General features: G+C 54.6%; 1 protein-coding gene across 10 annotated transcripts; it reads right to left on the bottom strand.

Moving 5' to 3' along the window:
- Positions 1-1,612: 1,612 nt before the first annotated feature.
- Positions 1,613-49,355, bottom strand: TLE3 (TLE family member 3, transcriptional corepressor). 10 transcript variants are annotated; one of them, XM_033851922.2, is made up of 20 exons: positions 49,225-49,355; positions 48,574-48,674; positions 47,995-48,058; positions 46,959-47,003; positions 28,603-28,665; positions 26,939-27,013; positions 19,116-19,320; positions 17,309-17,325; positions 13,615-13,734; positions 12,637-12,687; positions 11,834-11,986; positions 11,287-11,419; positions 10,534-10,718; positions 9,615-9,691; positions 8,600-8,849; positions 7,967-8,214; positions 6,991-7,138; positions 6,042-6,192; positions 4,849-4,925; positions 1,613-3,761 (listed from the first exon to the last, which is right to left on the bottom strand). In XM_033851922.2, exons 1-20 carry the CDS (start codon positions 49,246-49,248, stop codon positions 3,654-3,656), a joined length of 2,295 nt encoding a protein of 764 aa, XP_033707813.1. In that variant the 5' UTR covers positions 49,249-49,355; the 3' UTR covers positions 1,613-3,653. The 10 variants fall into 10 exon arrangements, with proteins under 10 accessions (XP_033707813.1, XP_033707811.1, XP_033707812.1 ...); XM_033851920.2 differs by having other exon boundaries at positions 10,519-10,718; XM_033851921.2 differs by having other exon boundaries at positions 11,278-11,419.
- Positions 49,356-69,934: the final 20,579 nt, after the last annotated feature.

Here is a 69,934-nt window from a genome sequence, read left to right on the forward strand (position 1 = left end):
AGAAAATGATATCAAGGCTTTCTACCATCCTGTGGAGGAGGAGGTGTGGGCAAGCTCCGGGGATTAAGGATGAAGTCAGATTGTTTACCATACTTGGGTCTCTCCCCAAAGACTCCAAGAGGCCTCACAAACCTGAGTGCAGAGGAATCACCTGCAGAGCAGTAAGAGGGGGAGCTGAGGTTCTGCGAGGTGGGAAGCGTGGGAATGAGAGGGCAGCAGTGGGCGGGGGAGAGAGGAGGAGAGGAAGCAGGCGGAGTGTGAGGCTCAGCGTGGACAGGCTTGGTGAGCTCCTTTCAGGACAGTGGCCGTGATGACAGGAAGGGGTCAAGGCACCAGCAGCCAGGGCCCAAGGGTGTGTCCCCAACCACACTTTCACAGGTCAAATGTCTCTCCCCACCCTCGACTGTGAGCTTCTAGCGCTCGGCCTGAAACTTGGTCATCTCTCCATCCTCGACGGTGCCCAGGAAGTCTTGGGAGGACAGCCTTTCTGAGGTAGGTCGCCTCCCCTTCTCAGAAACGGACCTGACATCGGCCTTCACTCCCAGCAGCACAAGACTGGAGGTAAGTGTTATGAGAGGTGTTTCCTCTTCTACCTGCTGGGGCATGCAAGCCTCAACTCCAACCCTATCTCGGCACCGATGGGCAACCCACTGGCAAACACAGAATTTTCTGGCCAGGGCCTGCCATCTGGCCCCTCTGGCCCTCTGCTGTGACGATAAGACCTGGACAAACAAGGAGTGTGGTTCAAAGGGGTGATGCTTTCACTCAAGTTTGTGCAACCAGGACAAGACAGAGCTCTCAGCCAAACTGTAGCCCCAGATGGGCACTCTTGCTACCTGCTGGAAGCTTCTCCGCTGTAAGCCTGAGAGGACAACCGGCTCCAGACAAATGACCCCTGTGTGCGCAGTCCAGCTGTCCTTTCTTAGGCTTAGAATAGACTGCTTTATCCTGAGCGTCACTCCTTTTTTCAAATGTTCAACTCCCTTTCTTGTATGAAATAACAGGAGGCAATCGTTTGTGCGATTTACGATGACTGACAAAATACGGAGTTGGAAACCACGTTAGTCCCTAGTTCTAGAGAGATTTTGCCCAGGGCTGCGTGACAGCCAAGAGCCTGGGAACCATCCCGGGCCAGCCCTGCCTCCCTGAGGGCACTGCATTTCCTATCCTGCCCCTTCCGTAAATAAATCCCTCTTCCTTCAGAAATGCACCCGTAGTGAATTAGAGAGCGGGGTCAGCCCACAACATCTGAATTTAAGCTTAAAAACGACGGTGGAGGTTTTCAGGGTCCTGATGTGACATCACAGACACTTTGCAACTTCACTGGAAGTTCATCACACTTCATTTTCTTCCCAAAAAGTTTTGCAGTGACAGCCGTAGAGGACTTTGGTGTTACCTGTGGGCTTCTCCTCAGGGGAAGTTAAGCACTCCCCTTAACTGTCCTGTGCGATCACTTTTTAGGGGCAGGGGCAGCATGGCAGTGCTTTGAAGAGAGAAGAGCTCACGTTTATGGATGACAAAGGAAGCTGCCCAGGATCCAGGACATGGGGGTGACAGCGCCCCGCTCTCTTCTTGGGGGCGGGGGATGCAATTAAAACGCAACAATCAAACCAACCTTTAAATAGTAACTTTTAAAAATATAAAAACAGCTCATTACAATGACTTTTCATTTTCTCTTTTCTTCAGGAATCAACTTGTCTTCCACCCTCGCCCTCCCTTGTGGGGAGAGCCTTAACAAGAGGTGGCAGCTGAGCATCTGAGACCCAGAGAGAGGAGGGAGAGAGGGAGGGAGAGAGACAGAGAGAGAGAGAGAGAGAGAGACACAGACAGACTCCGGATACGTCTCCCCAGCCTTAGAAAGGGAACGCACCTTGCGTCTCTGCAGCCTCCCATGCCAGGTTGGGGGAGGGGCTCACCCAGGAACAAGAGCGGGGGTGGGGGTGGGGGGTGGGGTGGGGGTGGGGGGGTGAGGGGCGTGGTTCACCAGAGCCCCTCCTTCCTTCTCACCAGACAGAATCACACATTATAAAATAATCCATAAAAATGCAGTATAAAAATTATCTTCCATATGCTACATCCATGGAGAGCCCACCACCAGGACTCACGACGCCCTTTAGCTTTTCCTTAGAAGAAGAAAAAATAAGACCAAAAGGAAAAAAGGAAAAAAAAAAAAAAACCCCAAAGACCAAAAACCCACCCAAATCCTAACACCTCAGAACATTTTGGTACCAAAAAGTGGCACCTGCAGGAGACGATATTCTAGCTGTAAGCTGTCTGGGCTCCTAAGAGAGACGGGAAGCTACGAGAAGTCAGCCCAGTGTGCCCCCAGCCCAACCCCAAGTCCCCTCTCCCCAGGCAGGGGGGAGATAAACCTGACTCACAGCTCTGCAGGTTAAATCCACACTTTCCCTCTAAGGAGAGAGGAGGAGGTCAGAGGCAGGAAAGGGGAGAGAAGGCATTTTATGAAAGGACATCACTTCTAATTCCTTTTATTCAAATTAAAAAAAAAAAAAAAAAGCACCCACATCAGTTGCTATTTTTTCTCTGGTAGCTCCCTGAGCTGAGTCGCTATGCTTTCCTCTAACTTCGTGTCCTTTTTAGGTTGTGTCCGAAGATTAAGAAGGGCCGGAGACAGAGTGGCTTTGAACTTCCATTTCTCACCACGATAACCAAATGTGCACCAAAGAGAGATGGAGGTCAGGGTGGGTGGGAGGGAGGGAGGGAGAGAGAAAGGGAGAGAGAGAGAGAGAGACAGACAGACAGACAGGGGGTCAGACACCTGAAAGGGGAGCATGGAGCTCAGGGGACTACAGAAAAACCCACCACTTCTGCTGCCGTCACCCGGGCTGACACCCATCTCAAGCTCTGTCAGTCCGTCAGTCTGTCTGGAGCTTGGTCCTGACACGCCTCAATCGATTCCCAGGTCCACACGGAGATACACTTGTCCGGGGGGTACCTGGTAGCCAACCTGGCTGCCAGCCGTAGTGCCTCTCCTCCACCCCAGGAGTTTTCTCCCCGTTCTACTCCCTCTCCATTCTGCACCCCGCTCCCTGCCTCCCCTTCCCAGATGGGAACTTTTGTTTTTTTTTTAAAAAAAAAAAAAAGAAAAAGCCACCACCACGAGTGGATTACAAATACAGCAGGCGAAATACACGGCTGGCATTGCCGGTGGGAAGGGGCCTCCTCCCCCCGCTGACCAGTCCGAGATAGGAGTCTGTTATTTACACTTTTCACAAACCTCGTGCGCTGCACAGTCAGGGACGTGAAACCCCCCCTCCCCTGGCACAAACGTGTGGTCCACGCTCCAGTGTCCCCGAGCCAGGGCAGGGGAACACATCAAAAACAAGAGGGGAAGGAAAGATTCATGAGGGCGTCTGTGGGGAGCTGGAGCCACGAGCCCCCGAATAAATCTATGTGTAGCATCTGCCAGGATCGTTAAGGGGAGGAGAGGAGAAATCCATCAGAGTCCGTGAGTCCCATCAATCCACGCCTGGGAGTCCCGACTGTGACGGGGGCACCTTCTCAGCCGCCGGAGCACAGCGCTGGCCCGCTTGCCGCCCATCCTCCACGTCCACGGAGCCCCTCGCCGGGGTCTCCCCGGCACAGCTGAGTCTGTTTCTCCCGGAGTTTGACAGCCCTGTTACAGTCCTTGTTTAGTAGATGACCTCATAAACCGTGGCCTTCTTGTCACCAGAGCCTGTTACAATATATTTGTCATCCGCCGAAATGTCACAACTCAAGACAGATGAGGATTCCTTAGACTGGAGGAGGAGAGGCAAGAGAGGGCGGCGAGAGAAAGGACAAATTCACTTTGTGGGTACTGGACGCCCTCCCTTTCAGTGCTCTCTGAATTCAACCGCCCTCTGCCCGCCCTGGAGCCCACACTGCAGGGCCTTCAAACACAGCCCTTCCCGTTAGAGGGGCCCCTTCCACCTGCTTCCCCACAAGGAAAAGCTCGTTAACAGGGCCCAACGTGATCTGTACAGTCTCTGAGGAGCAAAACAGAACACTTGAGCCTCGTGAGCTTTGATCCTGAGTTTACAAACAGGAAGAAGCTTTTCTGAGCTGGGAGCAGGTGTCAACAGGCCAGACCCTCAGCCTGGTGAGCTAAGAGAAAGGATTTGCACCTGAGTTTTGAAGCATCCAGTGTAACTGGAGACTTGAAAGTTACGTGCGTGACACGCTAGACGCCAGACTTCTAGCCTGAATCCAGAAAGTGGCTTGTTGGCTCTGAGAGGAGCGGGTGTGACTGTGAGTGTGTGTGTGTGTGTGTGTGTGTGTGTCTGTGTGACATGTCTCTGTATGTGTGCGCGTCTGTGTGACCAAGTGAGAGGGTACAGCATCAGGCCCCAGGTCTTGAAAACTCACACAAAGCCTCCTCCTTCTCTCCCATCTCCTTCTGGATCTTTCTCCTGCCCCACCTCTCTCCCTACTTGGAAGTGTTGAGATGAAATACGAACTTACTTGAATATCAGACAACACTGCTCAGAAAAAAAAGCTGCCCAGTTTGCTCAAATGCCCAGCACCCCTCCTGCAAGGGCTCAGCGTGCAGGCCAAAGCCAAGAGCATGCTTTCACTTCTCCTTGCTCTAGAAATCCTACAAGAGCCCCTGCTTAAAAGCCCTCACCCCGAGGGGTCAGATGCCATTAGCAGCAGAGTGTATGGCCCACGGATGCGCCCAAGTCCAAGCCCTTGCCTCTGGAGAACCCATCCTGGACCCCCGGCAGGCAGGGGCTGGAAGAGGCCGAGGCAAGTTCTGCGTCACCTCCCCCAGCCCCGCCCCCATGGCCGCGGACGGGCCCTGACTCTGGGCAGGATCAGGAGGGGCGCTCGGGTGGTGGGTGGTACCTGGAATATGCTAGCTCCATACGGTGTCCTCCAGGCGTTGAGAAGGTTATCCTTCCCGGTGCTCACAAACCACTTGCCTGCGGGCGGGAGGCAAAGGAAACGTCAGGTTGTGGGCTGCTGCCCTCTAAAGTGAGACCCGCCCCATACATGGCTGGCTGCCATGGAAACACAGTGTGAACCGCTAACCAGTGCTGGGCCAACTCTTCACTCGTGAGAGGCATTTTGTAACCGAGACACGGTAACACAAACATCGACACCCAGAGAATGCCTTCCTCTGCGATCAAGGGGAGGGGTGGGCAGGCTGGGATGGAGAAAGGGAGGATCTGCAGTTAATCACAGGGATTACACTGCCCGAAAGATGCTTTTTAAAGCCACTAAGGTTGACTGATCCATCTCGATTCTACTGCTGGAAGACGGCAGGAAGTGCTAGGAATGACAAAGCTCTGAGTGTCTGGAGACCCAGCGGAAGGCGGGGATCGCTGCAGGTGCGCTGCCAGGGCTCTGCCTGCGTTATTGCCCCAGGGCTCCCAGAGCCACGTGGGGTGCCTGCAATTCCTGGTCCACAGAAAGACCGGTCGGGGTTTAGAGAGGACGGGACGCATCAGAGCTGCACAGCCACAACTACTGAGTCCGCGTGCCACAACTACTGAAGCCCACGCGCCTACAGCCCGTGCTCTCCAACGAGAGAAGCCACCGCAATGAGAAGCCCGCCCACCGCAACGAAAAGGAGCCCCCACTCGCTACAACTAGAGAAAGCCTGCGCGCAGCAACGAAGACCCAACGCAGCCAAAAAGGAATAACTAAATTTTTAAAAAAGTAAAATAAATTTATATATTAAAAAAAATGAAGTGGGTCAGCAGATATTCCAATTCAGAGCTATGGCCACCAAAGCCTGGGGTCTGAACCACAACCTGGAAGCACTGCCGGCAGGGCTGTGAGTACTGTTCCTTTGCCCCAAGCCAGCAAGCTCTGGCTCTAGCCTGGTCTCACAAGTGCTTGGTACCCTGTGGCAGCATCTGCATCCGAGGATGCAGTGGGGGGGGATGCCAGATGGGGGGTACCGGTCAGGGTCAGGGGGCCTGGTTCTGGGACCGTGCTCACTTTGGGGCTCTGGCCCTTCTCTAAGCTTTGGGCCGCATCTATGCACAGAGGGCAGGCCAGGCCTCCCGGGGCTCCCGCTCCCCCAGGCTCACCGCAGTAGGCGAATTTGAGGGATAGCACGCAGCTCTCGTGCAGGTGCAGCTGGTACTTGTCGGGCTTGGTGTGGTGCAGCACCTCCACGTTGCTGCTCTCCATGCCCACGGCCAGCCACTCCCCGGTGGGGCAGTAACCCAGCGAGAAGATCTGCGGGGGAGGGGCATAAGGAGATTAGCATCCTCCAGAGCCACAGGGGTGAGGGTTCCTCGAGGGCCCTGCTCTGGGACCCTGAAGGCTCAGCGTCCCACCACTCCTTCCCCCAGCACCTCCCCACCTGCCATTTGCAAAGCCAAGCCCGATAACCTAGGGGAATGGGATCTCGTGTTTCATCCCCATTTGACAGGTGACGAAGTTGAGGCCCAGAGAGGTTGCTGACTCTAGAAAGTGGCAGAGCAAACTCAGAAGTGGCACAGATATTTCCCTCTCACAGTTATTCTCTCTGCCTCAGTGACTTCCGCCTTTCCTTAAGAAAAATGTGAGTAAATAAAACACTAACGTCTTGAATAGCAAGATTAAAATATTAAAACAAGCAATAAAACAACAACAGAACCCAGTAACACCTGGCACTTATAGAATGCTATGAGCCATGCTTACAGCCAAGGCTTTTAGAGGGACCATTTCAGGTGCTCCCACCAGACCCATGAGGCAGCTATGACTATTCCCATCCCACGTACGAAAACCAAGGCCAAAGTGCTCAACGGCAGAGGAGCTGGGAATCAAATCCAAGCCGTTGGGGCAAGTGTGTCCAAATCCAAAGCCTTGTCGATTCTGTTTCATTGCCACTTCCTCCAGGAAGCCTTCCCAGATGGCTCAGGTTGGTCTCAGGTCCATTTGCAACGACCAGGTGTGAGGGCCCCTTTGTCCCCTGACTCAGCCACTGGGACCTGGGGAGGGAAGGCTCCACGCTGCTCCAATGGAAGGAAGGGGGGGCTCTCGGGGGCACACCTGGGAGGTGAAGTCGTGCTGCTGCAGCTGCCGGCCCTCCCGCAGGTCCCAGGAGCGCACGGTGTTGTCCAGGCCTCCGGTCCATAGCTTGGTGCCGTCGTGGGAGATGTCTATGCAGCTGGCCCCATCCGTGTGGCCCTGGAACTGCCTAGTAAGGCCAGGCAGGGATGGGGGTGAGCTCCGGGGAAGAACCGATGCCAAGCGGACAGCCATCCCAGGGGGCAGGCCAGCTCCGCCTGAGCAGAACAGGAAACTGGGGTCCATCGTCCCCCCGAGGAGCCTGCAGCAGAGCCAGGCCTGGGCCCCTCTCCTACTCTGCTCAAGGGTCTTCGGCAGGGGCAGTTCTGGGAGAGCAGGTACGTAACAGGGGAACCCCCCCCTTAGCCCGACACCCCATGCCTCCTCAATTTGCATTCTTGATCCATCCTTGTCACTCCGCATAAACCACGCGGCTGAGGCCATAAACCAGCTGCATGGCGCTATGACTAACGCAGACGGCCACACTGCACTGAGGGCCGATGCTGGGCCCGGCGCTGGGGTCCGACTCTAAGGAAGGGGCTTCACTCCGCCCGTTGCATGCAAGGGAAACCGAGGCACGGAGGTTAAGTGACCTGCACAAGGTCACACGGAGGCAAGATTGAAACCCTGCAGCTTTGCTCCTGAGGCCCCACACTTAACCACCAAGAGGTACTGCTCCTCCACTCTGGTCTCAACGCCTCTCCTTCTCCTGCCCTCTCTGTGTGTCCCCAGCTCCCCTTCTCCCCAGAGCCTTGTGCAAGTTCCTGGGCCAAGGAGCCCTCCATCGTCTACCCATGTCAGGCATCTGGCACAAGCTGTCTTCTCACCTGGGTGCCCTCACCCGCGCTGTTCCGGCCGGCCCACGGCACCTCGGACAGGCCAGTCGCAACAAAGATACCAGGCACGGCCAGCGAGGCCTTCCCGAGGACAAGGACCCCCGCTCCCTCCCGTGCCTAACCTGACTAGGGTCTGGTTGTGCAGGTCCCACACGGCAATGTTCCCGTCGCTACAGCAGGAGAAGCAGACTTTGGCGTCGGGGCTGATGGCCAGGGCGTAGCAGGCCGGAGCCGAGGAAGTCAGCTCGGCCTTGATGCGGGGCGTGGGTGACGCCAGGTCCCAGATGGTGAGCGTGCTGGCCTCGCCGCCCACGATGAGCGTGCGCCCGTCGGGGAGCAGCTTGCAGGAGCGGATGTAGTTGTCCCTGTTCTGGAGGGGGAAGGGGCAGTGTTCAGCACCAGCCTCCTCCCCTCCTGGGGACCAGGGGGGTCCACCACACTGAGCACCCTGGCCGCTTCTGCCCACTTCCTGCCCTTGCCGAAGGCAGCTGCCAGTCCGACTCGGCTCCTCATTCACTCCTCGTTCACCCCCCTTTCAAACTTTCACTCACTTCTTCACAGACCCCTGGAGGTCGGCAACGCCTCCCCTTACGGACGACGAAAGTGGGGCTCAGGGAGGTTTGCCAACTTGCCCAAAGTCGCCCAGCCAATACAGGGCTGCACCTGGCCGGGAGGGATGGGGCTCTCCCCCGACCCAGGCTGTCTCGCTCTCCTAGACCAGGTGGAAGGGATGCCCCCAGCCCCGGGATCCTCACCAGGCAGTCCAGCTGGGAGATGGGGCTCTTGCTGCCCGGCTGGCTGATGTCCCAGATCTTCACGCAGCCCTTGCCACCTGTGTAGACGTGCCGCGTGGGGTTGCTGATGGTCACTGCGCACACCACCTCCCCGTGGCTCAGCGTGTTGATCTGCCGGGCGTGCCTGGGGATGCCAGGGCCTGCCAGGGCATCGTGGGGGAAGGGCACGGGCTGCATCTGCCCGTCAGCACTCACGTGGAAGGAGTAGGCTCTGGGAGGGGGAGAACCACACTTCTGCCATCTCCAATCCTCTAATGACAGTGTGCACAGCTCCTGCCTAGTTTGACTGGCACCCGCCCCTGCCTGGCCTCCTTGCCTCCAGGTGTCCCCTCTCCCCAGATCTGAGGGCACCTGGTAACCCCAACCTCCTTGGCCTGGCTCCACCGGGCCAGAAACCGCTGCAGAGTCCAACCTTGGCTTCTGCCCCCGCTCACAGATCCCTGCTGCAAACCAGGCTGCTGACCCCAAACTGGCCATGCGAAGGGAGCACCCTTCCCCCACCTAGCTTGAACGCCACCCCTCCTCTAGGAGCCAGTGACGTTAGGGAGGAAAACCTGTCTGCGACCCTCCAAATGAGTCCCAGGGTGCACATCAGGGCCAGGGGCGAGCCAGCGTGGTCGGCCTGCTGTCTTAAGTGCCAGCTGTGGGCAGAACCCACAGGAGCCCCCGAGGCCAGGGCAGCTCCACGGCGTTTGGTTGAGAGACCGCAGTGTCCGAAGTGTTCCTTCCCTCTCAGAGCCCAGGGACCACATCCTCCACCCCAGCCCTGTCTCGTTCCCCTTTCAGAGGGAGCCTGGGGGCCGTTCAGGAGCACGGCCAGGCAGCTTTGCTGGGGTTGCAACCTGGCCTCTGGGTACCCCGAGAGGGGCAGACACCTTCCCTCAGGGGAGGTCCACCAGGGCAGGGGATGGATGGGTGGGTGGGTGGTGTGCCCTCCCCTGCCCTCCCCAAGAAGCAGAAAATAGCCAAAGCTTACGGTTTTCCACCAGGAATGGAGGCGAGGCTGGAGGGCAAGCCCGTGGCCCGCATCGGGGGGTGAGGGTCAAACCCAACCTGTAAGGCAAGGCCAGGCCAGCCCTTAGTGCGGGATGCCGCCATACGTCCCCCCACTACACATCCCCCTCCACCACCTCCTGTCCCACCCGCACGGCGCTGCCTCTTCAGAACCCGAGACAGCTGGGCAGAGCACGGCCCCTTGTTCCAGAGAGAGCACGGGCCCAGGAGGGCCAAGTGCCTCGTCCAGGACAATGGCAGGAACAGGATGATGGTCCAGACCCCGAACTCTGAGCCGGTTATCTTCCACTCCCACCCCCAGCTCATTCTCCCTGCTCTGCAAGGCCGAGCGGGCCCCTCCTCACTTTGTTCCCTCCCCTGGTGTCCCAGGGGGCTTGTCATGTGGAGAGGAGGCCAACCTGGGTTCAGGAGATCAAGAGAAAAACCGTCTCCTGGAAGAGGACCCACCTCTCCAGTCTGAACTGCTCTCAATAAACGGCAGACAAATCTTGGTATAACGGGCTGCCCCGTTTGCCAAGTCCCTGCCTCGTGGAAATCACCCGACTCACCGTGGGATTCCCACCCCCACAGAGCCCAGAAAGAGAGGTGTCAGCCCCGCTTCCCAGACGGAAAGGGGCAGCCCAGGGAGGCTGTGTTGTGTGAGGTCACATGGCAACTGATGGGCAGACGGGGTGGGACCCAGGTCTGCTGACCCCCAAGTGTGTTCCACTCTTATTCCTAATAAACACTCTACCCCAAAGGCAGCTAGCTGCCTGGTCGCTGGGCCCAGGTCCCCTTTGGTGTGCACGAAGGGCTACCTTCACCCCCTCCAACTCCCCCGCTCCTTACCCAGTCCCCCCAAAAAAGGAGCCAAAAGGTCTACGTACAGCTCCAAAGCTCACCATTGGCGATCGGCCATAGGCGGCGGCAGCAGCGGCGGCAGCCGCGCTCATCTGGGGTGGGATGTTGTGGAGGCCGGCGTAGGCGCTGGGGCTGGTGAGGGAGCCGTTCATCTCATGGTGGCTCATCATGGCAAAGGGTGCAGCGTAGGAGCTGGTGATGGAGATGGGCGTGCGCAGGGCCGAGGCTGCAAGGAGGCGGCCGTCAGCCGGGAGAGGCCACCAAGCGGAGTGGGCCCCACGCCTCCATCAAGGGCAAAGCTCAGGCCACCAGGCTGCCTCCCTGCCCAGCAGCAATCCCTTCTGTGTTCTAAAGCTGCCTACTCCAAGCAGTCCTCCTGGACTGAACCCACCTACCAGAGAACCCCATCTTCACAGCCTAAGAAAGTTCGAGCTGAGAGATGTGACCACCGCTTTTTATAGAGCAGGACTCGGAGGCCCAGAGGAGGGGGCTGTTCAGAGCCTCACAGAACTAACAGCAGAGGCAGACAGATCACTGGTGTCCCGACCTGTCTGAAGCTCCTTCCACACACCTAGTGCACAGCGGCTCCAGGAAGCCCTGACATCGGTGTTGAAGCACCAGGCACTCACCTTCTCCTCAAACCTGACCAGGTCCCCCAGAGATGGGCCCTGGGACAGCCCTGACTCTGACCCCCCTCCCTGGCCCCCACCTGTGAGGCTCCAAGCCCTGGCCTGGGGCAGAGCCCCTCCCTTCAAACATGGTCAGCCCAGCCCCATCGTGCCTACCCATTATACCTATCGGGTCCATGCCTGGAGGCTTGCCCGGCATCGACCGGAGTCCTGGGGTCGTGCTGGTGCCCGGAGTTGGGGCATCGTTCCTTGGGGTTGGTGTGTTGGACTTGAGCCCAGGGGTGGAGGATTTGTCATTCTGAAGAGGGTAGATGCAGAGACCAAGGGAAGCCATGAAGATTCCTTTCTCCCAAGAGCTGGGCACCACATGAAGCCCAGTGCTGGACCCAGCTCTGAATCTTCTGCCCCACAGCTCCTCAATTCTTGCCCAATCTTATTTGGCAGGGACTGTGGTAATTGTTCCCATTTAATAGATGCAGCAGTTAAGGCTTAGAAACGTTAACTAATAATAAGCACAGGGCTCAGCCTGTAAGTGGTAAAGACAGGATTTGAACCCAGGCCAAGCCCCAATCCGTGTACTTTCTACTCCAGCCCTCTGCCTTCCACTTAGCACCACTCCAGATCCAGACCCTTTTCCAGAACGTTTTCCCTCTGCCCCCACGTTCCCCACCCTCTCCCAGCCTCTGCGGCGCCAGGGGCAGACCCCACATACATGACCAAGGTCTTTGGTCTTGGAGGAGGGCGTGCTGCTGGAGGAGGCCACCGAGGCGGGGCTGGTGGGAGCGTCCTTCTTCAGGCCACGGGCCTTGTCCAGCCCGTTTTCAGGAGGGGAGTGTGCCGGGCTGACCCGGGGCGTCGCTGGGTCCTAAAAACACAAGTGATACGGGGATGTGCCGAGCAGTGACGAGTCTGGAGTCTCTCTGCTCTGGGGACGGGAATGGAGTGGGCACAGGGCATGGGAAAAGAGCCTGGTCCCAAGTGGGGACAATGAGTTTTTAATGACCTAGTCTGACCCCTTCATCCCACAGATGGGGGGAGACTGAGGCCTGGGTGGGTGGAGGTGACCTGCCCAAGATCAAATACAGGTTCAGGACTCCAAGCTGGGCAGCTGGGCCTTGGCCCTGGGTAGGTCCTTTCCAGCTCCCCCTCCCTCGCTAAGGCTGACCCAGGAGGCTCACAAGCCCAAGATCCCAGGGGTGGTGGGGAGAACAGAGCTGACCTGGAGGACCATGGTGACTGGGAGCCAGCCCTCCCCTGGGGTCTTCAGGGGCCTCTCTCTGGAGACCCAGCCTAGGAACCCCAGCAGTGTGCACGAATGCCCAGCCACCAGGCAGCCAAGCCCTGCCCTCCTCCTCCTGACCAGCTGGATGCCCCAACCCCAAAGGCCTCGTCACCCAGCTGGGGCTGCTGGTAACGGTGCAACAGCTGAGACACGACAGCTCCCACCCAGGACAGGAGCAATCGCCGACCACCCTGCACAGGGACAGTCGCCCTGCGACCTGGGCCGGCCCTTACCTCATTGGAAACGTCCACCACCAGATCGTCACTCTTGTCCCCGTCACTGTCCTGCACGGAGAGGGAAGCCAGTGAGAGGCCACGCCCACCCCAGACTGAGCCCAGACCACGCCCCTGCTTCCACCAGCCAGGATCTGAACCCCGGCCAAACCCCAAAGTCCATGCTCTCCCCACTCAGCCCCACCAAAGCTGACCTCTTCTCCCTGCTGTTTGCTAGCCCAGCCCCCAGCCCCACGGTCACTCTGCTCCCACGCCCACAGGCGGCCTCACCAACACCTGCCCAGTTATAATATTTCTAAGGCTGCTTTAACATGTCGCTCTGGAGCCAGACACCTCTCTCCAGCTGGCCTGATATCCACCACCATTTGCAAGTGAGTGCGCTGGTCTCGTTCCATCATTCCCATCACCGTGTGTGTGGGGAGGGGATTAGCCTTGTCTCCCAGAAACGCAGCTGAGGCTTTGGCTGTGCTACGTGTCCGGAGCCCCAGAACAGCCAAGGAGCTGAACACGGAGGGCCGGGCCCAAGGGCACCAGGTCCCACAGTGCATCGCCCCCTGCCCTCTGCCCCAGCTCTCAGCCCTGCTCGGCCTGGCACAGAGCAGACACCACGACCACCTGTAGGGTCGAAGTGTGGGGATGCCAGGAACGGTCCCCAGAGCAGACCGGAGGTTCTGAGGGGGCCGTGATGGCAGCAGGGGGTTTTTGGCCCATCGGGGGAGGTGCCCCTAGCTCTCCCCAGGCCCTACGGAGGCTGGGATGACTTCCCTGTCCACTGCCTCCTGGCCATGGTCCGCAGGCTCACAGGACATCGGTCTGTGGACGCTTCCCCTGCCCGGGCCACCTGCCCTCCTCAGTGCGGCAGTGTCTCCTGCCCCCACCTCTTCCTGACTCTCCCACGACTCAGGCCCCGTGGGGTCTCCCCCAGCCCAGCCCACCCAATCCAAACCCCGGTGGAACCCGCCGCGCTCTCAGACGTACGTATCGGCTCAGACTGTCCTTCTCCTCTGCTTTCCGCTTCTTGGCTTCCATGCTGTAGTCGGCGGAGCCCCGGTGCTTCTCACTGGCCCGCAGGCTTTCCGAGGGCGACACTGAGTTATTCTGGAAGCAAGGAGGAGAGTGAGTATGAACATTTCATGCACATATCGACATAGCTAAGTGACTCAGAAGGTCAGCTGAGGTGTCGTGTGTGTCCTGCAGGTCTCAGCTCCATCGGAGGTTCCCCAGGGACGCCTTCCCAACTCCCCAGACTCGGTTCCTCTGGGAGCACGACAATTCTCTTTTATAGCTGCTATTAGATAATTAACCCAGCACGGGCCGTCTGCCTCTGGCCTATGAGACTGTATGCCTCATGAGGGCGGGCGGGGGTCACGCCTGTGTCCCCCACCGCCCATCTGTGCCTGCCACATACATTTGCTCAAAGAATGGATAAGCTCAATCTGCACTGCGTCTCGAAAGATGGATCTGAGCCGACAAACTGGGGCCAAGTGCAATACTTCACCTGCGGAACCCGACAGGAGCGGGGAGACTGACCGGGACGGGGATCGCCGGGGTGCCAACAGGCCTCCTAAGTGTAGGTGGGCGATGGGGCATTTTGTGCGAACACCCTACAACTACAGCATGGCCTTCTACAACTTTAGAGAAACTCCAGAGTTATAAAGAAACAGAAAATGCAATGTCATGAAGCCTTTCCCCTCTTAAGACAGGAAAAGGTATAGAGGACAGGCAGACTCCCCCGCTTTGTAATGACGGGAAAGGAGGGGCCCCAAGACAATGGGCAACGTGCTCAAGGTCCCCCAGCAGCAGGCAACACGAAGGAAACCCAAGTTCTGCAGGCCTGGAAGAGACTTAGCAAGTTCTCCCTTCAACTACAAAGCAAGTGAGGACAAGGAGAGTTTGGAATTTCAGGCCTGGGAAGAGGGAAGGTGGGCCAACAGGCGAGGCAGGAGAAGTACCGGCCAGCGGGTCCGGGGACGGAGCGATGCTGGAAGGGGAGAGCTGCCCGCAGAGGAGGACCCTGGCTGGTGGTGTGATGGGTAACCAGGAGCGGGCTGGGAGCAGGGAGGGAGGAGCTACGGGCAGGGGTACCTGCCAGCAAACCTCTGTGCCGAGAGAAAAATACCACAACCCCCTCCAGGGGGCTGCCGAGGCTTGCCCCTTCCTGAGAGGCCACGCGACCCCGTCCCCGCTTCGCTCGGCACCCTCTAGGGCACCTGCCCTGGATCAGGCCTGGGGCTGGATGCCAGGCGTGCAGGGAAAAACAAGACACAGTCCCTGCCCTCCAGGAGCTCACAATCCAGCTGGAGGGAAGGCCAAGTCCGCTTCATCCCCATCCCCAGGGGTGTGTGACGAGGCCACACGGGGACCCAGAGAGACGTCTGCTCCGAGGAGAAGGGCATCAAGAGGCAGCTGGAAAGTCTTCCCACGTCCCCAGCGGCCGGGGACAGTGTGCCGGAGTGGGGTGGGGGGGAGCGGTGCGGGAGCCAGCCACAGGACTTTATTTCCTCCCCTAAGCCGGTTTCTGGGCAGCCCTTCCCTGCCAAGCTTCTGCCTGAAGCAAATTAAAATGGCAGAGTTATCAAACCTTGAAGAAAATATGGAGGTTATAACGGAAGTGCAGCTCAACCCTCCCCGCAGCCGGGCAGGCGCGGCGGCGATCCACGCACAGCCGTGATTCAATTAGCCGGGGCGAGCGCCGGCAGAAAAATCGCCGTCATTTCATTTCAGTTCCTCTGACGGTGGCCACCCCGCGCTAAGCAGAAGCGCTCCCAGCCCCTCTGCTCTCGGGTGGGCAGGCGGGGAGGAAACGGGGGCGCGCGGCTGCTCGTGTTTCTCCCCGCGACCAGGGCCACGGCTCAGAGAACAGCGGGCTCTTTCTTCTCCTGCAGTCAGGCTGAAAACCCTCGCTGCTACCGGAGCAGAGTCCTGTCAGGCGTTTAGCGGCATCGATCCAGCCCGCCTCTGGCTGGCAGGCGGCCAAAAAACTAAGTATTTTTTATTGCTTCGGCTAGGCAAGGAAATATGAATGAAGCTACCTCTAATTGGACTCCAGACTAACCCCTCTGGGACAGCTTCCAGCCCCTCCAGCCGGTCCCCCTCCCACTCCGACACGGCCCTGTCTTTCCTGCCGGGGCCTCATCTGTTGACAACCTGTTTTCCAAAGGGCTGATTACGTGTGTCTACACCCCCTCCAACACCATGGCCGCGTGCACACATGTGAGCCCCTACTGCCTGTCCCCGGGACGCCCCACACCCCCTCCCGGCCCAGGACGGCGTCCCGATTCATTTCCACGGCATTCTCCAGTGGCCCAAGGATGGCCCCTCTGCCCTGAGTCTGGATGTCGGCGAGCACTGAGGAGCGAAGAGCCCAGCTCTTAGGGGTTCCCCATGGGTTCCTTCTAGCAGAAATCGTTCACAGATGGGGGCACAAAGCCAGAGTCAAGAGCGACGAGGACGAGCATGAGCATGTGTGAAGGCAGGGAAGGGGCCGAGCACTTCTCTGTGCGGCAGGTCCCTGTTAAGCAGGTTAAGCTCCGGATCCTGGGTCCCGTTCTGAGCAGGGGGTCTTCCTAGCTAAGCGGAGAGGCTGGCTGGGCAGGAATATTGCCATGTTACAGATAGAGAAACTGAGGCTCAGAGAGGCCAAGAGGACTCCCCAACGTCCCATGAATCTGGGACCAGACTGAGCCTTGAGGTGTCCAGCCCAGCCCTCCAACAAGGCCACCCACTGGGATCAACACTAAAGCAATCAAAATGGATGTACAGTTTCAGCTGTTCCTTTCTTACGCACCTAGCCATTCCTGGGCCCACATGACCTGGATTTCTGAGCACATAGGCAAGTCGAGAGGGGACGTGAGCACCGCTGCTAATGGGAGGTTTAAAGTCAGCCCGGGTAGAGGGCTGGGAAGGGGAGGTGGGTCGGGATGGAGGAGCTGCCCAAGGAAGCTGCTGTCTAGATGGTTAGTTAACTGCCTGACCTTCCAAGTCCCACTTAACACGAGGTAATAACCAAAGCCATCCTAACAGATTAGATGGCCCCAGATACGAGGACGGCGATGAGGAATAAAATAGCTGTGTTAATCGCTGGAGGATTTTTTTTTATCCAGACTCCACTGTGCTTGTTCACTTGAAACAGAACCTCTGAGCCTCCGTGTGCTCAGAAAGATTTACAGCAAATCTCAGAGCTGACAGACACGCAGGCAGCCTGCCCTTAATGCTCGCTTGCTAGCACTTTCTCAAACCGAGTTAAAGCCTAGAACAGGGAGAAGCCTCAGGTGTTGGGAGGAAATGAGGAGGATATAGGATCATACAGGGGTCAGCCAATCTGGGGGGCAGGGAGGCACTCCGGCCCCAAACGAGGGGGGGACACCAGGGTCCCGAGCTCTGGGCTCAGCCTGTGACTCCACAACCCCCCCTTGGAGGGCCCAGGGCTGGCTGGCTGACCTCTCCAGTAATCACCTCTCCTACAAAAGGCGTTTGGTTAGAGCTCACTTAGCCCAGCTCTTCATTTCACAAATGATGGCCCTGAAGCCTGGAGAGACGAAGGCTTCCCCAAGTGCAGGTCACTCAACAGGGGACAACACCCTCCTCCCAGGAGCCCACACAGGGTTAGGGCTGACCCTCCCCCAGCACCCAACCCCCCCCCCCCCAACAGGTTCCAGAGTGCTGGACTTACCGTGCTGGATTCTCTCTCTTTGGGGACAGAAGGCCAGGACAGGAGGAGGATCAGGTCCCCCAAGACAAAGAAACAAAAAAGAAAGCAAGGTCAGTATCGTCCGGTTGCCTTTTATGCTTTGCTAGTTCACGGGTTTTAAAACGAGCAGCGGCCTGGCTCTGAGTCACCGCGGGTCAGCCAAGGTAGGGCCATTAGGTGACGTCTCTCAGTTTGGAAATTAACCGCCCCAATCCCAATGCTTCACTCGGCCACCAGGCCCCGGCGGGGCAGCAGGGGGGGATCTGTGGCCTAGCTCTCCCTGACGTGCGGAGAAGGGCACCAAGATTACTGGTCAGCAGTTTTTAAAGCCGTAAACTTGGGAAGGATCGTGCTACGCAAAATAGCCATGGGATCTGGGAGTTGAGAACATTATTGTTATTTTTTTGTTTTTTAAAGGAATTATCGGAGTGGTATTTTGGTGGTGGTGTTTTGCTGTATGCGGGCCTCTCACTGTTGTGGCCTCTCCCGTTGTGGAGCACAGGCTCTGGACGCGCAGGCTCAGCGGCCAAGGCTCACGGGCCCAGCCGCTCCGCGGCATGTGGGATCCTCCCGGACCGGGGCACGAACCCGTGTCCCCTGCATCGGCAGGCGGACCCTCAACCACTGCGCCACCAGGGAAGCCCGGTGTTGGGTGTTGTTTTTTAATTAATACTCTTCTCTGTTTCTTTACCAAGACGCCCCAGGAAGCTGAGGCCTCTGATTATTTGCCCAGCCAAGCACTAGCTCCCTGATCCTCCTGTCTGTTGTGGGGAGGCCCTCTTCCTCTGCCAGGAGGACCATCCTACTGCAGGGGCAAAAAAACTTAGTCTCTGGTTCCCACGACCTGCTCCTACCGCCCCATGGCCCCGGCCTAGGCAGGATGGTAACACTCCAAGCCCCCCGTGCCCAGGGCCGGCTCATAACACGTTGGCCATGTGCCCCAGTAAGTATCTAAGGGCAAATCAAACCATCACATGGTGCACCTTAAACAGGATAGCATGTGTCTACTGTATCTCAATAAAGCTGTAAGACTAATATCTAAGGGCAGACCACACAAGGTGGCAATCTTTGCAAAGGGTCTGCTAGGAAGCCAGGCCCTCTCCTTTCCCGATCAAACTAGGCCCCCTCCCAAGGCCCTTCGCAGCGCAGCTTCAGGGGTCTTCGCGGGACAGGCTGGGTTAAGGGTAGAGAACGTTCTCATTCCCGGTCTTCCCAATCATCTCCCTGCAGCAGTGTCACCACCACCTCTACTTAAAGACAGTCCCCTAATGAGGCTTTACTTGAGCGCCAACTGGGTATCTTTTTCAAAGGACGTGGTCTCTGTCCTCAGAGGACTAAGGATCCTGGTGAGGATAAAACACTTTCCAGGGTAGGAAACAGAAGAACGGTAACAAAGGGCTCCGTCTTGGGACCCCCAACTCTTGAACTCTTATGGGAATTTGAAAAGAGACCCTCAGCTTGGCCAGGAGGGCATCCTGCAGGGGTGGGACTGGGGCTGGCCCTTGGAGGGTGGACAGGGTGTGGCTAGGAAGATGGGAAGGTATTCCAGGAAGAAAGGACAAGATGTCTTCCAGGGCAAAGAAGAGAAGGTACACATCAGGGATTGGGGGGTGGCCTGGGGGATGGGGCTCCAGTTTCCATGTACCAGGATCTTAATAGATGGCCCCAAGCCTTTTGCTAACTCCTGGTCCTAGGGTGACAGCATTTGCTGTGTCTGTTCACAGAGGGGCCTCCGAAACCTCTGCCCCCAGCCCTGCACGCTGCCCTCCGCCCCTGCCCCGGGCCGCACCTCTGTGATCCAGTTCATGGTGGTTCTTCTCGTCCTTCACCGACAGGTGGGCCTGGCTGCCCAGGGCACCAAGCGCCAGCAGCCCTGAGCTGCTCCCCGTCACCGGGGGGATCCCTGGAGGCTGGAGGCCTGACGGGTGGGGCGGCAGCTGCACCGGGGGGCCGTGCGTGGCGTGGGAGAGGTGCTGCGCCTGGAGCTGCTGTTGCTGTAATGAAGTTGGTGGTGAGCGCGGCTGAGCGGGGAGGGCCGGGGAGGCTGGGCCAGCCCTCTTGCTCCTCCAGGAAGTGCCGGGGGCACGTGCCCCCCGTACCTCTGCCCCCAGCTCAGGCCACACATGCTGTCATGCTGGAGGAAGTCTGGTAATGGACCGCAATTGAGACACAAGATCTATGATGGCAAACGCTCCACCTCCTCTCCAACCCCAGTCTCAGGACAGAACTTCTCAACGCATGTCTCCAAGCCCAAGACAAATACAGCATGCGTTTAAAAGCCAGTCGTCGGGGCTCCCTCTCCGTTGAGGGCGATCCACTTTTACGCTCCCGACGGCCACAGTTTTGCTCATGCTTGCATGCCTGCAAACGTCAGCAGCCGGCGCTTCCCACCCTGAGCCCGTACCCTGGGGAAGACTCCCTAATCCTGAGGAACTCCGAGCCTGTCTTACAAAGCGGAGGCAGAACACGGCAGAGGAGTCCCGAGATCGAGAGGAGTTTGGGGCCAGTGGAATGAGAGCCGAGGTCACCGGACATCAGAGTGGAGAACAGGGTAACAGGAGGAGTGGGGGCTTTGGAATCAAGACAGACCAGGATTCAAATCCTGGCACTCACTAGCTGGGTGACCTCAGGCAGGTTACTCACTAAGTGATCTCATAACAATAGCTAAACGTTTCCCAGAGGCCCTTCCAAGGCTCCCTCCCCTTCCAAAATCTAGTCGTGCATTAAGTCACTTATTATCAATAGCAAGGGTAACAATCCCTAATTAAGGATTCCGCTTGGCACTAGCCTCAGGGTCTTCTTTTCCCCCTTCCCCTTGCGCTCCCCCAGCAGCCAAGACAAAGCGCCCTTTATCATACCCAAGATTGCGTCAAGAACCACGGGCACTGTGGGGCACGCTACGCCACGGCTGCATACTTCATAGGGACTGAAATATGTCTTAGGAATGGCTGGGCCCTTGGGTACACATACATCTTTCTTCTCAACGAGCACAACAGGAGGGAACAGAAATTTACTGAATGCCTGAATCCATGCCTGGGCCCTTTCCAAATATTTTCTCTCACCCTTCCAACTACCTGGCAGAAGGGTTCTGCCCATTTTACAGATGGCAAACTGGCACTTAGGGGCTGGAGGGGGCAGCCAGTAACTAGCCAAGTCTCACCCCTAGTGGGGTATCTGGACTCAAATCTGTCAACCACCGACGTCAGCCAAAGAATGTTCCTAAAAGACACTCCTCCCCAAAGCAAGAAGAGTTGGTGGGGGTGACAAAGAGCTAAGACGTGACGAGCTTACCTGTCAGTGTGAACCGTGGCTCTCAGGCCACTGATGAACAGACAACAACACACAATGCAGGCCCACGGCTCTGGACAGACGTGAGGCTCCGAGAGGCAATGAGTGTGTTTGAGGTCAGGGATTAAGAGCCCCACTCTTCCCCAACTAAGCCGCCAACCGCCAACCTGGTGCACCCCCAAATTAATGGCACCCCCAGTCACACCACACTCCTGGCCCCAGAGAGCTCATTTCTCAGTTTGGGGAGAAAGGCTGGGACCCACGGCCATCGCTCCAGACCTAGGACATCTCTTGGTGGGCAGTTTACGGAAGCCGCCGGTGGGCACTGGTCCAGGTTGCAGCCTGACCCCAGATCTGCCTCGAGACGCCAGAGCAGAAGCGAAGCCGAAGGGCCCCCTGGAAGCCCTCCCCATCATCCGGGTCAGAACAGGTTCCTCCTTTCTGAGAGTTATGACAGCTCAGACTCTGGAGCCAGACAGACTAAGGAAGATGTCCCGCTCGATCTCTTATCAGTTCTAAGAACTTAGACAACAGTGGACCTCTCTCAGCCTCAGTTTCCACATCTGCAAAGTGGGGATCAGAATGCAGCCCATCTCTTCAGGTTGTACAAGGATCCCGTGCGTAACTACATGTGAAGGCAAAGTAGGTGTTCAACAAACATCAGCAAAAACTATGAGTGGACCACAAATAGAACTGCATCTTTCTCTGATCTTGGCAACTCGTGGGCTCCAGGAAGAAAGGACCTTGTTTTATCCATCCCAGCACCTCGGGTGGGGCCTGGCATGTTTGCCCAATACACATCTGCTGGGTGAATAAATGAAAATGTTGGAAAAGGGTTTACACAGAGAGGCTGGGAAGTAAGTCAGCAGAGTGGCTCTGTCCAAAAGCCATCCACCTGCCCAGATCCAAGCCTCCTCTTGGTTGGGAAGAGGGGCATCAGTGGCGCATCCTGCTTCCCAAAACACGAACCAGTGAACCAGCATCAGAAACTTGGAACAAAGGCTGTAGTTGCAGTGGCTGTTTGGAAGACAGTGGCTTTCAAAGCTGCTGAGCTTCCCAGACGGACAGGTTGGTTTTCAGCTGTGGCCCGTCAAGCAGGAGTGTCTCTTCTTTGCAACAGAGGAAAGGCAGCTTCCATGTACTTCTCATCTTCAAATACAAGAGCACCCCCTGCACAGCCAGAAACTCCCCTGAGGTCTGCTCTGGGTGGCTGGAAGGCATCGTCGGGAACGGCCCAGCAGGCTCCAGGAAGCAGGGACAGAGAGCCGACCTCCTCCCAGGCTCCTCTCCTGGGGCGAGGACAGACGCCAGGGCTTGTTGGGCCAAGGGTCTGCTAACAACAGTCCTGGTTGTGATAAAGGGTGAGATAAAGTCTTTGCCGCAGCGGGGCAGGGGGAGCCGGCTGGCAGTGATCCACCTGTCTCTCCGTCCCCGTGTCGCAGGCAGGGTACAGCCATCCTCAGGCTGCATTTCTATCCCTGTGACATATCTGTGACTTCAGAGGGCGATGTGCAGAAACACAGTGACATCCGAGTGGGAGGGTGACAGCGTTTTCAACTGGGGACAAATGGGATCAAGTCCACCGTCCGAGGAGGGAACTGGGCTTCACCACTCTGCAGCAGCTTGTCCCTGGCTTCCACCATTCCCTCCAAGACCAGGATTTCTCCGTCCACCATAGGAAAGGAAGTCAACCACCCACCCCCCAACCCCAAAAGAGGGGTGGGGCGTCTGGAGGCAAGCCCCCTCGTGAGCACGCCCTCCTCCCACCTTTAACATTTCACACTGGGACAGCAACCTGTCAAAAAACACGTCCCATGGGGCAGACGCGTGTCCTCAAGTGTGCCACATGCCCAGTTCCCGGGCTCCGAAAGTACGGCCACTTACACGGGAGGCTGTCAGGGAGGCCCGCGCTGGCCGAGTCTGTGTAACTGGACTGTGCACACCACGCTTCATGCCTCTGCAACCTGATTTAACGCTTCGTTTCTCAGGTTCATGATTTGGGTTAAACCTAGTGAAGTTGTCTAAGCATTTCCAGGGCTGAGACCCACCAAGGACCTCCAGACAGAGTCCTAACTGCATAAGATGCAGACGCCCTGCCCTCCCAGGAGAGGGAGGGCAGCCCCGGCCTCTACTTCCTGCCCACGGAGGTGGCCCCCCAGCTCCAGGCTGAATTGTGCCTTCATGCTCTGTTATAGCTTGGAGAGCTCACAACAACCCCGTTATCCCCATTTCAGAGACGGGAACAGGCTCAGGGGGAGGTGAAGGAACTCCGCTAAGCCAAAGTAACCAGAGCCAGGACGCAAACCCAGCACGACTTCTCTCTACCACGGCCCCCTGGCTGAGAGAAACAGATGCGTTCATTCTAAGGCCCACTCGCCGCACCATCCTTCTCCCAGTCAACTGAGCCCAGCTCGTCGACGTCCTGGAGGGAACGCGAGAACCTCAGTACTGGCTTCAAAATACCCAGTGTAGTTTGTAACAAGCGAAAACCTCCCCCTTCCTCACCCCGCTCACCCAATTTAAAAAAAAAATAAGTAAGCACCAACAGGGACCTACTGTACAGCACAGGGAACTCTGCTCACTATTCTGTAATAACCTAATGGGAAAAGAAGCTGAAAGAGAGTGGATACATGTATACGTACAACTGAATCACTCTGCTGTATGCCTGAAATTAACACGTTGTTAATCAACTATACTCCAATATAAAAAAATGAAAAAAAAAACCAATCAAGCCAACACTTGTATCTTCCACGAATAATTTCCAAGGGAATGCAGACCAGATCGTCAGTGGGGCCAGTGAGGTACATGCCCCGCCACCTGCCAGGTTCAGTGACCTTGGACTAGCACGGAGCAAACTAAAACACGAGTTCTGAAGATGGTGGGTAACTTCGGCTCACGGGGTCTTTAATCTGCTTGGGGGGGGGCCTTGTGCAAGCTGCTGGCCAAAGGACAATATTTCACCCCTCACGCTCAGGAACCTTTTGACCCTCCAACGATCCCCCAATAACTTGGACCCAAGAAAAAAGGGTGTGTAACAGGTCTGCAGTAACTGGGTCCTGGCAGGCCCTGGCGAACAGACACACACCTTCAGGCCTGCCTTCCCCAGACGGTCACTTGAGTTCCCAGTGGCCCTGTGTGTGGTGGGCGGACTGGGCCAGCAAGCCTGGGCTTCCGTCAGCTCCTCTGTCCTCTGTCCCCTCTCCCTTCACACCAAGCTGACGCTGGATTCTGGCCTCTCTCACCTGGAGGGGAGGCCCTGGAAATACTCTAATTCACGTGATAAACACACACCGCTAGCTGCAGGTATGCCCGTGCCAGATGTGTCTACCTGACCTCTCATCTCTCTCTGAAATGAGCCAAGATGTGAACCCAGAATCCTTCCACCCCATGCCCAGGAGAGCCCCAGATGACTGACTGAAAAGGGCACGTCAAAGGAAACTTGCCCAGCCCTTTTCCATCTTTTCACAAATGGGGAAAACAGGCCAGAGGAATGAAGTGACTTGCCCAAAGCCCCCGCTAACTCCCAGACCAGGGGGCTGGGCTACTTCTCCCCCAAGAGGGGCAAATCGGACAGTACCACGTGGGTAGCCACAAGGCTTCTGGGTCCTCCCCTTCACCGCCCTTTCCTGCTGGGGCAGGACTCCTGCCCTCTGGCCATCAGCCCTCCCGGCCCCCTGCCACCCTCCTCCCATCGCTCTCCCGAGTCAGCCCGGCCGCAAGCCCGCTGTCCCTCTCCTTCCTCCCTCACAGGATGCCCCTCTCAGCCGTCTGTAATTCCTGCCTTGTGAGGCTCTGTCAGGCGCACTGATTAGACGGCTGCCTTCTTAATGACAGGGAGACGGCCGCATTCACTCAGAGCCGGAGAAGCAATTACCTCGAAAATGGGGGTCACAGGCCCCACTCGTTGGCTTTAATTGAATTCCAATATCTGCCTCTAGCTGCCTTGGCCTAACGTGTAGCTTCCTAAATACTCCTTGAAGGAAGTGGAGCTAATCCAAGCAGCGCTTCTTCCCCCAATTCCACTCTTCTCTTAGAACTTAAAAAAAAAAAAAAATTTCATAAGAGGATTTTAATTCCAAAGTTGGGGGTGGGGGGAGACAGTGGGGGAGAAGGGACTCCACCGCGGCCACGGAGGGATGGGAAGGCTGGGCCTGGAAAGCAGATAGGGAAGAGGCTCTGAGAGAGGAGAAGCATCAGAGAACGCACTTCCCACCCCGAGCCCTCATCTGCCACTCTCAGCAAAGCCCCCACGCTGTGAACTGGCCACTGAGGAGGACACGGGCGCCACACCGGGGCTGGACTGGACGGGAGGTGGCGGGGGGAAGAGCCCTAAGCCGAAAGCCAGCCCGGGGCCTCTGGCCTGGCGTTGCTCCTGGACCATGTGTGACCATCTGTGAGTCACTCCCCGTCTCTGTAAAGCAAGGGCCTCGGCTGGATCAGTGGTTCTCTACCACGGGCCGTTTCGTGCACTGCCCCTGCCCCCTGCCGGGACATCTGGCAATGTCTGGAGACATTCTGGGGTGTCACAACTGTGTGTGGGAGGGTGCCACTGGCATCCAGTGGGTGGAGGCCAGAGCTGCTGCTGAACACCCTACTGCACATCCTCACAAAGTATGTGGGCTCAAAGTTCACGAGTCTTGAGGCTGAAGAACCCTGGGCTAATAAGATGGTTTCCAAGGAGACTTCGAATTTTACCATATTACGATTTCCCTGCTGGGGTCTCTGCCTCCCAAGCTCACTGGCTAAAAGCAGTGACCAGTCGCTCCCGTTCCCCTTTCTGGCCTCCTCTCGGCTCCTCCCCCATCAACACTGTCAGGATTCAGACGAGGCTACTGCTCCCGCCCTGGCCGTCCTCCAGCAGCTCTCAGCAGCTGCCACGGGACTCAGACCGGAAGGACAGAGCCCAGTAACCATCACGGGGTCCCAATACTGTGTAGGAGGATCAGTACCCGCCAGCATCACTCTGTCACTCCAAAAGCCCACCCTCCCGGCGTTCCTGGCCCAAAGAGATGAGCTGGTCCGCCCCCTCCTGTAACAGACGCAGAAACTAAGGCCCGAGGAAGAGATGGGACTGCCTGAGGTCACCTGGGGAAGAGGCTTAACTAGAACACAGGTCTCCAGGTTTCTGCCCCAGAATGAAGAGCCCAGAGTCATCATTCAACCCACCAAGCAGAACATCCTAGGCCTTCAGTTCCACCTTGAAATAATGACCGTACTTAAGAACAAGCGGAGGAATGAGGACCAATCAGAGGGCTAGAGGGACCTCAGCCAACCAGTCCACTGCTTCCCAAGCCTGACTACCCTTCCGAATGATCTAGAAAACTTCAGAAACACAGATTTCCGGGTCCACCCCAAACCTATGGAAAAGAACTCTGGGGTGAGTGCCCTAGAATGTATTGCTCAGAAGCTCCGTTGGGGACCTGGACTCAGCCATCTGTGGATGGGAAGCAGTGATCTCACCCACCCTGTTCATTTTAGGGACCAAAGGTGGACAGGTGCACCCTGAGGCTAAGAGTCTTGCCCACAGTCCCCTTAAAAAACCTGTTTCTCCTCAGATGCTCGTCTTAAATATCCTTCAGCAGCCTCATACCAGAGCAGCAAGCAGGAGGAAGATGCTGTGTGAACCCCACAAATGCACTGAAGATGTAAGCCAGGTAGGAGCACTAAAGGCGAGAGACCGGGCTTCCTCCTTTCACTGAGGGGCCAGACCAGAAGTGGGCCTCACGAAGCACTCTGCATTATCTTTTCCTGTTCCCGGGTGAGACAGGACTTCTAGAACATCAGGGAGACCTAGCCAGGGACCCTGGCTGGACCTGACATGGGCCCAGGATGAAGACTCCGCCAGGCAGCTCAGCGCATGGGACAGCAAGGCCCAGCCCCAAATGCCACAGCACGTGTCACATCACAGTACAGCAGAGACAGTTCTGATCCCAGGTGGCCAAAGAAGGGTAGACCTTTGCCAGTGAGGGGACAGGCCCCTGGGGAGGTGGGAGAAACCAGGTTGGCCTCCAAGGTGATCCCAGAGTCCACCCCCGGCTCAATGCTGGAGATACCGAAAGCTGGGAAAGGATGGGGCTGATGAATTTCGAGGCGGATCGGGTCGTGTCGGGCACCGCTTTAACTTGGGGAGTGAGAGGCAACCGGGGAGTCACAGGGGGAGAGCTCTAGGCGGGTCCAAGCCCATGAGATGCTGGGAGAGGCCGGAGCCCTGGGGCTGCCATTCTTTGAGGCCAGCTAAGGTCAGGGTCCATCTCTGGTTATGGTAAGTGAGAGGAATAAAAGGGCTATACACACGGTGAGAGGCAGACTGGGGAGTCCACGTACCCCGATGATGGCGTTCAGCTCCGTCATGGTGACCTGCTTGGCTCGCTCCACCGCCTGCGCCACCTGCTGCTGGTGCTGGAGGGAGCGGGTGTGGGTTAGAGGCGGCTGCCTTCCCCGACCCACCACGGAGGCACGGGGGTAGGGGACAGGTGGTGACACAGGAGGCAGAGGAGGTCCACTGACCAAAGCAGGACACAGGGAGGACGGGGGACCCTTTAAACCCTTCTCAACGCGTGCCTATTACTTCTGTAATCCACACTTCCCGGACTTTTAAGTTAAAATATAAAAGAGCCCAAAGAGGGCTATTTGTCGACCGTCTCCCTCCGCCACGCAGACAAAAAAACTTCCTTCCAGGCATGTGAGACATAAAAAACTTCCTTCCAGGCATAAGTCCCCAAACTAACACCCAGGCTGGATATTAGAAGACGCTACTGAATGATTATTCATTTCCTAAATGTGGTGACAACAGTGCAGTCCCGTAGGAGGGTGTCCTATTAGGAGAGGCAGCTGGAGCAGTGAGTGCTGTGAGCTGTCAGGGTGTTTGCAACTCACACCCAAAGGGTTCAGAGGAAAAGTACGTGTATCTACAGATACTCACCCTGGATCTATCTAAATAGAAAACGAACAACAACAAAAAAACGGCACAACGTTATAAGCTGGGAATTGGGTGATAATGTGTCGATGTAGGTTCATCAGTTACTCTGGTGTGGGATGTTGATGGTGGGGAAGGCTAGGGGACGTCTCTGTACCTTGCACTCAGTTTTGCTGTGAACCTCAAACTATAAAAAATAGAGTCTATTTAAAAAAACCATTTGTTTTTAGTGCATTCATTCCCTTCAGCCTTGAGGTGAAACCTGCTTCATAGGCAGCTGTCTCCCCTAACGGGTTGCAAGCTCCTAGGACATCACTATATCCTGTTTTTACATGAATTCAATCAAGTACGGGTCACTACTGCGACTCAAGAGACCCAGGAATCCCGGAGGGAGCGAGGGTGGTCTAAGCCACGGACGGGGGCCTGGAAGGCAGGCCTGCCCCAGGCTGGAGTGAGCTCTGCTGGATGGAAAGGGGCCCCTCTCGGGCAGCCCACCCATCTGCCCTGCACCACGGGGCCTCCCTGCAGATGCTTTTCTCCTACTGCCCACTGGTCCAGCCCTGCCTCAGGCGGGAGTCTCTTGCAAAAGTGCGCTTAGAAGATGATGTGACTGACTTGGTCATGCCGCTGATGAGGACACTCTGTCCTGGGGGCCGGGGTCCCCTTTGGGTAGTAGTTCTCCTTGCAGGGTCTGGCCCTCGGTGCTAACTGGCCAGGCTTCCTTGCTCTTAGATGTCTCCAGGTGTGGAAGCTGGGGCACGGGGAAGCAGAGGCTGGGAATGCTGGTTGGGATGGGGTAGGGCCGGCGGTGGGGGGAGGCACAGCGGTACCCACTGCCCACTGTTAGCCCCTCCACAGGCCAGGACCCTCCTCTCGGGCTCAGGCAAGGGCAGAGAACAGGTTCCACTGAAGGAGCAAGTGGCCCCTCTGATGTGCCAGAGGAGCTTCTGTAAAGCCCCAGGCTGTCAACTTCAGTCCACGTGAACGGACAGGGGCTGGGGCTCCGGTGAGACCCAGGCAGCCACTGGGCTGCTCTGCAAGAAACGGAGGGCACAGTAAAAGAAGGGCTTACCTCTTGCGACAGGAAAGGCATGATCTGTGCTAAAATTGTGTTCAGTCTCTTCGCGATCTCTGTCTGCAAAGGAAAAGAGACTGCGTGAGGCTCAGGCCAATAAATCAAGTCGCCGAAATGTCAGACGGTGGAAGGACAAGCTCCCCCCCAAACCGCAGACCCCCGACGGGCTCCATCCTTCCACCCTCGGTGGGCCTCCTGCCAGGAGGCCTCGCTAAATCCGCAGCGTGAAGCAATCTCTTCCAACTCCCTCCAACCGGGCTGCCTACATTTCAGGGAGCTCCAATTTCCTATCAGAGGTGGTCTCTGTGTTTGGTTCAGAGTATCCAGTTCGCCTCCTCTGGATGGAAGCCCTAATCAAAACAACGCAAAACTAAACAAGAACCACCTCCACACCGCCCGCTGTGGTGAAACCCATCACAAACAAGAGTGAAATGCAGTGTGGTGAGAAGGAATTGCTATGCCGTGTGGCCCCAAGGGCAACAGCAAGCCAGGCTCTCGGGCTCCCAGACAAATCAGGAGGTGATGGAAGACGCCCGGCTGCATGTGCCAAAGTGTTCCCTGGGGCCAGCCTCACACCCGGCGGTATGTGTCTTAAAGGGTCTCCCTCGCCCTCCACTTTCCACTGCTGCCTGTCTCCCACCAGACCGATCCCTCACCCTTATATGTGCTGCCCAGACTGAAATCCCACCGTTGACGCTTCGTTTTGGGGGGCATAAAGCACTGCCTTCTCTAACATGATGCTCGGGATGTAACCGATTGGATCCCTAGCCCTTCATCTAAGTTGACCACAGAAACAATTCTCTGCCCCACTGCTAACCCTCCAGAAAAGATCACATTCAGAAAAACATCAACTGATTTTGCCACCCGTGTTCCATGTGAAACCATCTCAGATGAAGAATGGTTTAGAAAAAAAAGAAAAAAGAAAAAAACAGTGGGGCTAAATGGCTAACTGAATCCAGACAGGAAGGCCGAGGACCAGACAGACAAGTTTCAGAATTGCTTCTCTTATCTCCTTCTGAATCCCAAGGCCACCAGGACTGAGGTCCCAGAGCTGGCTTCAAGGCTCTCATCAGCACATAATCATCTTTCAGAGACAAAACCATGACAACAGCCTTTAAAAATCTGTGATCATCTGCATGTCAAATGACTCTGGATGAGAAATCCTCGTGCACTTAAAATAAAAGCAATGTTGTCTGAAGGCTTACGAACAGACCCTGGCCCTCAGGAGAATTCCTGGGGCCAGCACCCCCTCCTCCCCCCAGCCCCCAGCCACTCATGAGTGATGAGGATGCCCCTGGCTTGTGAAGAGACAGGCCATGGACCAGGAATCTGATGGGCTTTTGTGGTCCCACGTCCTGGGGCTGCTGGCTGCTGGCTGCGGTGCAGGCTCCAACTCAGAACGCCTGTCCGGGGCATCAGGGGCTCCTGGGTGGGGATCAGAGATCACCGCTCTCTCCTGGAACACTCTAGATTCTCAGGAATAGGGCCAGTCTTGCCCACTGTGGGCATCTGGGGTAAAACAAGTCTTCGGTGTGAAAGACTGTCCCCCATATCCTAGACCAACTGAGTGCCAATAACGGTCCCCACATTTCTAAACTTCCAGGGTGGAGAGGGTGTATCATCCTCGCTAAGCCCCATGGGACTCACAGCCACATCTGCACATTCAGGGTATATTCCAGCAAGGGCACTGTATAACAGTCTGTCGTACAAACTGGGTTTGTCAGCAACAATGCTATTGACATTTGGGGCCAGATAATTCTTTGTTGCGTGGGGCTGTTCTGGGCATTGTAGTGTTTTTAGTAGCATCCCTGGCCTCCGCCCACTGGACGCCCGTCATTCATACTGTAAGGAACCTGGGACGATTACTAATTATTGTATTTATTAATCTAGGTAAGTGGGAAGAGTTCTACTCCAAAACAAGGTCCTTTCTCACTTATGTTCATTTTTCTTCCCCCAAATTGACTGACAGTGGGCAAGAGGGATAAAATATAAGAGTCAGGGTTGTACACGTCGGGAGTTCTAGAAACAATCAAATCAGTCCAAACCCGTAAGAGCAACATAATCACTCAACTGTCACAGGTTTATGTGCCAAATAAGAACAGAAAGTTTTATTTAAAACAAAAAGCAAAGAGAAATAAACAAAATAAACCATCCTCACTGCTAGGGAGCTCATCGGTCCAAGGCTTCTTACCCCAAATGACTGGCATAGCAGAGCCTGGTACGTAGTAGGTGCTCAGTAAATGTTGAACCAAAAGAATCTCGCTGGCCTCCCCGCATTTATTTTTTGAGACTTCAGATTGCAGTGGCCCCTGGCCAGGGATCTGGGCCTGCCCCACTGTGGGAGGTATCTGGGGGAGGGGCAGTGGCGGACGGAGCGCTGACCGACAACCAGGAGCACAAGTCCTTCATCGACAGGGTGAGGCAGTGGTCAAGCCAGACCAGCCACAAACCGCCCGCTGGGCTCTGCCTGCTGCCTCCGCTACAGCCAGGGAGGCAGGCGCAGGCTCGGAACCTTCCCCATCACTCTGGCCTGCTCAGCAACTACAGCTCTCACCGTTTTTGGGGTGGGTAGTTATAAAGGAGTCCCAGCTGTTGCTTACTTCCTCTAGCAAACAGGTCAAGTGTCAAGATCTTGGGAGGTAAAGGAACAAAATGAAAAGTAGCTGACCTTCCCTCTCCCCGCATCTTGTAGCAAATGTGCGGCCACAGGCTGCCCCCAGGTGGGATCTTTCCCCTGCGCGGCCTGGTCCAGAGCCCAGCATCCTCTGGTTATGAGGAAAAATCTGCCGGGATTTCACATAGCTCTTCCTGGTTCAAGACCGGTTCAAGCCTGGCATCCAGGCTACTAGGTGACCACGACTGGGTCGCTCAGAAGCCCTGTGGGGGGCTCAGACCAAGTCCCCTCTCATCTCACCTTTCCACCCACAGGGAGCAGTTCTTGCCTCCCAACCCCACACATCACGACCAGCAGAACAGATATGCAATATTCCGGAGGCCTGGGCTATCAGCCTTCAGGCTCTGTCCTGGGGCCCAGACTTAATGAAAAGCGGCCTCCCCGAGTGACAGGAAGGACTCTGGCCTGCCACGAGTTAGGACTGTACAGTGTTGGGGGAGGGCAGAGGAAAGGGGGTAGTGTCACACTTGGTCCCTGTCCTCGTGTCTGGGTTTTTTTTTTCTGGGAGGAAGCGAGGGTGGAGAAAGCATGCGATCCCATCCTTCCCAGCTGGGACCGTCCCCTGCCGGGGAGCAGCTCTCCCCTCCTGGTCTCCCCACCATGTGCGAGCAGGAATCGAGCCTCGGTTTCCTCTACATAGACCATCCAACCCTGAGAACGGGCTCAGCGCACGCTGGTGCATCAAAGAATGAACAGGAAAACTGTTCCCTAAACGATTTTTCTTTTCATGTTTATTTTTTGGAGGGTGGTGACGACGGCAGGAGTGGAAGCTCCCGCAAATAGAAAGTCGACCGGACAGAAGCACTCTTAACAACAACGATAATAATAATGGCTAACATCCGCCGACCCAGCTGCTCCAAGCATTTTGCATGTGTGAGCTCACAAGAGCCCTACAGGGAAGGCACTCCTTATAAAGCTCCAGTTTTCAGATGGGGAAACTGACGCCTGGCAATTAAGCAACGTCACTAACCGACTTCCTACCAAGAAGCCAAATTTTGACATTTTGAGGGAGCTCAGAGAAGTATTTTTCAAAGAAAAACTACTGTCAGGGTTAATAATTGACAGCATTTCCGATTAGGGCAGCTGTTAAAACAGCATCTGATCCAACTCAAACAAGCTCTAAACATCACTTCCAAGAAAGGAAAGAAAAAAAGAATCAAGACGTGTGACTTTTAACAATCGGGACAGGTCACAAATCACAAATCGGAACTAGATCCTACGTTGGAAAGCTCCTTTTGGCCTTCGGGGCACCCTGTTATCAATAAGGCAGCTGGGGCTCACGGGGTGGACCTTCATCCTTCCTCCATCCTGGTCCCAAAAGGCCACTGCCTTTGAGTCAGAGCCTCGGAGGAGAACCTTGTAGGTGGCGGGTGCCAGGCTGCGGGAGGACGGCTTCCTTTGGAAAAAGGTGTTTGGGGAGCCTGGTGCCGCCTTTGAAAGTTTCTTTTCAAGTGTGGTTCAAAGAAGGCAGCTTTGCTGGTGGAAAAACATCGTTCCTCAGAAGGAACTAAGCTCCTCGACGCAGACAGAGCAGCCGCTCAGAGAGAGAAGCGTGCACAGAGATCCCGCGACATCCGGAATCTGCGCTCTCAACTAGGCGCAGGAGGTACACCTGCCCTGTGTCCCCGTCCAGACTGTTAGGCAATAAGTGACGGAACACAAGATGAGGGGGGCGGGGGCGAGTGTAGTTTCCCAGAGAGCAGTCTGCTCCACGCGCCTTAGTGACTCCCATTCACGCGATCATCTCATCAGAGCAGAACCTCTAACCATCCTGGGGTAGACGGAGGGCGCCAGAACTTTCTCAAAGTACGCCGCTCCAGCCACACCCTTGCATTCACATTTGCTGCTGTTCCCATCCGTTGGGCCTTGACCCACGACACTGAAGGGAGATGGAATCTGCCCTTGGTCCACACCCCGAGCAACCTCTCGCTCCTGACCGGCAGCACCCAGCCAGGCTTCGGTTTTTTTTTTTTTTTTTTTTAATTTAACTGCCTGCTCAAGTCACAGCTGACAGCCACTTCCAGAAGACCGTCTCTCCAGTATTTGAACTGCCAGGTCGTCTGGACCGATCAGCTCTTGAAAATGCACACTTCATTCTAACCTCAGCCCAATAAAAACGAGGAGAGGGAGGAACCTGGCCGCTTTAAAGAGCACGTTCTGACCCCGGAGCCACACAGAAATGACCTGGCATCGCCTCCCAGCTCGGCCTCCAATCTAGCCGCATGGCTTTGGGCAAATCCCTTCCCTCCTCTGGGCTTCAATTCTGTCGTCTGCAAAACAGAGGGATGGACTGAATAAATGATAAGATCCAGGAGCCATCTTTCAGAGTCTGAGAATGCTAAACATTCCTGAGTTGCTCTGTGACACATCGATTCCTCCAGAAAGCTCAGTAAAACAGAGCAGAACGTGAGTTCAAAGGGTGAGCAGAGAAGAGGCAAGCCGACTTGAGACACGGATGGATGCCGGGCAGTGGGCTAGGCTGGGGCTGGCTGGGCTTGGCCCCCAGGACCAGTCTTCACGGCACAGACCGTTCGAACGTGTCCATCAGCCATACTGCACCCAACGGTCACAGAGCAGACAAGAGCAGTGATGTCCTATCTGTAGGTGCCGAGCACCTCCTGTCCGGGTTCTTGCCATGATTCACAAGGAGCTGAAGACAGCCAGGCAAGGGCTCTTCAAGGTGTCTCACTTAGTGGGAAGTAACAGCAATTAGGCAGCCAAAGGGCCGCTCCTAGGTTCCCAGTTTCACTTCTAAAACAAGCATTTCTTCACGGGACAACCAGCGTCTTGGGAAGAACAGAGTGCTGTGATTCTGAAGCCCCGTGTGTAGACGTGTGCGAGAAAAACGAGCTGACGGAAAGATACCTACGTGAGACGTGAGTTACACCCCAAGTCCCGTGGAAATGGTGCTTCCCCCCCCCAGCTCTGCGTCCGACAGGCCATGTGACCTCTGGACCGCTGGCTGGGCCTTGGGTGACTCCTCTCGAAGCATGTGTGTCTGGGGTGGACACCTGGTCTGCTCTGGGGTTCTTGAATTTGGATGGGGTTTTACCTGGCTCTCTGACTCGAGTCCTGGGGTGTTCAAAGGGAGGCTGCCTGTCTTGAATTAACATCACAGGGGCACAGGGAGAGGCTGGGGGCCATGCAGAAGCAGGAAGCTGTGGCAGCCAGGTGCCACAGTCACCCCGCAATCAAATACTGGGAGATTCCAGAACAATGCATCCGAGCAATCTTACCTTCAAGTATCCCACTGCATCTCCTAGGCAATTCTAAACTGACAGGCCCTCAATTATTGGACTACGAGATGAAATTCCTTGCCAAGCAGTTTCTCCTCAGACCAAGCTCAGAGAGCTCGGAAACAAAGCAAGTGGACGCGTTATCACCAGAGAGAAGGAAGTCCAGGGACAGGGAGGTGTGAGACCTCCAGCAAAAGCCAGTGCCGGGTTCCCAGGCCCTGCTCCATCCCCGCCAGGCACTAGCTCTAGGGGAGAGCAGCTCCACGGTGTCTTTAAGGAGGGGGGAGTAAATGACCTACTTGGCAGCCCGGGAGATAATGACCCCTGCTCCTGCAGGGGCTGGGGAGGTTTACATCACAGATCACTCAATGATAGGTGAGCCTCCTTAAAGGCCCTTTTAGCATTGACATATTGATCAAATTATATATAACTACAACGCCATTAAATATTTATGCTTCGGAGGAAGCCTGCTGAATTCTTTATGCAGGGAGGGCTCGGAACAAAAAAAGGCCCAGCCCTGGTGTGACCCTGAGGATCTGTCTCCCGGGGGAAGGAAGGGGACGCTGGTTGGGGCCAGCCTGTGACACTGGTCCCCGTGCCCTTCACACAGAGTAAAGATGGCAGAGAGGATTTAACACACTTGCCCTTACCCAGCGAGGACAGATGAAAAGCAAGGGAGTCTGGGGGCCCTGAGTTGTGACATGACCTTCCCAGGTGCTCCCCTGAAAGGAATCCCGCCTTCCTTTTCTGTGCCCACCAGAAGTCTTGGACATTTTCTGCCAAGAGTCTAGGGAGTAAGGGAATTGGGAATGGTGACGCTGAGCGAGGAAGCGGGGGAGTGGCGTGGGTGGGAGAACAGAGGACGCATCTAGGCCACTGACCCTGGAAAGAGTTGGCAACGCAAAGTCTGGAGACCTGCATTTCCGCCCCAGGTGTGTCTTGCGCTAGGACCTCAGCTTCCATTGCATGAAGGAGGCAGACTTGGGTCCAAGTTAATAATCAGAGCTCTCAAAAACAAATTAGGTGCTGTGTGCAAGTGAGTACCCCGTCCCGGGGAGCATTCAATGGCAACCCTACAGGGACACGGGCGTGGATACCACTCCATGGGAGGGACTTGGAAAGGTGACAGCCAAGTCCCTCCCTGGCTCTAAGACTCGAGACTTTCATTTCTCAGACTCTCAGTTTCCATCCACCGGGCTTCCTGTTAACAAGATCCAATAATCTTTAAATATTTGTTCACTTTAATTTCTTGGCTCCCAAACACATTAAACTCTGCTTGCCTCCCACCCCCACTCCAGGGAATGGCCCTCAAAGAACCTGCTTGTGTTGATGGAACAGGGAAAGCCTTTTCAGATTACAGCTTCTCCCAACACTGCCCATTCATCCCAGGCGCGGAAGACCCCACCAACCCCCCCCAATCCCTCCCTCCCTCCCCTCAGATAACCCCCTGGTCCCCTCCCCCACCTTCCCAGACTCCACAGGCCAACTCCCGCCAGGAGGGAAAATTCTCAATTCATCCCTGTGGCGTTGCTATGGCAACCCCCAGCCACCTAATCCCCCTTGGAACATTATGCAAATCTCCCTTTGCCCCTCAACAGGCTGTAAAAGTCACATTACCCTTGCAGAGGCGGCTCGTTAAATTTTGGGAGTCTCCCTGTAAGGTCAGCGCTGTGACTTTTTAGGGACAGGGGCTCTCTGGGAAAGCTGGGTGATGGGAAGGGGAAAATGAGGTGTCGGGGAAGGAGCAGAAAACAGTCCCCTTTTACCCATCCCATCACTGAGTCCACAACCCAAGCGCGTGGCCCTTCCTTAGATTAAAAGGGTCAGAGGGGCCTCTCCTCCCCAGACAAGGATGGCAGGAATGGTGGCATTTCACAGGCCATAAAAATCAAGATCAGTTATTTAGAAACTTGCTTAAACGATCGGCTCCCTCTCAGACTGGCCCCCTCCCAAACCATCAGCACATTCAACATCTCATTTCACAGATGGAGAAAAGGAGGCCCAGAGAGGGCCCAGCTGCCCCAGGTCACACAGCAAGACAATGGCTCTGGAGCCAGAATTCCTCCCCCTCATCAAGGGTTCTAAACCAGGGCAGATTTTACTCCCCCAGGGACACTGGCAGTGTCTGGAGACATTTTTGGGTGTCACAACTGAAGTGGTGCTACTGGAAATTAGGAGGTAAAGGCGAGGGATGCTGTTTAATATCCCGGGAAGCCCAGGACAGCCCCACCACAGAGAATTATCTGGCCCCCAAACGCCAACGGTGCCCAGGTTGAGAAACCCCAGTCTACACGTCGTTGACACTCATGTTTCACCGAATTCTTAAAAAGCTTTGTCTGAGGACTTCCCAACACTGGAATCAAAGCCTTGATGTACAGGTGGGTCTGAGGGTGGGCCAGCGTGGAGACCACAGAAGACCACGCCTTGATGTGGCCTCTGGATAAAGGTCACTGGTCCAAATGAAACAAGCCGAGTTACCAGTTCTGAACCCGCCCCTGATCCACAGGGAGAGCGCAATCGGGTCACTGAACCTCTTGAAACGTCAGTGTTCCTACCGTTAGGCGGGGCTCCTGGTGTCCACCTTGTAGGGCTGGCGTGTGGAGTCAACAAGTCACAAAGGAGAAAGGGCTCTGGGAAGTGTCACGACATGTGCAACACCAAGGAGCTGGTCCTCGCTCTCTCAGGCCTTGGCAACTTCGGGGACTGTCCCGCTGTGAGAACCCCCTGCTGAGGTCTCCCCACACACAAGGGAGGTACTGTGCTAAGCAGTTAGCATGCGTCATTCCACATCATCCTCAAAACACGCTCTGTAACTGCACAGTCCAATACATGAAGCCAGCGGCCATGCGTGGCTAGCTAACGTTAATTAAAGTTCAATTTGAAACTCAGTTCCTCGGTCACAGTAGCCACATTCCAAGGCTCAACAGCCGCACGTGGCTGGTGGCTACCGTACTGGACAATGAGACGGCCACTTCCACGACTGCAGAAAGTTCTATCAGACAGTACCACTCTAACAGGTAGGCATTCTCACCATTCCCATTACAAATTCAAGTTCGCAGAGAGAAATGGCCTGTCCCAAGTCACACAGCCAGTAGATCCTAATCTAGGACTCAAAACTAAGTTTGTATGACTTCCAAGCCTGTCTCCTAGCCACCAGGACAGGCCATCTCCCAGCTCCTGGTGCTCTGAACCTAACTTCCCAGGATGCCCCTTCGAGAGCCAACTGACTTCTGAGAGACCAACTCTGATTCCACTGGCACCTTCATGAAAAAGGGTTTATCAAAGACCCACCACCTGGAGGCCTGGGAAATGCCCAATGTTCCTACAGCACCAGAGGGGGATTAAGACAGGGACCTAGTCAGGGGGATAGCGAGGGAGAGCCAGGTGGAGATCCCTTGAGAAGTGGGGTGAGAACCAGGTAAGAGATTAGAGAGAAACCGGAAAAGGCTAACACATCCACACACACACCCCACCACCGCCACCTTCAGGAGTTCCTGCAGGCTAGGCTCCCCGGTGCCACACACAGAGCGCCAGGTGACACGGAGACCAGCGTCAAGCCAACAGTGGGAGAACTGTGGCAGGGGGAGGGCAGCTCGGGGGCCCTAATGCTTCTCCTCGTTTCAGGCTGGCTTCATGGGGATACCGATTCTCTGGGATAAAGCGTGAGGTCCTAGGAGATGGGGCCATCAACCTCAACTCCTCCGGAGTCTTGCCCGAGGACTTCTGCTCTTAGGCAAAGCAAGATGGGCACTGGACTGCAGCACTCTCCACGGGTAAGGCATCTCTGAGGAAGGGCCCCCTGCTCTTCTCAGAGTAAGGGTTTAAGGAAAGGCTAAAGCACCCACTGACTGATCAGCCCTGGCCCGCCCCCTACCTCCATCTGCCCGATCTCATGGGTACTCTCTTCCCACCAGGCTATTGAGCCCCTCATTCCAGACCATTTGGTATCACCGGCAGCTTCTCCCAGGCCCACGAGTCTGCCCGACCTCTTCCCGGGCAGGAAGTCTGATAGTCCGTGTGCCCCGCTTGCACCTCAGCTGGAGGATTGCCTCCCATCCCTTGCCCCCCAGACACACTAAACTGCCCCGCTCCGCCCTAGCAGATCTCACCACTGGTTCACAAAGCACGTGCCTGCCGGGATGCTCAGTTTCAGACCAGGAGCAGGACGGACCTGTGGAGGGCTCTCCCCTGAGAAGTGTTTGGGGACTGGGTAGAGGCCCTTTGTCACAAAGTCCTCACCTCCTGGCTGGGTGGTGTAGGAGTCTAAAACAGAAACCTCCCCAGCCAGCCAGGCAGGAAGAGTCCCCTGCCCTGCCCCCAGGTTGCAGGACTGGTGGAAAGAACTCTTTCCGCCTCTGAGGGAAGATGTACCCTCCCAGTACAAACGAAAGAAAAAGTTCTCATTCGGAATTACGGGGGAAGAAAAAAAGTCGAAGAGCTGTGAACAATGGTTATCAAGGATTTAAAAGGGCAATGAGATAAGGCCCCAACACTTGGAACTCCAGGCCCAAATAGATAGCTGAGGAATGACAGGCAGCGTTTACTAATTTACCTCCAAGCCATTAACCCTTGCCTCCTGCTACTCGGGTGCTCCCCTCCTGCTACTCGGGTGCTCCCGTAATCCAAATTCAGCATGGTTTCCCTGGTTCTTCCCCATTCCTTATCCCGCCCCCCCATATCTCTGCTTTATCATCTTTCCCCAACTATCTCGTTCCTCACCCCCCTCCCTTTCTTCTCCTCTCACACTTCAACTGTCCTGTCATGTGAGACGGGGAAAAAAAATGGTTAAGCCTATCAAAGACACGTTATAATACAGGTTTATGACACATATTTCTTCCTACCAGCACGACTTTCGCAACCACAGGCCTCTCTCAGAAACCTGAGAACGCCTGGTATCCTTCCCAGAAGGTCCGTGACGCTATCCAGGGTCAGGAAGACCCCCAGACCAGAACATACAGTCCCGGAGTCCCCAACAAAATGCACACCGTGCACCCGGTACGGGCTCAGGGGCCTCCGTGAATGCAGAATGGTCTCGTCCCTCAGGGCGCCCAGAGCCTCCACACCGCTCTCCTCCCCTCTTAAACCCAGCCCCAGTTTAAGAACACAGCCCTGCGGGCTTCCCTGGTGGCGCAGCGGTTGAGAGTCCGAGCGGGTTCGTGTCCCGGTCTGGGAGGATCCCACATGCCGCGGAGCGGCTGGGCCCGTGAGCCATGGCCGCTGAGCCTGTGCTCCGCAACGGGAGAGGCCACAGCAGTGAGAGGCCCGCGTACCGAAAACAATAAAGAAATAAAAATAAAGAAAAGAACACAGCCCTGTGGCACCCTTAAGTATACAGGTCATCTTCACACGCCAGGCCTTTCGTGCCAGGCTCTGATGCTTTCCTCCTGGTGTGTGTGTGTCCTGGAGTCAAATGCCTGCGAGTTTAGGTTTCTAAGGTGAAAATGTCTAATCTGCTCTGCAAACAATCAAGTGCTACAGAAATACGAAAGGCTACATTATTATAATCTACAGTATCTGGTAGATCAAATTTTCACTGTATCCTTGATGAAGGCTTTCCCCTGGGATTATCTGGAGATGGCGGCAGCTGCCCCAGCACCCCGCCTGTGTCACTCATGTGGCAGGTGAATGAAACGGGGCGCCTCTGAGAGGACAGGGCAACGGGCACAGCCAGACCCAACCCCAAAGGGGCTCCCCTGGAATCTCAGCCCCACTCCTGGGAACTTGGTTCTTCCTTCACCCTTCAAAGCACACAATTGGTCAGGGGAAGTTCTGGTGACAGCAAGCGAAGGGAGCCTCTTCCTAAAAGGTTGTTGAACCTTCAAAGTCATGACATCACTGGGGTGAAGGGGAGGGAGGTCTTTGTTCTCAGGCAGAATCTTCAGGGCTGAGTACATGGGTCCCCTGGCTCATCCCAAGCTGGGATGAACCTCCCCTGAAGAAGGCAAGTCCCTGACCTCCCCATCCTCACGATTTCCGGAGGGGCCTCTGCAGAAGAACGGCCTCCTGGAATCTGATTTGAGGGACTTCGAGGCCCCTGATCTGACTCCCCAAAGGCTGACCCCTCCCCCGTCAGATGGCCTCTGCCTGCACATCCACGGTGACAAGGTGACAGTTTGGAAGCCTGCTCGCTCCACCCACATGCTCACCAGTGCAACAGCCCTAGCAAACAAAAGAACTCAACATCACTGCTGGGGAGAACTGCAACGCCCCCATTACCTCCTCCAGAAGACCCTCGGGGGCGGCACCAAACCTTACTTCTGTGGCAGCAGGAAATTCCTCCCCTTCCCTAAGTTTCCCCTTAGCCTCAACCTGAGAAGGAACATTTCTTTTGAAAGGCAAGAGAAAAGCAAAAGCCAAGGGAGAAAAGCAAAGAGAGAAGGGGAGAGAAAGCATCTTGGCTGTGATCTTGAAAACAAGATATTGTCCCTTTAAGCATATAAAAACAAGGCCCTTGAGTGCGCAGTTCTCACTCTGGTACACAATTATGGGTGCTTTCAGCTGTCTAGCACTACTTCAAGTGCTCTCTTAAACCAGACTGTCAATGGCATGTTGAAAGCTATTTTGCCGGCTGCTATCATTAATAGCAAAGTGGAGAGCTGGGCTGATGAGAATTAAATATGGGGGAGGGGGCGGGTCATAACCAGTCATTACAGAATTACCAATATGAGCAGGAAGACAATGCCACTTTGGGGAGTAAAGTTCAAACCAGCAGATGACGGTGGGGAAGCAGGCCACAGACTGCAGCAAGTGGCCCCCCGGCCCGGCCCGGCAGATGGACCTGGGCCAGCCCTGGAGAGCCATCTGGGGACCAAAGAGCCACGGAGCGGCGAGTGTGAGAGCAGAGAGGCCTTGGAGATCGCTTTGCTGCAACATGTCACCACCTCACCTCCTGTCCCAAGTGGAGTCGCCCCTCCCCGCCCCGTTCCCAAGACTTGTGGACTTGTGGCTTCCGGGACACACCTGGCTGCCTTTCCAAGCACTGCTGCTGCCACCCCCGGAGGAGCCTCCACTGGCGGCTCCTGCCTAACGAATGCGGCCCTCCCTTTAAGACGAGGCTCAAGTAACAGCCCTTCGGTGTAGTCTTCTCTGACCCGACTCCCCTTTCCCAGGAAGGATGAGCCCTTCCGTCCCGGGGGCTCCTCCGTTAGTACTTACTTCACTGCATTGCAATGACTTATTTAGATGCCCGACTCCCCCGTGGAGGGAAGGGTGTCTGTGGAACAAGCCCCAGACCACACCCGGGACACCCCAGGCCCCTAATAATCATTTTGGGGATCAGTCCAACCCCCTCATCTGACTGATGGAGAAACTGGATGGTGAGCGGTAGGAAGCAGTAGGAGGAAGCCTGCAGAGCCGGCGGCCAGCCCGCAACGAACAACCCCCATCTCGACTCACACCCTCTGACTGCCCAGTAATTCTGAGCAAAGGAGAAGCAACGTGTTCACTGAGCACCCAATATGTGCTAAGTGCACGTAGGAGTCCTGAGCAGAGGGGCTTGCCCCCCAGCTATGGGGGTGTAGGAGGACCTCCGGCATGCAGATCGCAGCAGGGCACCACACTGAGGTCCAGCCTGATCACCTTTTTGCCCCTGGCATCCCAGGATTTTGTACAAACGGGATGGAAAAACATTTTCCCCCCACGCAGGAAGGAAAAGGGAATTCATCCCTTGGCTGACTCACTCCTACACCAAAAAAGGAAACAAAGGGCCTCTGACCTAGGCTAGACCCTTCCTGTCCGAGCTGGGGAAGGAGGAAGCCACAGACAGAAAGAAGAGCTCCGTGCCCTCCAGGAGCTCCTTGTCCAGCAGGATTCACGGAGAGTCTTCAGTAAGGAGCCAGGTCCCCATCTAGGACCAGTTTCCTTGATCGGAGGGTAAACACAGGGACCATGTGCCCATCTCCCAGGTCATTTCAGTGATCAAATGGACGAGAAGGAAAAGCGCAAGGAAAGCACACAGACCCTCGCTCTGACAACTCCATCAGCAAGAAGGAAGAGGGGGTCCCGAGAAGGCTGGTGTGAGATGCAGTCTTGGGGGCCTGGGAGGCAGGCTCCTCCTAGGTGGACAGGACAGGGTGAAGGGAGCTTGGAGCTTGGTGGACCCCAAACTGGAGCAAGGCAGGCACCCCAGGCCAGCATGACTAGAGGAGAGACTGTTCCAGAGAAAAGCGACAAGGCAAGAAAGTCAGAAGGAAATCAGGACGTAGAGCGGTTCCCGGATGCCAGCATTCTGACCGAAATAAATGATACTCAAAGGTTTTTTTCTTAGCTCGACTCAGATGCCACACAAATAGGCACCGCCCTAGTAGGAAGACCCACGTCCCCTTCAATTTCAGTGCTCCACCTTCTCCTCACCAAGACGGACCTGATTCCTGGGCAGGGTTCTGGTAACCTCACCACCTGCTGGCCCCCTCTGGCCACACACACCTTCACAGCAGCCACAAAACTTCAAGCTGTTATCCCTAGAGGTCTTCCAGCCCAAGCCCCTTTTTATGTAGGTGTGAGGACCCAGAGAAGGGCAATGACAAATGAAGATGTCCCATCTCCATCTTCAGCCACGTTCATGGCCACCCCCATCCTTAGATGAAAGTCACAGGTTTTATCACTTTACCTTACCTGTGACCCTTACCTCTGGGATTGCTAGTTATGCATTGCGTTTATTACTAGGCGCACTGAATCACTGGTTGTGCAAATAGCTAGCGGTTCAGAAGAGCACCCTGGGCGGGCATAGATGATTCATCTGATATGGTTATAGAACCAGAAATGCGGGACTTTGGCGTTGCCAGGTTTGTGGCCTTAGCCTCCTGAGATAACGCAGAAAGAAGCAACAATAATTAAAGACACAGAGTGCTATTAGTTAGTAAATAAGCGCTCTCGTTTCTTGAGTTTTGCTAAGAGACCTGGGGTCAGGAGGAAAAGTGGCAGCGGCAGTTCCTCTGCTAACATGGGGCTGGATACCTCGGCTCCCCTGCCTGGGCCTCAGTCTCCTCATCTGTGACTTGAAAGGTCTGCAGGAGATGCCAAAGGGCTCTCCCAGTTAGAACAGAAAGTTAGAAGAAGTGTTGCTCAGTGACAGAAAAGTGGGGGCATGACACTGTCCCCAAGTCAAAAGGCCTCTGGTGCTCTTCCAAAACCTTAGCGCTCACCAGCAGGGGGTGAAAAGAAGGCCTGCCCCAGCTTCTCAGGGCACCAGTGCCTCAAACCCAATGCACTACGATCGCTCTGGAGGGCTTGTTTCTACGCTGGCGATTTGTGGCTGACACCCGAGAGCTTCAGCCTCTGCGGGAACAAGATGGGAACTGACGAGCTGGCCAGCCATCATCACCTCCCCGGCCTTGCTGAATCACCCTTGACATCCTGCCTGGAAGTAGAGGCTTGGAGGAGGTGGGTGACCTCTCGAAATCTCGGGCCAGGCCCATGATGCTGTAACCTCTGCTTTGCCACAATGAGGGAGGGAGGGGAGGAGAAACCATTTACTGCTTCTCTGGGATCTGACAGCTTGGAAAAAGAACGGAGAGGGAGACAGAGAAACAGCTAGGAAAGGAGCCAGCCACCGTGAGTTTAACCTCTCGGTAGAATAAAAACGGGCTGACGCACCTCATCAGCTGCCCTCTGTCAATACTCAGGCCCATCTGGTAGAACCTGAGGTTCCCAACTAATAGGCGTTTCCCACAGAGCCAGCAAACGGCTTTTGAAGAAAATATGTGGGGGTGCTGGTAAGAGGTGTGTGTGTGTGTGTGTGTGTGTGTGTGTGAGAGAGAGAGAGAGAGAGAGAGAGAGAGAGAGAGAGAGAGAGAGAAAGAGAGAGAGAGAGGGAGGAAGAGGGAGCACGCAGGCTGAGGACTGCCACACTCCCCAAGGTGCTAGCTCTGGAGAGCAGCCATTATATAAAAGTACAGACAGTCCCCGCCCCCCCGCCCCCCCCCCCCCAGCTTCAAGATGAAGAATCCAGCCTGTTTGTTCCAGGCAGATGTAATCACACGAACAGTCAAGTCTAGAGGGCAGGACACTGCATGAATAATTCAAGCACTCCAGTCACTTGATTGTGTGTGCAGATAAAACACCAGTCAACCGCTAAACAGGTCAGCTGATAAACTTGTTTGCTCAGGCCTAACCACCATCCGCCAAATGCACCCAAGACCCACACTACAATTAGTGGCCGGTTTTCTTCTGCAGAACCCTTGCATGCCTAGGGAGTGGCCAGCCCCAGGAGGTCAGGGCTGCATTTCTCAGTGCAGGGTTTCTTCACCTCCTTGCCTCTTTGTTCCTACACAGCCACCGGGCGATTGCACCCAACTCAGAGATTGCCATAAAACCGGCAAAGGCACTGAACTCAGAGCACGGAACACTCCCGCTGGGAAGCAAGTGGGAGCTGAGGCTGGAAGGCAAAGGTGAGTGGCAAACAGGGTAAAGCCCTGTTTAGAAGCCAGAGGCCCAGATTTGAGTCCTAGGTCTGCCCTCCTCGCCTCCCCGAAGCCTCAGTTTCCTCGCCTACAAAAAGAGGGCAAAGAATACATCTATCTGCCTCTGGCAGCTGACAGGATTAAATGAGACCATGTCGCCAAACCTCAGGCATTCTCCCCCTAAGAACCTGGTTTGGGGACTGGCCAGAAGTCCCAGATGCACACAGCTGCTCCTTATGCAAACCCCACCACTCAATGTGCTAGGAAGGCGAATAACTCTTCCTGGGTTCAGAGTGTCCCCAGGACTCCAGGGACAGCTTCACTCCACCAGCCGAGGTGGATTCTTTGTGCCAAAGAACCAGCCACTCACAGACGCGGGGAACAACACCCATGCAGACCTCGACGTGCAACGACATATTACACCTTAACCACGAAGCTCTTAGAAGAACGGCTGCTGTAACTTTTAAACCTGGGTGCAATTACCCTGTTCAATTTAAACACACCCAAGATACCAAGCGCTGAGAACAAAAAAAGAGGGGGTGGAGAAAGGGATGAGGTTGCATCCTGCATAAGAGCCCAAGGCCCTTGAACACCTGGGACCCCGGTTGCACTGCACACATTCTTACTGGACCAGTCAGACCCAGTCAGTCCCACCTGAAGTTGGGCAGTCTCTAGCCCCGACTCCCGAGGAGAGACAGCTTTACTTACAAAGTGGTGTCTGTTTACAGTTCCTGTGGGTCAAGAAGTAAAAACCTGGTAGCCTTCATGTGCCTCCCCAGATTCCTCAACAAACTCAGGTCCCTTTCTGGCTGCCCTTCACCCAACACTGGGGTTCCCTCCAGGAGAGGAAAGGAAACTAGATTCCAAAGACTCTGTGCGAAGCCACTGGAGTGGGCAGACAGGAATCCACAAGCATTCCAGAGGTCACCTGCCCTGGGTCCTGCCCCCTTAAAGAGCGAAGTTTAAACCTTGTAAACCACTGTTCACTTAGAGCAGAAAGTCCATTCAAAGCACGGTCAACGAAGACTAGAATAAGTCAACAGTCTCCTGGGATTTCAAGAACACCAATTGTTACAGAGAACCACCACCGGCCTGCGCCATTTCTCCTTGCCAAGTCAATGCTAATCACTGGCCAGGCCAAATTATAGGCGGCCTCTCCTCGGAAAACAAATACACAAACGGGCCTCTCCCACAGCCCAGCCCGGCACCCAGGATGAGTTACTGATATGCAGCAAGATAAAGGTGTTTGTATTCGCCCGGTATGAGGTATACTGTTATTAGAAAAGTGACAATACGGGGTAGTTTACATATCCATCGCACACTAGCTAAACTGGTTTGACTTCAAACCAGGATTTCAAAGCTGAGCTCAACCCCCAGCCATCTCAGAAGTCCTGGCGAGGCTGCCCCAGGCTCGTTACTTCACCTCTCGGCTTCATCTTCCTTCCCCGAAAAATGGGAAAGGCTGTGGCCGCCTTCACATTAAGATGGAGATAAAAGAATTGCCTCATATACGTAAGGCATTGGGCTGTATTTCATTCTGGCTTTATATTTTTAAGCAGTTGGTGGCTTGTTCCCTTAAATTTTGACAGCTCAGCCCGGCTTTTAAGACTCTTGAAGTTTAATCTCATCAAGGCAGAACATATTTTTGTACACACACACACACACACACACACACACACACACACACACACACACAAACTCTCCTGCCTTTCCTCTTGAAAATTTTACATTAAAACAGGTAGCAGCCAGCTACCTCTGGGTTTCAGGAGTTTGTAAGGAACAAGTTTCCTTTGGCTCCTTCCTCCTCCACCAAGATCCAACACCAGGACAAACTTCACAAGCTCGGACACTAGAAGCTCAACGTGTCCAAGAAATCAGCCAAGCCTCAAACCCTGCCTGTCAAGGGCTGGATCCATTCACTCTTCAAGGAGGAGGAGAAGGAACAGAAGAACGAGGCTCATTTTCAAACAGGAGGAGCCATTTTTAAACATCTGTGGATTAGGTAAAAATTTTAAAACTAGACATGAACGGTAAAGCACTTACCTGCTTGTGCATTTCAATGTTCAATCCATAGGACATCTCGTAGTACTAAAAGTAAAAGTAACGGCCGTTAATGCACAACACCGACGTCTGTTTGTGTTCCACAGTGAGCTTTGGGGAAGCTTTCGGCCAAATGATACTTTTATGATACATCTGCTAAAGAAGTTTAAGTCAAAGCCCAAAGCCGGCTATAAAGGGGCTGCAGAGCTGAAGACCGGCTCATGAGTGCTGTTCTCACTGCAACAGAACATCCTATACGCAAAGTATTATGAAGAGCGGGGCCCTCCCTCCCACCAGCCCTGCCTGTGCCATATATCCTGTTTATACAAGGTTCTAGTTCAACAAGGAATCGTGTGTACACTGGGACCCTCTTGTCCTCTGAGAGTTATTTAGCAATGTGTCGAAGGCCTCTTATGTGCAAAGCAGCGCAGGGAGCCTCACTTAAGGACCTCCGGTGCCTTCCTCACCAACAGAAGATTTAAACTTGCTGGAATAGACACTGGGAAAAGGGCGGACGTCTACACACTGTCCCAGGGCCTTTAAGGTTCTCAGTTGGGGGATCCCTGAGTGTACAGTGGAGGCAAACGCCTGTAAAAGGCTCCTCCACTGTCAGAAACCCCCGGAGAAAGGGGGTAGGCGGAGGGGCCTTACGCCCCACTCTGGCTAGATCCCAGGGCTGCAGAGCAGTGAAGTTTTCAAACACTCCCAGGAGATCTCTAAGAGAGATTTTTATCCAACCCTGACATAGGCTGATCCAATCCTATCTTACTAGCCAAGATAAGACAACCAGCCCTCTGGGAAACCTTCAAAACACAAATTAATGGGGCACAAAGGAAGTGCACAAGTGCTTGGCCTGGGGTTTGGGTTTCTCTTTCTGCCCCTCCTCTCACCCACCCTCCTCCAAGTGGCCGGGCTATGGGAGGCTGGTGAAGGGTCAGAGGGCACACTCGGATTACACCCGCTCCGGGGCTGCCCGGCGGAGGTCGGTCAGGGGACCCGGCTCCAGGCTCCCCAGGCCCACGCCGCCCCGGCCTCTCACCATCACATAATGGCGCTGCATCTCCGTCTTCTCGTTCGCCAGCTTGTCGTATTCCACTTTGAGGCTGCGAGGGCAGAAGGAGCCGGCTCAGACTTGGCGTCTGCACAGCCTCCTCCGAGGCCCCAACCCAAGGGCCTCTGGGAGCCACTCTGTCACTTTCCTGACACCCTACCCCCGGGGGGAACCCCTTATCCCGCAGCCTCTGGGGGAGGGGGACTTGGGTCCCCGACACGCGGAGATGGAGTGAAACAACTTGAAACTTCCCGCGGCCGAGAGAGTGGACTTATCCGAGCCGCGGGGGGGCGGGACCCCGACGCTCGCTCGCGACCCCCAGAACCCGGAGCGAGCCGGCTCGCGACCCGAACCCTCACCCTGGGGGCGGCGCAGGGAGCCGGGAGGCTCTGCCGGCAGCAAAGGGTTAAGGCGCCGCGCTCGGAAAGGGGAAACAAAAGGAAGAGGCCCGGACTGCCCCGCCGCCCCGGGGTCGGGGGCCCGCTCGGTCCCCTAGGGGTGGTGGCAGGAGCTGCGGCGGAGACGCCCCCGCCCCGCCAGCCCCGGGGCGGCCCCCACTGGCCTTACCTGTGATATTGAGCTTGCAGGAACTGGAATTCGTCTTTGATCCTGTCACAAGACTCAGCCACCGTGAATTTAAATCCCGGCTGCCCGGGTTGATGGGGAGCCTGAAGCCGGCGAGGACAAGACAGCGGAGGGGCGGGGGCGTCAGACCCGGCTCCAAGCTGCCCAGACCCCTCACTGGCTTTCCCCGTTCTCCCCCCGCACCTCCCCCACCCACCCACCATAGGGGCCGCCCTCACAGCCCAGCACCTTTCCAGCAAGTTTCTCAGCTCCCCGACGGGGCGGGGGGGGGGGGGGACGGGGGGCTAACCTCTCCCTATTGGCCGCGGGGCTCCCATCCCTTTCACGAAGGGGCTCCCATTCCCTTCTGGGGCGGGGGAGACACAACGAGTGAGTTGGGATACTTAGGCGAGGGGGCGGAGGACAGCGTGAAAACAGTTCCCCAGGACGACTGGCAGCCCCCCACGCCATTAGGGCGGAATTAACCTCCTCTCGTAACGGCGCCCCCCCATCCCATCCCCTTTGTGTGAGCGCGCGCGCGCACACACGCACACACTATAAAGGTAGCAACAAGCAAAATGGAGGTGCCAGATAAACTGCCTCGTTTACCCTCCCATGATAGATGCTTAAATAAACCGAATTGCAATTACTCACCGGATGTCTGCCTTGCGGATACATGGCAGGGAGGGGTCGTGATTCCGAGAGCGTGGAAGCGCCGAGAGCCCGGGCAGGGGAGATGCGGGGGAGGGGGGAGCCAAGCCCGAGCGGGGGGCGGCCGGGAAACCGAGAGCTCGTCCCCGGCCCCCCCAGCCCGCTCTCACACCGAAATCCCAGAGTCGGGCGCCCGCCCCAAGCGGAGACAAAGAGCCGCGAAGCAGGCGGCAAAGTCGTCGGCGGGCGCCGAGGCCGGGCGGCGGGCGCGGGCTTTGTGCACCTAGGGCTCGGCGGGCTGTGGCCGGCCGCCTTCCCCCCGCTGCGTGGAGCGCGTCAAAGCCGGGGGCTGAGCGGACATCGTCGTCTACCCGGCGGGTCCGGCGCGGGGTCCCGAGGTTAGGGGGCCCCTCCTGGGGCAAGCGCGGGCGCCCTCCGGTTCACTCAGCGCGTCGCGCCAGGAGGGAGGTGCGCCGGGGCAGCCCCAGCATCCGGGGCGCGCGGGTCCGATCCCAGGGGCGGCTCTCGGCGAGAAGAGGAAGGAGGCAGGCACCGGGGTGGCGGCTTGGGGCCGCAAGAGTGCCGGAGGGTGAGGGCGGGAGCCCGGCGCGGGCGCTTCGACCCCCCCCCCCCCCCCCCGGAGAAGAGAGCCTGCTGTTCTGTCTGTTACTGCCGCCGCCGCTGCAAGCCCTTCCCAGGGCCGAGGAGGAAACTCCGGGCTCAGTAGGTGGGAATCAACCACCCTGGCATCCTAACTCCAGCAGGCACAGGAAGCCGCATCAAAGGGGTCCTCGCTGCTCCCTGCTTGAGCGCCGAGTCCCCAGCGAGGAGCGCTCGGTGCCGCCACCGCCGCCTCGGAGCGCGCAGGCAGGAGAGCGCTGGAAGGGAGAAGCAGCCCGAGACCGGGGAGCTCTGTGGCTTCCTTCCTTCCCCTCGGCTCGGCTCTCCTCTCGCGCCCCGACAATCCCCCCAAACACACACACACGCACACACACACACACACACTCGCACCAAAAAAAGTGCCCCGGACCTGCGGATACCACACACAGACAGGCGAGGGAGACGAGCACGAGGTCTGAACTGCCGCGAGAGCAGTTCCAAATAGGGACTGAAAAGTAACAAAATAATGTGGCAGCTTCGCCCAGCGCTGGCCAATGGGAGCGCGGGGCCCCACGTGGGGCTGCCAGACTCGGCCTGCGACTGGGCGCCGCCGGGCGCGACGTCACAATGCCCTCTTGTGTCTAAAACTATGCATGAAAAGTAGCAATCAGGCCCTACCCGCTGGTGACTTTCGCATGGGAGTGAAAAACAGCGCTCCTCAGATCAGGAATTAACCGAAAGACATATAATAAATAGATATATATTATAGTCCTGGGCTGCTAGGGGTTTTTCCCCCTCCTCTCTTTTTTTTTTTCCCACGATCTACTAGCAAATAATTATTTGGCGGGAGGGGGAAAGAGGGAAGACAGAGGAATAATAAAAGAAAAAAAAAGCTGTACAGTCCTCAAAACCTGTGGCTGGTAGTAACGTATCAGTTTATTCTGCAGTGGCGGCAAACGATACCTCCCTCTAATCCCATTAGGTCTGCAAAGCAGCCCAATTAGATACTATAAAACAAACAAAATCACTTTGTCACTTTAATGTTTTCACAAGATTTCGGACTGATAAAGTGGTGGTCCCAAAGTTGCCCCCCACCTTAAAAAATTTGCTCGGAACTGAGGGTGTCCCTTTCTTTACGCCTTCTCCGGCCCACCCCCGACCCCACGGCCCCCAGCTTTTCTTCTTTGTTCATGTCCTTCTTTTCAGAAAGCCAAATAAACAGCCTCTTTGATGTGCGGCGGTTGCCCCCGAGAAGTCGGAGGAACTCTAGCTTGGCGGGCACCGCAGACGGAAGAGCCCGACTCCCGCAGACACCCTGCTCAGTCCACGCTGTCCCCACACGGGGCTCCTTCCCGGTGGAGACGGCTACGCCCTCGCCGCAGCTGCTCACTGAGAGCCGGGGCCAGGGAAGCGAAGTCGGGAATGCGGTGGCGGCCTGGCCTCACCACGGCCCGGGAGCTCCGAGTTCCGACCCGGTTTCCTCAGCCTGCCCTCGGCAGTGTCACCGCGTCGGCGCAAACCTGCGGAGCGGCGCGTGTGCGAGCCTGTGGGCGTCTCGGCCGCCAGCCTCGACGCCCCGCGAGGCGAAGACGCTCATCCGCCCCCGCGCACTCCTCTCCTACCCCGCCGCCGCGCCTCCGGGACTCCCCGCGCGGTCAAACAGGCCGCTCGACAACGGGGGCCAGTTTGCCCGCACAGCGATAGCCTCCACCTCTGGTGCTCGGGGTTACGTCAGGGCAGACGGGCCTGGGGGACGCGGCCCTCGAGAGGCTGGGAAGCTGGAAGGGCAGCGTCCCAAAGCCCACGGGCACCGCCGGGTGGGCGGGCCCAGGTGGGCCCCCGGACCCTCCCCTCCAGCATCTCCGCGAACCCGCATGCACCCCGGGGCCGTCGGCGGTCCCCGGATCTATATTTTCTCCTCATTAGGAGCTGGAGTTCGCTTTTGCATCTTAATGAGGAGCTGAGAGCGAGCGGGCGCTCGGAGGCCGGTGCGATGGGAGTTACACGTGAACACCCGCCTCGGAGTTGAACCTCCCCGCGTCCGTTCCGGCCGCCAGCCCCGAACCGTGCTCCTCTCTTCATTTATTTATTTTCCTAAATAAAAACATAAATCGTGTGCGGCACGCACCGAAGGGCGGGGGAGGAGAAGCCCGGCTCAACAGATGCGAGCATCTGGCCGCAGCATTCATTAGACACAAAATGGCTCCGCTTTGGAGCTTCCTTCCCCCTCCCCCTTCTCTGCCCTCCCCTCTACGTCACGGGTGGGCGCACCCGCTTCCCACCCGCCCCGCCCCTTTCTCGCCCCTGTCCCCACGTGGGGGTCGCCGACCCCTCCCCCGATCAAGGCCCGAAAGGCCAATCAGAGACGGCTGATGGGAGTCTCTGTTACCGATTGGTGAAGCTGCCGAGCGCTGTCAGTCCGAGACCAAGGCTGTCAGTCAAAACCACGCGGGGTGGGGGAGCGCTGACAAATGCCGAGGCTTCTGAGCCTCCCGCTTGCAAATAGTGCTTGGAATGGCTGCTTAATTAGCTTTGAATGGCTTTTCCTTCCAGCTCAAACAATCTGTCACTACCATGTGGTATAAAGGAGCCATGCATAAAAAAGTAAGCAGAGGCTAAATATCAATTTGATTTTGTGTATCAAAGGAATATTTTATTTTTCTCCCTAGTAATGAAACGTATCAATTTAAATAATAAAAGGTAAAAACACACACACACACCAAAGAAAAGAAAAAAAGAAAAGAAAAAAAGAAAGAAAAAGGAAAAAAGCCAAGCTCCACGGTTCTCCGACTCCTGTGCAAGCCTGAAACAGGTAATTTCTACGGCCCACGTTCAGGAGGAAGCGTGAAGCTTCCCCCGACACTCCCCCCACTTTTAAACTTGCATTAAGTGTTCTGTTGTCGTCCAGAAGTCTAGAAAGAGTGATGGGGGAGGGGTGGCAATGTAAAAGGAGGTGGGGACGGGGAAGGGGGCAAACTTTAAAGGGAGCTCTTTGAAGCTGCTAATCAAAGTGGAGGGGGGGGTTTAAGACCCCATAAACTGGGGCTCCCGCAGCAGGTCTCGATTTGGGAGCTGAGAGAAGAGAGGGGGAGAGCGAGTGTGCGTCTCGCCCGGATTTATTAAACACAATGCCTTCAAGATGCCCGGGACGCGGCCCCTGTACCGGCCTTCCCCCTCTCCGCTCTCACTCGAGACCGGCTCCGACGGCGCCCGCCCGCAGTCGGCCGACGAGCCCGGGCCCTAGGTCAGGTCTACGCAGACCGTGGCCAGAAGAGACGTCTCGGGTTTGGCGTCGCTCCTGCCCCGACGTCCACTCTCCTAGGGACCCCATGAGCAGAGCAGACTCACGTCGAATTCACCTGTGAGCCACAGCTCTACGGCCAGCGCCAAGGCCTGAGACCTTGGAGGAGCCCGCGGGGCGTGTGATCGACCTTGTTTTGCAGGGAGCCGCCTCCTCTGCAGGGCCCGAGTGGATTACTCCGCCACCCAGACCGAAATGATAACGGCGCCCAAGCACTTTCTGTGTACAGGGCAGGACACTGCTACCCAGGCGAGAACTCTCTTCATCCTCACCTCACTCCTGAAGGAAGCGGCCTGGCTGGTAGTCCGTTTTATAGAGTAAAAAAGAGAAGCCGAGAAAGTTCGGTAACTTGCCCCAAGCTGGGCAGAGGTGTCAGGATTAGAGTCCAGGGCTGCGGGCTCAACAGCCAACTTCAGCGCCCCCTTTGCTAGCGCGAGCTGGACGGGGGCGAGCTTTTGCAAAAGGAAAGGCATTCATTCATTCATACTCACTTATTCATTCTGAGGTTCTGGCGATGAGGTCAGAGGCCCAGCTCCCCAGCCCCTGGCTTCTACTCGCTCTGCACCCAGCATCACTCCCAGCTCTGCAGGGCTGTCTGGGCCTCCTGCCTCAAGAGGAACGGAGAGGTAGGCAACCAGGCCAGCACCCCTTTCAGCTCGCCACCGCTCTACCCCCCACCTTGCCACCCCACAAATTAGGAAAAACAAGGAGAAAAATAATTTTTTTATGCTCGAGAGAGAAAAGAAAAAACATGTATACAACACCCCGTCCAAAGCGCTTGACAATTATTTTTAAAGAAGGAGGGGAGTGGAGAGAGAGAGTTCAAACGTCTCTGTCTCCAGTTCTAATTGGAAACGTTTCAACTGTTTATGTTACAAGAAGTGTCAGGGTCATTTGCTACCGGAGAGCTGACTTTTCATTGGCTGCTTAATTGAGTACCTCGGAGTCCACCCCACGTGGGAGAGGAATTCCTGGCATTAAAAAAAAAAAAAAAAAAAAAAAAAAAAAGTCACCCGGTGAGACAGAAAGTCCGGCCTGGATTTGCAGAGCGGAGGTTCCCCAGCCCCTCATTTGAGGTGCAGAGTGGTTGGTGGGTAGCAGTTTGCCAGCTCCAAGAGCTGCTTTTCTGGTTTTAAAAAAATAATTGTCAAACACTTTAGATAAAGTGTTAATATATGTTTTCTCCCTTTCCCAGCAATCAAAGGGTCTGACTGAGGTCAGCCACTGGGCTGTGGCCTCCTATTTGAGGAAGAGCTCAGTACCTTGGGTGGGTTTCAGATCGCTCTCTATCATCCCTCCCCCGCTCCCCCCCAGCCCCCCAGCCTCCACTGGCTTTGATTTTCTAAAGGTCTGTTGTTGGGACTGCCCAAAGGGAAGAGAAATCTTTCTCTCCCCTCTCCCCTTTGGTTGATTCTGTAAGGCTCCTCTGATGGTTGGCCCTTGACTCCATTGCTGGGGCAGTTCTGTCCCCCAACTTTCAACACCCCTACCCCACCCCCACCCCCCACTCAGTCATCCCCAGCCTTCTTCCACAAGTGAGCACCTCACCACAGAGTGAAAGGAAAGGGAATTTTTATTTATTTAACATACTCTTACATAGTGCTTAACTCTGTCCCAGACACTGTTCTAAGCACTTGACAAATATTAACACACTTAATCCTCTCACAGTGAATGAAGTGGGTACTATCAGTATCACCCCTATTTTACAGAGGGGGCAATTGACATGCAGTGGTACAATGACTTGCCCAGAGTCACTTCAGTGGCTGATGGACTTGAACCCAGGCAATCTGGCTCCAGAGTCTTCAGCCCCCACACTCCACTGTGCAAGCTTGGCTTTCCTGGGAATGGAGATCAGGGCTGCAGGACAGACCACAGGAAACTGGAGGGGCCCCGGGAAGACCCAGAGGGAGCTCATCCTGCAACCACCTCTTTTCAGGGAAGGGAACTGAGTTCTGAGAGGCTGGGGAACTTCCCAGGGTCTCCTTACCCCTCTTCCAATTCTCTGGCTGGTCCCAGCTATGTGACCTTGGGGGACTTATTTAATCTTGCTAAGCCTCCATTTCCTCATCTGTAAAGTGGAGATAACAGTCCTGTCCACCTCAGAGGATGGTTTTGAGGACTGATGGAGTTAATGCATGCAATGTACTTAGTACAGAACCTGGCACATGAAGTGATCAGTAACAGTTAGCCATGTTGGTCATGATGATGATGCAGAACCATCAGATGATTCAACTCCATGCACGTTTTGTGGGTGCCTGCAGAGATGAGGAAGGTCTAATGTCCCAGCCCTTGCAGGGAATAATCCAGGCAGTAGCCAAGCCCCGGAGGGAACACCCAGCTCGCTGGAGCCCCTCCTGAGGTCATCAGGGGCCTTCCCCTCCCTCTCTGGAATTCCCATTCTTTATCGTGGTCCTCAGATGACCCTGGACATCCATACTGCCCAAGGACCCTTGAGGTGTGTGTGGGAGGGGAAGGGCAGAAGGGAGGGGGCAGTTCAAGGCTAAGCCTTGGAGGGGTGAGGGGTTCTGGAGGCACAGAAGTCCGACTAAACAGCAGTGGCGTCCATAGCATTTCTGAGAAGACAAGCCACAACAATGAAGTATATGACTATAAAGTGGTCTGGCTCTGAGGGAGAACGGGAATTGTGAAGGGGGCGTTCTCTGAGGGCTCCCTGGAAGGGCGGAGCTTGAGCTCGGTCAAGAAGGATGGACAGAAGCGCCAGTGGGTAAAGGGGACCAGGCTGAACAAAGACTTGTAACGGAAACCTTTCCCCCTCAGCCTGCGCCAGGGTGCTTTCGGCTTCCTTGGATCCTTTTTGTGTTTTGCCACCCGACAACGTGCTTTGGCTCCCTTCCTTAAGACCCCTGCCCTCATCCCAACTTCTGTTTCAGACTCCAGTGAAATCTGGCTCTAAAGTCTCCTAAGGTCAGGAGAGAGGAATCCACTCATTAGTACTGTGTGGCAGCCCCAGCCTGGGCATCAGGAGGCCTGAGGATCTGCAAGATCCTGGGCAAGACCCTGAAACTCTCCGAGTCTCGGTTTCCAGATCTGTAGAATGGGAATGATTGCTTACCTGGCAAGAATGTACAGAAAGCCTGCTCTGTGTAAGACCTCTTTGGAGGTACCACAATCTAAGGGAAGCCTTTGCCTTTGGAACATACACAAGGCAGGACAACCCCTAATTCCAGGCTGTATGTAGGCCCTAAGAACCAAATAGAGTCTATGCAGGGAAGCAGTATTGGGTAGAAGGGTGGAGGTTGACAGTCAGGGAAGCTGCCTAGAGAGGGTGGCCCTCGGTGTGGCTAAGTGGAGAGGAAGGGGAGAGTTCCAGACAGGGGCAAAGGTGCCCAGCCGGGACGTTCTAGAGCATGCTGGGGATGGTTTGCTTGCCTCGTGGCCCAACTGGCGGAGGAGGCCACCACCTCTCTCCGGAAAGCTAAGGAAGCCGGGCAGTAATTTAATGAGCCCCTCACGTCTACCTGGGACTTTGTGCCGAGTAGGCATGGAATGTGTTTGTTCACCTGTCTTTAGCAGAAGCTTAAGTCTGGAAACATTCTCCCAGCATTCCATCCGAAGCCGAGCCCCACCGCATCCTGCCGTTCCCAAGGCGCACTTTGCTGACCTCCACTGACTAAGGGCGCGGGGTTTCTATGCCTCATGCCGGAACCGGGTAAATATTTATCGAAGTGATTGGGCGTCCTAATTAAGAGATTTGTGCCATTTCTTTCTTTCCTTTTTAAGGATTCAAAAAGGAGGCTTAGGAGATTAAGAAATATTTTGCTGGTATTAATGCATCCAACTTCACAAGGGTGAGGCCCATGCCACAAGAATTATCCAGGCCAGCAAGCAGAGGGGAGTGCTCCGGGTCAGGCTGGGTGATTAAGGGGGGACTGTCACCCAGCACACTTGGTCTTTGATGGTGGGTGCGGGTTGGGCGAGGAGAGAGGAAAGGATCTGTATTTGCCTCACAGCTTTGATTTTCACTTCCAAATCTGCTCTCAGCTTTATATCCTTTTAGTAAATGAATTAATAAAAGTCTGTTTGTCGCATGCAGGCAATAACAGTGAAGAGTTTGTTCATCCAGTGTGCTCACCTATACTAGTGGTTCTCAACCAGGAGGGATCTGGTTCCTAAGGGGATGTTGGCACTATCTGGGGACATTTTTGGTTGTCACGATTGTGGGTTGTGGTGCTACGGGCGTCTAGTGAGTACAGGCCAAAGATGCCTCTAGACGTCCTACGGTGCACAGAACAGCCCCACAGCAAAGAATGACCCAGTCCCAGGTGTGCATAGCCCTGAGGTCCAGGAGCCCTGACAAACCTGTCTCACCTAACCTTAACAAGCAGGGGATCTCTCTCCGTTCCTATTTTGCAGATGAGCAAACTGAGATACAAAAAGGTATCACTCGTCTAGGATGTGAAGAAGTGGTTGTTGAACTCAGACCCTCTATCTTCAAACACGGGATCAGGGTCTTTAGACCCCTTTTCTTCTCTTTTCTCTATTCTCAGAGAATAGAGCTCTACCAGAAGGTCATTAGAACCAACTAGCTCTGGCATCCTCCCTTGTGTAGACTTTAAGGCATTTTAAAGGTTGCCCTACAAATTAGCAATTATGTAGTTGTTCAAATAAATTCTCTCTATGAAGGGCTGGCTGGGATTTCCTGGTAGCTCCTCCAAGTGAGGACATTAAACCTGGCCCCTCTGGGCATCTGTGTTACACTGGGAAATAGTCAGGAAAGTAGCTGTTGGCCCAGCTCTGAAAGACATCCAGGTGGAAGGCTAGATAGGGTGAGGTTGTGTAGAGTTCGATGGGGGAGGTGTGGCCCAGGAATGGCATATGTACACTTTGCCTTCTTTGGAGGTGCCTTTGCTGGAAGGAAGGTCCTGCAGGAGGGAGCCTGGGGCAACTTGAGAAGGGTGGGCTGGGGCAAGGCTGGGGGTACAGAGGGGAGAGAGTGACGGAGACTGTGAAGGTCCAGGCTGCAGGTGGACCTGGAATTCTGGCAGCATGGAGAGATGGGGGGCAGTAGAAGAGGGAGGGGCTTCTGATGTAAAAAAGAAGGAAATACGGCTGATATACCATTTCAGATGTTCATGCTGGAGGAGAATTGCAAAAAAGACTCATTTTGACAGTCTGGAGGACCAACTTGCTGTTTGACCACGAACCCACTGCAGAACATCTGCAAGAAGGAGGCAAGGTACAAACAAAACGAAAGCCGTGTGTTCAGTTTACAGCACTGTCATATCTATGGACTCGTAAGCAACACACAGCATGTAGAGCAGGGAAATAGCTCCATTTGATAGATGAAAACACTGACGATCAAGGAGAGAAAGTGGTTTGTACACCACCGCACAAGTTGATAATGGTGAGTTTGACCAGAATTAGGCCTTCTGGAGTTGGAATAACCCAGTCAGGTTATTTTTTTTATTTTTATTTTTTTTTGCGGTACGCAGGCCTCTCACTGTTGCGGCCTCTCCCGTTGCGGAGCACAGGCTCCGGACGCGCAGGCTCAGCGGCCATGGCTCACGGGCCCAGCCACTCCGTGGCATGTGGGATCTTCCCGGACCGGGACACGAACCCGTGTCCCCTGAATCGGCAGGCGGACTCTCAGCCACTGCGCCACCAGGGAAGCCCCAGTCAGGTTTTTAAACTGTGCTCTAAGGCGGACCTTGTATCTGCAGGAGTTGATGGGGTGGGAAGAAGATGGGGAAGTGGAGAGGGTGGAGACAGGGATCCCCTCCCCCACTTCCGTTGGAAGCGCTCCAATTTTTTATCTGTTTAATACATTGGGTTCTACAAAATACTTTGGGGAAATAAAGAAGAGGTTCTGGAGCTAAATAAGAAGTTTTAGAATCACTAAACTGCTTGATATCTGTCCAGACATTCTCGGCTGTGACTACAGAATTTTCTCCCGCTTAGTGAGAAGGGCTCTAGAAGCCCCCTGCTCCGGGAGGGGCACTGCAGATGCCTCACAGCCCAAGGCCTTGCATTGTCTTCACACCTAGGGAGTCCTTAGTGCTAATCTGGCTTCCCATTTGCGCTTGTGAAATGGCCTAAGAGGAAAGGGAGACTCCGGGAGGCTGAGGGCCACTCTTAAACCCTCAGAGTAGGTTGGATGGCTCAAAGGGGAGAGCTGTAGATAAGTCTGGGCCACCTCCCTCCCCACCACCCACACCTGCCCTTTTATAGAGGACAGAAGGGAAACCCAGGGAGACCCAGGGATCTGCTCAAGTCACTCAGCTCAGGGGTGGGAGACCTGGGGTTCCACCCCAGCCCTGTCCAGCTGCAGAGTCAGTGCTCCTGAGCATTGAACTGCTCTACCCAGTACCACCCTGCCTCATCGACCCACCATTCCTCTGTGCTTGGAAAGTCACAGTGAACGAATGCTCCACTGTCTGCTAAGCAAGGCCCTAGCACTTTCTGATACATCATCTCATGTGTTACCTTGGCCCCCCAACACTCATCATGCGTTCCAACTTCCTTACTAGGCACCTTCCTATACTGCAGAGGCTGACAGCTAAACATCACGCTTCTAGACTCCTTCATTGCAAGGGCCCTGAACAAAAAGACAGTTCAACAATTAGATGCTCTCAAGCAAGATAGGAAAGCAGCAGTACGGCAGAGACCATCTCTGGCTACCCCAATCGTTTCCGAATGGTGGTGTGTTTGTAAAGAGGGTGGTTTTTTCTGCACCCCTGTTCCAGTATCTAATTGCTAGCTTCATAAGTGTCAAGGGTAAGTTGTGATGGGTAGGGCAGCTTTCTAAGCTCTGACTCTTGGTAACAGCAGGTATTCGTCAAGTCAGAGATGCTAGAGGTGGCCATCTATTTCCCCATCCTCCTGACTGTGCCAGGCAGCCCTCCCACCAAGGCTCCTAGAGGAAAGCATGGGGGAAAAATCCTTCATGACATTGGATTTGGCAGTGATTTAGTGGATGTGACACCAAAAGCACAGGCAATAAACACAAAAGTAGGCAAATGGGACTATATCAAACTTAAAACTTCTGTGTGTCAAAGGAAGCAATCAACAGAGTGAAAGGCAGCCTACAGAGCGGCAGAAAATATTTGCAAATCATATATCTGATGAGGGGATAATATGCAGATTATATAAAGAACTCCCACAGGTAAACAAACAAAAAAAATAGATAACTGGATTTAAAAATGGGCAAAGGGGGCTTCCCTGGTGGCGCAGTGGTTGGGAGTCCTCCTGCCGATGCAGGGGACACGGGTTCGTGCCCCGGTCTGGGAGGATCCCACATGCCGCGGAGCGGCTGGGCCCGTGAGCCATGGCCGCTGAGCCTGCGCGTCTGGAGCCTGTGCTCTGCAACGGGAGAGGCCACAACAATGAGAGGCCCGCGTACCGCAAAAAAAAAAAAATGGGCGAAGGACTTGAATAGGCATTTCTCCAAAGAAGATATACAGATGGCCAAAAAGCACAGGAAAAGATGCTCAACATCACTAGTCATTAGAGAAATACAAACCAAAACCACAATGAGATAGCACCTCAACCTCATTAGGATGACCATTATATTAAAAAAAGAAAATAACAAGTGTTAGTTATGATGTGGTAAGATTTGAACCCTTGCGCACTGTTGGGAGTGTTAGATGGTGTAGCTGCTATTGGAAATAGTATGGAGGCTCTTCAAAAAGTTAAAAATAGAATTACCATAGGATCCAGCAGTTCCACTTCTCGGTATACACCTAAAAACCACTGAAAGCAGGATCTTGAAGAGGTGTTTGCACACCTGTATTCATTGCAGCATTATTCACGATAGCCAAGAGGTGAAGCAACCCAAGTGTCTATCTATGGATGAACGGATAAACAGAATGTGATATATGCATGCAATGGACTATTACTCAATTTTAAGAAAGAAAGAAAGAAAGAAATTCTGTCGTGTGCTACAGTATGGGTAAAACTTGAGGACATTATGCTGAACGAAACAATCCAGTCACGAAAAGACAAACACTGTATGATCCCACTTACTTAATGTATGTAAAGTAGTCAAATTCATAGAAACAGAAAGTAAAATGGTGGTTGCCAGGAGCTGGGGGGAGGGGAAATGGGTACTGAGTTTCAGTTTTGCAAGATGAAAAAAATTCTAGAGATGGATTGCACAACAATGAGCATTTAGTTAACACTGTTGAACTGTACACGTAAAAATGGTTAAGATGGTAAATTTTATGTCATGTGCTTTTTACCATAATTGAAAAAAAAAAAAAAAGAGGCAGCCCCTCTGGCAGACAAGTTCTGTGGAGTTCTAGGTATGATTCCCAGAGGCCCAGCCCCAGCCCTCTGCTCTAGCCCTTCCAGTGGTATCTCAGATACCAATTCCTTCCACTGAATGCTGTCTGTGTCACATCGCTAAAGTGGCTTCTGTTTCCCGCACCCGACTCCTGGCTGGTACCCTCCTACTTCTTCCGGCCAACCTCCTGACTGTGCCAACCTCAGCCTGACTTGGGCTTTTGGGGTGTTTTGTCTCTCCTTGCTGTTTAACTGTTTCACAAGAATAATGATATTGAAAATAACAATGACTCAGGGCCATCAAGCCTGAGCATAAACAGATGAATTTATGCAACCTAGTGGAGGGTGCATTCTTCTATTCAGAGCCCAAGTGCTCTTGGAAGACAGATGTGGGTTGATATTCTGATTCTTCTGCTTTTCTTTTTTTTTTTTTTTTTTGCTGTGGAACCTTGGGCAAAACACTTGTTTTTGCTAAGCCACAGTTTCCTCATCTGTAGAATGGGGCTATTAATGGTGCCTTCCTGACAGGGTGGTTGTGAGAATTAAGTGGGATAACGTGGGCTGGCATCAAGCTTTCAATGACTGTTAGTGATTCTGAATGAATGAGGGCACGTCAACTGTTTTGTCTCAATGTGTTCAGACCCCTTAACCTCTTTATCTGAATCCAAACTTAGATGCTTTTCTACTAGAGCTAGATCCTCTGCTCCCGGAACTTAAATATGTCTCACATTAGTGGGAGACATGAAAAGAGGGGAAGACTCAGAGGCCCAAATGCTGGAGGTCAATGTTAATCAGAGGGCCCCTGGAGTCCTTGCAAAGGGAAAATGCAAGTGGGGGTGGGTTTTCAGTGGGTAACAGATGTGTGTGTGGGGGTGGGTGAGATGGGATTGGGGACTTGCTCATCCAGAGATGGCAAGAGCCTGACATGGATGCAGCCCCTGCCCACCTGCCTGCAGCCTCCCACCCTACAAAGGCCAGATCCAGACAGACACTGGGAACCAGAGCCAGGCGGCCTCCACAGTTGGCAGTGCAGGGAGCCCCTTTTAGCCAACGAGGAGCATGCCTTCTCCAACCCAATTAACTGCAGCCTCATAACGCCTAACTAAGACAAGAATGAGGCCAGACCCAGACAGAGGAAGACCAAAGCCTCCGCAACTGTGACTAGGGGATCTGGGCTGGAGAGAGTCTTTGGAAGCCCCGTGTATGCTGTTGGTTGGGACCTGCAGAATTGAAGGCTAGAGCAGATCTGGCCATCAACACAGAGGGGGAACTGTGAACAGAGTCCCCCCCTGCCCCCAGATGGGAAATCAACAGGACTGACTTTGGAAAGGGCTCTCAAAAAGGAGCCGAGGGAGATTGGAAGAGCAGGTAACTCAGAGCTGGATGGTTGATGGCCTTGGAGGCCAGGCTAAGTGACCCGGCCTTTATTTGGGGGATGCTAAAATCATCGACTGCTAGGTGTCAGGCCCACACTAAGCTGTTTACACAATCGTCTCCTCAAACTGTATAACCATCGGGTCATGGTTGCAGGGGTGGGCTACGGCCCAGACTCCCCCGAGGACGGAGGCCCCAGGCCCCAGCTGCAGGGAGTATTGGGAGGCTCCCAGAACTGCCCTCAGCAGAGGAAAGCCCCCTTGCCCAAGGTCACACTCCTGCCCCACCTGGGAAAGCCAGAATCCAATGACGGGTGGGCTGTGGGAGTGCAAAAGCCCAGAGCCCTAGACTCAGTTTGGGTAGCTCTGAAAGGCCACCCAGCTCCAGAGCATCCCTGCAGGTTGGCTGAGACCTCTGTGTGACAGTGTCACGGCCCTCTGCCTTCTCGCTCTGCCCCTTCCTGCTGCCCTCGCTGCTGCTCGTATTGACCCTGAGAACACCCCTCAGTAAAGCCCCTGCATTTGAACATTCTCCACTTTACAGTTGTCGGATGTAGCAAGTAAAAATGCAGGATACCCACTGAAATTGGAATTTTTGTTAAACGAATAATTTTTTTTTTTAGTATATCCCCAATATTACACAGGACATACGCTTAAACAAAAACCCTTCGTTTATCTGAAATTCAAATTTAACCGGGCATCCTGTGTTTGACCTGGCAACCCTGCTCCATCTCAGTCCTTTCTTGGGCGAGTCTGACCTATAACAAAGCCCATGCAGTGGTACTCCCGTTGCCCCTTTTTAGAAACAAAATGAAGCCTGAAAGGAATTACAGTCACACACACGTAACCCTGGTTATTACCCTCGGGTGACCACAAAAGCAGTGCACTTGGGAGCTGGAGCCGCTGGATTGGGCTGGGGGTGCAGAAACTCCTCAGCCCTTTTCAAAGCACCACCTCTAACTGGGCCTGCAGCTCTGGAGGAGATGGTTCCTCCCCGGGTTTTCCAGCGAGCCTTCCCAGGGCAGAGCTGAACAACCCGGGAAGAACATTTTAATCAGCCACCCTGTCTCAGCCTCTCTTGGCCTTTGCTTTCATTGTCAGAATCTGTGTCAATAGCTGGAAATCCAGGCAGCAGCACAAGTAGGCTCTGCTCTTTCCTAAGCAGAAATCTCACAAAGGGCAGGGCTCCCCTCTTTACAAGGAAAACAAACAGGTCTCCAGGCTCCCAGGGGGTGGGGGTGGGCTTGGGGGCGGGGCTGTGGGCAGGCAGCTGGCTCAGCCCGGCCCATGCTTCCCAGTTCCATCTGGCAGATCCTGCGGCCTGGCCTGCGGCTGGGGGTGGGGGTGGGGGTGGAGGGGGGCCTCGGCAGGCTTCCCCTCTCCTCTAGAGAGTGCGGCTGGCTCAAGCCTCTGAATCGCTCAGCTGGGCCACTGGGCTCAGCAATTCCACTCCCTCCCTCCCTAGGAGCCAGCGTGACCTCAAAACGCTCCCATGGCTCCCTTAGGTGGTGTAGATCACACCTCTGGCCTTTGCTCTTGGGTTCCTTCTACCTGAATGCCCTTTCTTCTCTGTTTGGGCTCATGGAATCCCACCCACTCTTTAAGGCCTTTCCTTTACTGTTCCCCCCGCCCCACTGCCGAACCCTCTTGGTCAGAATGAGTCACTCCCCCTGCCTTATGGTTAGTTGGGCAAGTGTGGGTCTCCGCCCCTAGGCTGTGAGCGTCACCTGACCTTTGTACAGTGATGTCCAGTGTATAAGGTCATTTTCACATTCTTGCACCCTTGCAGCTCTCTTGGATAGAGATCACAGTCCCCATTCTAAAGATGATGCAATAGAAGCCTGGAAGGTTTCCTGGTGTGCCCATGGCCAGGGAGCTAATAATTGCAGAACAGGACTCAACTACCCAGATCTTCTTGGTCACATGTCAGTGCTATTTACATTAGAGGCTGGAGTTACGAACTTATATGCTAACAACACTTAGCTCTGTGGGTAGGCACATAGTAGGAGCTCATTAAATGCTGAATTAAATGACACGAATCAGAGAGTTTGCAAAAATATCAGGGAGGGGGTCATTGGGAGATGTCTAACAGCTTTCAATAATGTTGAGAAAAATCCCTTCCTCTGCTCTCTTTCCCCACTCCCATGCCTGCCAGGCTCCCAGTAGAGTGTGGGGTTGCTAGGGCAGGAGTTCCACTTCCTGTTCTGCCCCCTTCCTCTTTAACTGGAATGCTGGGGCCGGTGATGGAGAGGTCAGCCTCCGGGGCGTGCAGTAGGAAGCTACCATCGTTGTGCCACTGATGGTAACATCAAGAGGAACTGGGATTGGGGCCCATGGAGGCCGGGCAAGGGCGGGTGTGGAGGTACTTTCCACTCCTGGGGTGGCCCCAGCATCACCAGCCTACCTGGGAAAAAGCAGGTCTGGAATCTCCCGCCTCCCATGGACCACTTGCACGGCTGCCCCTGAGGACAGGGTCCGGGGAAGGGCTTCCGCCCCAAATCTTTCCTGTGAACAGCTCTCTCAGGGAATCACGATGGTGCGGCCTCCCAAGTACATCCTCCACTGCCATCTCTGCCTCTTCCAGGCTTAGGTGGAGTCGGGGGCAAAGGAGGAGAGAAGGTGTACCAGGCAGAAGAGCAGGACTTGTGTACAAAGTCCTGGAGGCTCAAGAAAGAGGAGATGCAGGTGGTCTGGCTCAGCTGAGAAGGCCGCGGGCAAGGATGCAGAGGCAGAAGAGAGAGGATGCTGGCAGCCTGGGGTGCACTGCCAGGGAGTTTGGGAATCCTCCTGAGGATGGAAGGAAGCCACAGGATGACCATTACTGGGGAGGGCCACGATTAGGTTGGTAGTTTAGAATGATCCCTCTAGAAGTGACAAAAGGATGGGTGGGGGGAGGAGGGAAAGCAAGATAGGCAGTGACAGCAACAGTCTAACCCCGGGTGATTTTTCTGGGGCAACTCCAAGTAGTGGGAAGAGTTGGACTATGGGGTCCGGCAGCACAGGGTGTGAATCCTTGGGAAGTGGCTCATCCGAGCTCACACACCAGCTGGCTGTGTGACTTTGGGCAAGTCACTTAACCTCTCAGAGTCTCAATTTGTTCTTCTGTAAGGACACCTGTCTCCCAGGGAGATCCTAAAGTTGAAAAAAAAAAAGGCGATAAAAATTAAGAGGGTCTGGGGGCAGGAGAGACATGAACTGTACTTAAGCCTCCAGCTAGGGGAGGTTCAAGATGAAAATGGCATAGTCTAAAATTGCCCGGTTCAGAACAAGGACTCTAGCACTGACGGTGCTGGGTTTGAGTACTGGCTCCATTACTTAGTAGTATGCAGTTGGGGTCTAGCCACTTCATTTCTCTGAGCCTCCTCTTTAGCACCTGTAAAATGGGCGTAATAATATCTGCCTGACAAGGTTCTGGGGCAGGGTCACGTGATTCCCAGCACCCAGAACACTGCAAGTGTTCCAAAGATGGGAATGGTTGTCACTGTCATCATTATTATTATCATCCTTAGAGGAATAGACTCAAAAATATTTTTTTCTTTTGATTTTCGTTATCGACATGCCGTCTATACGGTAATTATTTTAATAATGAAAAAAATTAACTCATCAAGAAAATGAGAAGACAAGCCACAGACTAGGAGAAATCGTTTGCAAGAGACGTATCTGATACAGGAATGTTATCCAAAATATACAAAGAACTCTTAAAACTCAACAATAAGAAAATTAACAACCCAATAAAAAAATAGACAAGAGGTCTGAACAGACATTTCACCAAAGAAGATATTCAAATGGCAAGGAAGCATATAAAAAGATGCTCCACATCATATGTCACTAGGGACATGCAAATTAAAACGACAATAAGACCACTATATACCTATTAAGAATGGCCAAATTACAAACACGGATGACACCAAATGCTGGTGAGAATGAGAAGGAGTAGGAACTCTCATTCATTGCTGGTGGGAATGCAAAATGGTACAGCCACCATGGAAAACAGTTTAGTTTGGAAAACTAAACATATTCTTACCGTACAATCCAGCAGTTGCACCCATGTTATTTACCCAAAGGAGACGAAAACTTATGTCCATACAAAAACCTTCACGTAGATGTTTGTAGCAGCCTTATTCATAATTGCCAAAACTTGGAAGCAACCAAGGTGTCCTTCAGCAAGTGAAAGGATAAAGAAACTGTGGTACATCCAGACAATGGGATCTTTTTCAGCACTAAAAAGAAATGAGCTATGAAGCCAGGAAAAGGCATGGAGGAAACTTACATGCTTATTACTAAGTGAAAGAAGCCAATATGAGAAGGCTACGTACTGTATGATTCCAACTACGTGACATTCTAGGAAAGGCAAAAAAGGACACAGTAAAAAGATCACTGGTTGCCAGGGGGAGGGAAGGATGAATAGGTGGTGCTCAGAGGATTTTTAGGGCAGATTCAGACTGGGAAAATTAGGATGGCCTAGGTGCAGGGTGCCTGGTGCAGGGTGATGGGTGGAGTGGGAAGTGAAGGTCCCCTGTCCTCAAGGCCCCATCACTCAGTCCTACCCTTTCCAAGCCTCCTGCCCCTGCTTCCTGTGAGTGGCTGATCCTCCTGGATCAGCTGGAGAGGCTCTGGGGAGGCTCTCTGCCTACATGTCAGCACTTGGGCCCCCTCTGCCTTGCTCTAGCCTTCTCTAAAATGGGAATGGAGGATGCCCCATAATCCAAGAGCTCTTGAGGCCAGGCCTTTCGAGGGGCACACGTGGGGTCTCTACCTTACCTTTCCACCCTGCCCCCCAGCCTGGCTGTCCCCCTGGATCTCCTCATGCAGAAGGGATGTTGAACCCACAGCTTGTATGTGATCTGGGTCCTGTCAGTGACGCGAAGACAGAGGCACTTCCAGGGGCATCCCATCCACGGCTACAGAGAGCCTGCCCCTCTTACCAGATGAAAAGCTCCTGTGAGGAGCTAATTAATTACCTCTCGCTTTGTTAACTTAACATCAGGGACTCTGGGCCCAGGGAGAGCTCTGAGGGGCACGGGAACATGACACAGAGACCTGGGGTCACAATCTACACATGCCACTTGATGGCTAAAGGTCACACCCCTTCCAAGGCCAGCGACCTCCTTGGGTCCCACGGCTGGGCTCCCCTTCTTTAACCAGCCGAGTACCTGCCCGCCTGCCTGAGGCCACCCACGCCAGTCATGGGCTAGAGCCAGCTCCGCCTGGCTTGTGATTGCCCACATCTTGCCGGGAAAAGAATATTTACACCATGGAAATCTGCAAACGCTGCCAGTCAACTGCACCCTCCAGTTGTTGTTATTATTATTATTAGCCAGTTGTTAGAGAGTTACCAGCACACACCACACATATTGCTCCTTTTGCCAGAAACAAGCCCCCCTCCTCGTTCATACCTCAGTGCAAATAGGGCTTCCTCAGACAGGCCTTCTCAGCTCCCCAACTAGAGTGTGGGTCGCATAGTAGGGACTCTTTAAGGATGTGGGGCAGAGCATGGGACCGGCTCAGTCAGGACAGCTGTGAGTAGGGAAGGACCTACCCTGTAGGCTCTCTCTGTCCACTCTGGTTAGGAATGATGGCTTCATTCTGCACCCCGCCTCCCAGGAAGAGATGATTTTCGTTTTTCTACCTTAATAGCCTTAAATTGCCACCTGTCTCTTGGAGGGCTCAGGCATGCATCCTTCCTTCTCACTGATGAGAGTTTCTCCCCGAGCCTCCAAGCCTGCCTTTCTGGTTTTAGCAAAGCCCTCGAAGGTTGCAACTCACATCCTTACCTTTGCAAGGCCCCTCGGCTTTTCCAGACCCTCTCCTTCTCTACGCCATCCTTCCTCTCCTCTCCCAGGGCCTCCACACTGCCCTCGGATTCCCTCTGCCCTTCCACTTACACATCTTGCTTCCAGGCTCTGTCCTACAGTTAATCAATTACATTTTAGCGAGAATTAGAGGTAAGGCAGCTGGGAGCAACAGAAAGGCACTGGCTTCCTTTCACTTGTCATCTTCCAGGGCTCAGCCCAGACAGCAGAGGAGTCTTCTCTGAACAACCTCCTCTTTAGTCTTGATCACAGCACCCTGCTTATTTTCTTCATAGCCCTGATCACAGGCTGTGATCTTCATTCATGTACTCACCTTTCTCTGGCTCGTTGTCTAAGAAGTGTTACCTCTACGAGAGCAGGGACCGAGTTTGTCTTCCTCTCTCGCGCGTCCCTGGCGCCTGGCCCACCCGTGCTCAGTACACATTTCTCGGTGCTCAGTACACATTTCTTGACTGTACAAATGATTTCTCATTCATAGTCAAATCTGTGCTCTGCCCTGCCCAGCTGGGTCACCTAGACGACTCTCTTGTTCTTTGTGACTCAGTGTTCTCATCTGTAAGTGGGGAGAACAGTACTTGCCTTTCTGGATTTCGGGTTTGTGGTAAGGATCAAATGCGATGCTGACTGAGAGTTCTGGACACCTGCAATGGGCTGTTGACCTGCAAGGGCTTATTATTAAGTCACAGTGGCTGTCCAAATTCATCTGCCTTCCCAGTCTCACCTCCCTTGTGTGGTGAAAGGGTTAAAGGAATTCCAGGAGGCAGCAAACAGGTGAAGAGAAAAATAACTATCTAACTAATGATAATAGTAATTAATAACTAATTAATAATAATACAAGTAATAATAAATGACTAAATACTATATGTCAGATGCTGTTCTCAGCTCCTTATAGGAATTAACTCATATAACTTAAGAACAACCTTATGGGGTAAATCCTTTCACTATCCCTATTTTACAGATGAAGAAACTGAGTCAGTAATTGGTTTTGAATTGGAGAGGTTCAGTAATTGGTCCAGATAGTGGAGATGGGTGAGACTTTTAATTTTGGGTGAGACTTCTCCAAAACCTCTTCGATCTAATAAGTTGACAGTTTCAATTTCATGACAGTTTACTGGATCGCTAACACCAAGAGTTTGTGTTTGAGCACGGCTTTGCCCCTGTGGCAGACACTGGGGTTCCAGAGCTGAATGGGGCCAAACCCTGCCTTCAGGGAACCCACTAGAAAGGAGCTGGCAGAGTGCAGGTCCTGCTTCTGAGGGGGCTTCCTTCAGAGCTCCAGCTGCCCTCAGGGCATTGCCGGTCAGGGAATGACTGGAGGGTACAGCCGTGGTCACTTGGGACCGACGGAACACCTAAAGTTTGAGAACCACAGAAAATCAGCACCA

Source organism: Tursiops truncatus, chromosome 2 (assembly GCF_011762595.2).
Source record: "Tursiops truncatus isolate mTurTru1 chromosome 2, mTurTru1.mat.Y, whole genome shotgun sequence".
NCBI lineage: Eukaryota > Metazoa > Chordata > Mammalia > Artiodactyla > Delphinidae > Tursiops > Tursiops truncatus.

Coding starts and splice junctions, on each gene's coding strand:
- TLE3 (XM_033851915.2), bottom strand. CDS start 49,248: ATGTATCCGCAAGGCAGACATCCG. Junction 28,666..46,958: donor ACATTGAAATGCACAAGCAG/GTAAGTGCTTTA, acceptor TTTCCTTTGCAG/ACAGAGATCGCGAAGAGACT. Junction 8,850..9,614: donor TCCATTCCTGGTGGAAAACC/GTAAGCTTTGGC, acceptor TCCCCCTCCCAG/AGCCTACTCCTTCCACGTGA.